Source organism: Rhamphochromis longiceps, linkage group LG20, assembly GCF_057381845.1.
Source record: "Rhamphochromis longiceps isolate RC_006_pf linkage group LG20, R_longiceps_female_GT1.1, whole genome shotgun sequence".
Taxonomy (NCBI): Eukaryota; Metazoa; Chordata; class Actinopteri; order Cichliformes; family Cichlidae; genus Rhamphochromis; species Rhamphochromis longiceps.
Genome location: NC_140576.1, coordinates 21,691,978 through 21,762,860, shown reverse-complemented (window position 1 = coordinate 21,762,860; position 70,883 = coordinate 21,691,978). Strand labels below are relative to the sequence as shown.

The 70,883-nt window shown below is 39.8% G+C and overlaps 4 protein-coding genes across 7 annotated transcripts in view; 2 read left to right on the top strand and 2 right to left on the bottom strand.

The window, feature by feature from the left end:
* Positions 1–20,924: 20,924 nt before the first annotated feature.
* LOC146645261 (uncharacterized) lies at positions 20,925–48,173 on the top strand. Of its 3 annotated transcripts, none has more exons than XM_085394928.1 (26): positions 20,925–21,079; positions 25,270–25,395; positions 26,062–26,207; positions 26,702–26,867; positions 26,987–28,692; positions 30,319–30,439; positions 31,408–31,464; positions 31,591–31,646; positions 31,978–32,127; positions 34,282–34,347; positions 34,491–34,640; positions 34,743–34,850; positions 36,611–36,740; positions 36,884–37,000; positions 37,120–37,164; positions 37,245–37,324; positions 37,437–37,549; positions 40,546–40,729; positions 41,724–41,808; positions 42,074–42,219; positions 42,344–42,434; positions 42,531–42,679; positions 42,778–42,863; positions 43,091–43,160; positions 43,342–43,460; positions 44,626–48,173. In XM_085394928.1, exons 2-26 carry the CDS (start codon positions 25,281–25,283, stop codon positions 44,765–44,767), a joined length of 4,398 nt encoding a protein of 1,465 aa, XP_085251054.1. In that variant the 5' UTR covers positions 20,925–21,079; positions 25,270–25,280; the 3' UTR covers positions 44,768–48,173. The 3 variants fall into 3 exon arrangements, with proteins under 3 accessions (XP_085251054.1, XP_085251053.1, XP_085251055.1); XM_085394927.1 differs by lacking the exon at positions 20,925–21,079 and adding an exon at positions 24,015–24,078; XM_085394929.1 differs by lacking the exons at positions 20,925–21,079; positions 31,978–32,127 and adding an exon at positions 24,015–24,078.
* A 775-nt stretch (positions 48,174–48,948) lies between these two features.
* Positions 48,949–51,249, bottom strand: LOC146645260 (uncharacterized). The gene is made up of 2 exons (XM_085394234.1): positions 51,013–51,249; positions 48,949–49,617 (listed from the first exon to the last, which is right to left on the bottom strand). Exons 1-2 carry the CDS (start codon positions 51,138–51,140, stop codon positions 49,308–49,310), a joined length of 438 nt encoding a protein of 145 aa, XP_085250360.1. The 5' UTR covers positions 51,141–51,249; the 3' UTR covers positions 48,949–49,307.
* Positions 51,250–52,505: 1,256 nt separating this feature from the next.
* LOC146645259 (uncharacterized) lies at positions 52,506–66,370 on the bottom strand. Its single transcript, XM_085394296.1, has 9 exons — positions 65,630–66,370; positions 63,269–63,493; positions 62,451–62,609; positions 57,349–57,420; positions 56,159–57,259; positions 55,932–56,051; positions 54,404–54,453; positions 53,127–54,291; positions 52,506–52,929 (listed from the first exon to the last, which is right to left on the bottom strand). The coding sequence occupies exons 1-9, from the start codon at positions 66,239–66,241 to the stop codon at positions 52,774–52,776; spliced, it is 3,660 nt and encodes a 1,219-aa protein (XP_085250422.1). The 5' UTR covers positions 66,242–66,370; the 3' UTR covers positions 52,506–52,773.
* Positions 66,371–69,317: 2,947 nt separating this feature from the next.
* The window catches only part of LOC146645258 (oxysterol-binding protein-related protein 2-like), an 18,982-nt gene continuing 17,416 nt past the window's right edge, over positions 69,318–70,883 (top strand). The window contains exons 1-3 of one of the 2 annotated variants that reach the window (XM_085393522.1): positions 69,318–69,423; positions 69,690–69,835; positions 69,942–70,014. In XM_085393522.1, the coding sequence (XP_085249648.1) occupies positions 69,799–69,835; positions 69,942–70,014 (110 nt within the window). In that variant the 5' untranslated portion in view covers positions 69,318–69,423; positions 69,690–69,798. Of the gene's footprint in view, positions 69,424–69,689; positions 69,836–69,941; positions 70,015–70,883 lie in introns of those variants that run through there. The other variant, XM_085393523.1, reaches the window with a different exon arrangement.

Sequence of the window (70,883 nt, the reverse complement as noted above, 5' to 3'; positions counted from 1 at the left end):
TGAAATCTATGTGAGAGGTATGTAACTGCTAAGGCGGTGGTGGAATTCAAGTCCAAACATTTGGTGGCAGCAACACCAAGTAAAATTCCCTCTTCTTTTAACAACAGTCCACAGACATCTGGGAACTGAGGAGACCAGCTGCTGGACATTTGGGAGAGGAATGTAGTCCCATTATTGTCTGATAGATACTTCCAGCCTCTCAACAGTCCTGGGTCTTCTTTGTCCTGTTTTTGGTTTCCAAATGTTGGTAAGAGGACTAACTGCAGGCAGGCCAGTTCAGCAGCAGTCTTCTAATATGAAGCCATGCTGTAGTAACAGCAGCAGTTTAGCGTTGTTCTGCTCAAACATGGGACACCTTCCCTGAAAAAGACATTGTCTGGATGGGAGCATATGTCGCTCTGAAACCTGTTTATACGTTTTGGCACCTTGCTTTTCTGGTGCAAGTCCAGATGTGCAAGCTAAAGATTTTTTTGGGCACTAATGCACCTCCATAGAATCAAAGATGCAGGCTTTTGAACTGAGCGCTGATAACAATCTGAATGGTTGCTGTCCTCTTTATTTGGATGCAGCATCCATGTTTTCCAAAAGAATGTCCGATTTTGAGTCATCGAACCTCAGAACAGTTTTCCACTTTGCTTTGGCCTGGATCATATTCACATATTGATTTTTCTTTGCATCACAGAGCTTTAATCTGTATTTGTGGATGAATCATGTTCACAGACACTTTCTGGACGTGTTCCTGAGCCCATGCAGTGATTAAATTATGGTTTATCATGCAGGACCACCTTAGGGCCCGAAGATCACAGGCATCCAGTATTAAATTTCACACTTGTCCCTCACACACAGAGATTTCTCCAGATTGTCTGAATCTTTTGATCATATCATGAACTGTAGGTGATGAAATATTCAGTCTTTGCATTCCAAAATTGTTCCACACTTTGCAGGTGCATTTTGTTCCAGATTGGTGAACCTCTGCCCAACTTTACTTCTGAGAAAGTGTGCTTCTCTAAGATTCTGTTTTTATACCCAGCAATATTACCAACTTCTCCCGCGGTTTCTCTTTAGTACCACTTACTTTTCCAGCCTTTTCTTGCCTCCTATCTTAACTTTCTTAAAAGATTTTGCTGGCATGAAATTCATAATGAGCTAACATTTTTCATTAAATAGTAAAATGTCTTGATTTAAACATTTGGCATGTCTTTTATCCTCTGTTGTGAATAAAATATAGGTTTATGACATTTGAAATCCATTGCATCCATGTTTTTTACACACCTTTTTTTGATGGGGTCCTCTAATTTTCAAGGGGAAAAGCTTTTTAAAACCTTATTCTGGAGCAAGGTCAGCAAACTATTTAAAGCAGTTTTTATCTGATGTGACTGGTGATTCCGTAAATCCAGCTTTTATGTATCCAGCTGTGTGACCAAGATGGCTGTAAGTGGTAAGAACTCATCCTAGAAGACGATTGTCAGAATTTATTGGAGGGTCATTGTTCTAGTCATTTGTTTTTCATAAGAAAACATAACACTACAGATCCAGTCTATATTGTAATCTTATCATGTCATAAACAGAGCTGCATGGCACTGGTCTGTGAGCACAGGTCCCACTAAAGTACGTCAGGCCCTTATTCCACCCTCATGGAGTCTGTTCCTGACAGTTTGACTAGAAACACGCACGAATAGCCTGCTGGAGGTCATTTAGTATGCTCCTCCTCTTCCTTCTCACACAAAGGAGCAGATCCCGGTCCTGCTGCTGGGTTCATGACCTTTCCAGCTCTCCTCGTGTAATGGCCCCTCTCGTGATATCTCCTCCATACTCTCGAGACTGTGCTGGAAGACACAGCAAGACACATGTGGATGTGCCATCATGGAGGAGCTGGGCTACCTGAGATAAGGACACTAGCAAAAAGTAAAACTAAAGGCAAATTGCTCAAGCGGGATAAGGAGAGAGCAGTTGTCCTTAGCCACCACCTTGTTGCCTCTCCAGTGCACCTGGTGTCACTTTCATTTGCACTAAAACACGTGAAGCTAATTCTGCTTCCTCAGATAGATAAAACCTAAAGTTTTACTGACTTTGTGTTATACTGTGAGGATTGAGTGTTCCCTTAATTTGTCTGTGCAGAAGAAGATTTTAAATAAAAAGGTTTAAAAAAAAAAGTCTTAGTTAAGCTATTTCTGGTATGTCAGTCTTAAAGGAGACCATTGATTTTCAAAGAGCAGACATGCTTCAGGTGTAAGCACTTTTAGACTTTCAACAAACAGATCCTTATTTTTAATAAAAGTGTGTTTACTGTATCCAGGGATTTCTTATCTTTTCTGTTGTTTTCATAAAACAAAATGCTTCATCTGGGTTTTTCTTGAGTAAAAACGGGGTATGTGACTGTTGAGGTGTTACAGCTTCTTCATATGTGCCACTAGATGTACTTAAAAAAGAAGGGAGCCCACTCAGGGAGCCCGGATTTTCACGCTACACCACTCATATAAATATTCAAGTTGAGAACACGGAAACTCTAATTCACTACAACATGTAAGCAGAGGTATCGCAAGCACTGATGGTATCTCTGAATGCTACATTCAAGGTTTTCTCCTCGGGGGTATTTGCACTGCTAACAAGATTTCTTGTGTAGTTGTAGCGTAAACAAACAAAATCTGTCTTGGATGAACCTGAGCAGAGCTTAAGGGAGGACATACAGGGGGCGGCCTCACAGTAAACAGAGACGGGGAGACAGACAGCGGCACAGAGCTGAGAGTGTGAGACTGAATAAGAGGATGAGAGGCAGGCGCACTGAGGGGGAGTGATGGTGAATCAGCCTCAGTTAGGATGACAAGTTTACCCTGCTCCGCCGGTGTTGATCTGCGTGCGTGATTAAGTCTGAGTGACAATTTGATGGCTAGTGCCTCCTGATGGAGGAGCTGAAAACTGCACCTTCTTTGTGTCGCCCATTCTGAAGCGTACCTGTCCTACATAAGATGTAAACGTTAAAGAAAAAAATGCACGCAAATGATCAACTGCTTCATTTGTGTGTCTTGATCATCATATATTGTTTTTGTTTTGTATTGAATCACTCTTATGTTTTATGTTCCCTTTCAGAATAAATGGTTAGCGTTTCCACTCATGCACAATAAACTGAAGGAAATAATTAATGTTATTTCGTTTTCGTTATTTTCGGTGGTTTAAGTACTGAAAATAGCTTAGTCAGTTTTACCAGGACTAGTTTATACCACCTACTTATTAGGCAAACCTTGCTAGTACTGGGTTGGACCCCTTGATCCTTCAGAGCTCGCTTTAGTTTTCATGGCGCAGATTCAACATTCTTCTAAGATTTTGATCATATTGACATGATTGCTTCACACAGTTGCTGGAGATTTGTCAGCTGCACATCCATGATGTGAATCTCCCGCTCCACCATATCCCAAAGGTGCTCTGTTGGACTCAGATCCGATGACCGTGAAGGCCATTTGAGTCCAGTGGACTCATTTTCATGTCCGGGATACCAGTTTGAGATTAACTGAGCTTTGTGATATGGTGTTATTCATCTGAATGTCGCAAAGTCATCAGTTTTTTCAGTCTTCTGTTGTCCAGTTTTGATGAGCTCCTGTGAATTGTAGCCTCACTTTCCTGTTTTCAGCTGATGGCACTCGGTGCGGTCTTCTGCTGCTGTAGGCTGTTTGCACACTCACAGAAACTCATCTGGTTGTAATGAGTTTTTAACCACACCTTGCAGACAGGTTAGTGTAATATAAAGCAAGATTGGTGATTGGTTTGGAGCTAAAGTGATTACAAACCCCACCCTAGAAAAAAAAAAGAAACTAAACCAGAAAGGAAACTTAACTGTAAAACAAAATAGAAAGAAATTTGATGAAAAATAGAAAATAACTCTGATTCAAAGTGCATTAAAAACTAAGATTAAGCCAGCATGAGAAGAACAGTGAGATAAACGCACACGAGGAATCACAACGATGAAGCTTTAATAATAAAACTAATAAAATAGGATAAAACTCATGTCTATTGTAATGAGGTGGAACAATTAAACTGCACTTTTTACATTAGCAGCAAGTGAGAATGTCCCAAATTATTGTGTGAATGATCAAATCAAATTGAATATTTCCTAAATTGTTTGAGATCCACAATACAACATATACCATGAACTTTACAATTATAAGACTCTAACTGCACAAATGTGATAATCAAATGTTTGGATCATTTATTCCTCTGGATTTAAACATTTGCACTATAATCGTTTTGTAATTGTATGTTATTGTAAAAAATATTTTCTGTTAAATGTATTATGAATATCATGCATGGATATATTTTTAAAGCTCCACCAAAGATTTTTTTAGCCTGAGCCAAAAGAAAATCACTGTCTTTCTTAATTAAAGTTTCCTTTACTCTAACATAAGATTGATTTCTGATAATCCAGCTAAAGCCTGGCATAAACTGAGCTTGTAAAACAGGACAACGATCCTAAGCACGGCAGCACATCTACAGCAGAATGTCTCATAAAGAAAATAATTAAGTCTCGCAGTGATCAAGTCAAAGTCTAGACCTCAACCTGACTGTTATTGCTGTGGTGGGACCTGAAGAGAGCTGTACATAAACAAACGCCTACAAACCCCAATGAACTGAAGCAACATTGTAAAGAAGAGTGGGCCAAAACTCTGCCAAAATTATGTGAGAGAGCGATAAAAATCATACAGAAAACAATGACTTCAGATTTATTACTGCTGAAAATGGTTCCATAAGCTTTTGGATCGTGGTCTGTACACTTCTTCTAAAGTAAGTAGGCCCACTTACATGATGTACTTGGGGATTTATACTTCTGCATTAAACACCGTAGGGGAATCCTTACTTATAATTTCATCGTTATTAAAATATAAATCTTTTTAACTATTATGCACACTTTATTATTATAAATAAATCGATAAAAGAATCAAAATAATCTCCAAAAGCAACATTAAAGCAATGCATTAATGAATCAATAACTTTGATCTGCATTAAAATAAACAGCTGCTCTCTGGGGTTTTTGCAGTTTCACTGACCACTGCACAGTCTGACCTTGGAGTGAATTTGCTGGGACGTCCACTTCTGGGAAGATTGGCAACTGTCTTGAGTGTTTTCCACTTGTGAATAATTTCTCCCTTTAGAAAGATGAACTTCAAATTGTTTGGAAGTGACCTTATAACCCTTCCCAGACTGATGGACAGCAGCAGCTGCTTTAAGATGCTGTTGATGTCTTTACTCCACAGCGCTGTGTTAACACACACCTGAATGCTCCAGACCCGACTACCAGACTTTACTTTTATAGAGGTGCTCATGCTGGCTGATGATTAGTTAATCAATTATTAGCAGCGCTTTGCTGCTACTTACCTGCTTAATTCCTATGGTAGCAGTAAAAGTGTATGAAGATTTTCACACACTGCTTCTGAGTTATAATTTTTGTTAAATAACTAATGATATAATTTATTATACCCTTAAATGTAAAACCTTAGAAATGGAAAATGGTGGACTTTCTCTTAAGACGACTCAATATGATACTCAATATGTGTACTTTTACTGTAAAATAATTTTAATGTTAGTAAACATGGTTAAATCATCAATGTTGTTTCACAGTTCATCATTTTTTCCACATACCACGGAGATCAGGTCAGGCCCTCTTTACAAAGTAAGAAATATTATCACAATCAAGAAGTGAATTGCTCACATATTTTTAATGCATTTAATTGACACCTTATTTGATTACGCAATGCTTGTGACCACACAGCCATGTAATATCCTCTCTACATGTCATGGTTCAGTGAGAAACAGGACACAGATGCAGGATTATCAGGCAGAACAGGTAAACATATAACTGATCTTTAATTTAAACTGGAAACCAAAATCTGTAAGATGAGAAAAAAAATCCACAAAGAAAGCAACTACAGTCCACTGAATCAAAGACATAAACTGGGAAACACAAGGGCAGACAAACAGAATCCAGAAACTGGCTGGTAACACACACAAGGAGGGATAACAGACACTCTGACAAAGACTGAAGGGAAAGTAAGGCTATAAATGCACGTAAGAGGCAATCAGGGAAACACCAGGGAAACGAGATGCAGCTGAAATTAATCAATGCAATGACAAAACGAAGTTAAACTAAACACAAGATTCAAGAAGCAAATGATAAAATATAATAAAATAAAACACAAAGTAACTAAACAGGGAAACATCTAACGACTTGACATGGGAGGGTGAAACTCAAATAAACACCAGGCAGTACAAAACCATAGAGAATAATGAATAAAGGAAAACTCAAAATAAGCCGATCATGACACCACATACACAGATCGTACCAGTCGCTTCCTAAATAAACAGAAAGTTTTTTACTTTACCTATTTTAACTTCAGTCTCATTGTGTGTTGCATGCTGAATGTAATTGTTTGAAATGTCACAGCCATCAGCGCTCTACCCCCCTGCAGTGTTAGCATCATAAACCTGTGGTGCAAACTGTTTGTGGAGTAGATTTAAAAGTAAAAAGTAGGGTTGAAACTCTACTGTCATTTTTATTCTTCTCACCACAACTGAGGTAAAAGGGTAATATTAAAAAATCCCTGTGCTAGAAAGATGTCCTGGGCAAGACTGGTGATTTTGGCGTGTACCTGGTGTGGTCTTCTGCTGATGTACCGCATCTTTTTCAGTGTTGTGCAGAGATGCTCTTATGCATACCTTGTGTCTAATGAATGGTTATTTGAGTTACTGTTGCCTTAGTATGAGCCTGAAGCAGTCTGGCAATTCTCCTCTGGCTTTTTCAGACATGCTCATGGGCTTTTTCCAGTGAGTGGCAGTATTTACTGAAATACTCAGACCAGCCTGTGCATCACTAACAACCATCTCATGTTTAAAGTCACATAAATTACCTTTCTTTCCCATCCTGATGCTCAGTTTGAATATCAGAATGTTATCTTGACAGGCATAAATAGACTGAGCTGCTTCCATGTGATTAGCTGATTGGATATTTCTGATGCTTTCTATTGGTTGCGTTTTTCAAAAAAAGAAAAGAGAAAAAAAAGCCTAGACTAAAAGAATGATCAAAAATAAATACACCCAGAAAATATTTATTTGGGTGTATTTATTTGAGGGATGGGGGAATCCAGGAAACACACCTGCATGACAAAAATCACATAACCAAACAAAAAAGCCTAATCCAAATTTCTCACAATATTTTACATTGAGATGGATTCCTGGGACAAGTAGTGCTACTATAAAAAGTATTATTCAAACCAAAAAATTAGGGATCTCAAAAGGGATTTTATTGAAAGCGGATAAGACTAAGATTTATTTATTCCTTCAGTCATTATACTTTTTGAGTGTTTTGTCTCTAATTCTTCTCATGCTGAGATGGGATGAGATTAAGCTGTGTAAAGGAGAGAGGGAGCCGGCTGTCTGCATGTACTCTCTATTATATCAATTCCCTCTTTGTCTGCTCAGTGTGCCGCCACATGGAACAGAAGCCAGAAGTTGCATTACCAGCCTGGCGTGGTGACGGTCACACTGACAGTCCTTATGGGACCATGAGGCGGTGAGGCAGGGAGCAGTGGGTCGGGGGTCCGGGGTGGCGGCAGGCCATCGGGACAGCGCAGCCGCGAGGTAGCCAGGAGACGGCAGAACGGGCACCATGGAAACACAAGCGGCCCCGGCAAATCATGGCAACTGGTAACTAAGTAACAGGAAACGATGGGCCATGCAGGGTGGATGATTGTGGCTAATCATGAGGGGAGGAGGGAGGGACAATGACGGGCCCTGGCTCTCTGCAGACCTCTCTGCTCTGAAGTGCGAGCTCGCTCCCTCCCCACGTGCGCCGGGTTGACACGGAATTAGAGAGCTGGAGGGGAGCGGGGTGGGGGGTGTCCACACTTTCCTCACTGTCATTTTCTGTTCAAATCCATGAGGGGGTGTGGATGAGCACACTGCACGAGGAGAGGAGAAATGAGGCGAGTAGCAGCCATTAAACTTCCTTTTCTCTCTCTCTCTCTCTCTCTCTCTCTCTCTCTCTCTCTCTCTCTGTGTGTGTGTGTGTGTGTGTGTGTGTGTGTGTGTGTGTGTGTGTGTGTGTGTGTGTGTGTGTGTGTGTTCGTGTTTAAACAGCTATAATCAATAACAGGCTAACAGAGAATTGAAAACTCTTGTTCTGCACCAAAACTTATTGTCTTTTCCAGATAGACCCATACGTTTTTGGACAATTACAGTGGGCTTTTAATGTTTCTTTGTAATTTTGTCAGTAGATCAGTCAGGATGGGACTGAATGCAGGCTGTTAGCATTAAATGAGGGTAAACAAAGCCACTGCATAAATAATGTTTAGGAAGAACATCCATTTTTACACACAGGCCACCACATTACAACATGCTACCACCCATAGCAGCTAAAGAGCCAGATATTTCATCAGGGGGTGGTTGAGACCAAAAACAGATTAAAAGAAGAGTTTGTTCTGGAGTTATTAATCTTTTCTTGTTTCTGCTGCCCCCAAGTGGCCCCACCCAAAAACTTCTCACTGCAGGTTTAAATGTGGCAGTTAATAGGAAGTAAAAGTTAACTGTGTATTTATGACTTGCTCCCTTTTACACAACAGTCTTTAAGCTATGTACCCGCTGTCCCTCCCTTTCAGGCGACTTCCCTGTCTGCTGCGAGGGGCCCCAGAGGAAGCCTGTTATCACCTCACAAAGCCACATTGTGTGCATGACCTAACCACTGCTCATAAACTAAAGCTTTATCTGTGACACAACATCTGCTTACTAAATTGACAGGCACGAACAAAGTGGCTTCAAAGTCTGCAAGTCGAGCCATAAACAAGCACAGGGTGTCAAAAAGCCAACAGTCATCACAGCAAAGCCCCCGAAGCGTGATCTGAACAGTCAAAAACCTCGATTTTCATGTGGCCGAGGCACTCAACCACTGCCCTCTAACATGTGTGGGATCCATCAGCACCACCTGGATTTGGTTCCTTGATCACGCTGATACTTCTCAGCTGTAATAGGCTCAGTGTGGAGAGGCACAAACACTCCCTGTTGCCCAGACACTCCACAGCTCTTATTCAGCCCTCTTGATTGGCTGTGACATGCTTACGGCGGCCCCCTGTAGCTCCACTGACATCCACTTTACAACGGCTGTGTGGCACATCTGATTGCACCTGTCAGGCTCTGTCCTTTTAAGCCTTATCCCCTAAATGCTCCCGCTGACCTTTGTCTCTGTTTTCTTCCCCTTTTCAGATTTTTCCTCCTCGTTCTCAGACCACTTGTTACTCCCTCTTCTCTGCCCACATTCTTCTGAGAGATCTTTTGAGCATCCCCCCTGAAACATGTTGATATTAAGTGATTATTATTGTAATGACTGTTGATTGCATGTAATAGTTCATGCGCTCTGTCGGTATTGCTATTTTATTCACGAAACAGCAGGAGTCCATTTCTGCGGAGCAAATCATCACAATATGGTGTCTGAAGTTCCTTCACCTACTGTGTTTTTCACATTGAAATTCAACTATTTAACTACAGATGCTAACAAACTGCAGTTAAAAAAAACCAATATAAATTAGCTTAAAGTCAACCAATAAGCTTGCTTGTTTTTTTCTGCATATGATTATGATGGTGGCTGCTCATGGACAAAATCTGAAATCATGTAGGTGGCATAGTAGAGTCATGTGAAAAAGAAAGTGTACCGTTTTTTAATTCTGGGTTTCTTCATATCAGGACAAAATTTAAAAAAATATCTGGTCATCTGGAAGTCTTCAAATTGTTTAACCTACATAAGATACATTACACCATGCCGTTATTTTTCTAACAATAACTAAGGCAAAAAAAAAAAATGCTTGAGCTAATTGTTTTCTGTATGACTTTATCAGTCTCCCACTTTGTTACAGCTGTTTCAGTTCACTGAGGTTTGCAGGTATTGATCTTAAGGTCCCACCACTGCATTTCAGTCGGGTTAGGGTTTGGACTTTGACACCTTGACTATTTTCCTTTTCAGCCATTGTGTTACAGATTTACCCCCGAGCCCAGTTTGAGCCAAGCTTCAGGTGTCAGGCAGACAACCTTATATCTGATTCCACAATACTTCGGTCCACAGAGGTGTTCACGGGCAACTCAGTGGCTGCAAGGTGCCCAAAACAAGCCCAAATCACTGTGCTTCACAGTTTGTGCGAGGTGTTTGTACTCATATGATTTTCTCCGTGTTTTATTTGTTGTTGCTTTGTGTTGTTTTACCAAATATGGTGCTGTATATTAACGGTCCAATTTCCACTTTTTTTTCTTTTTGTTTTGTTTTGTAAAACCGGATCATTTAACAAGTGATAATTTTTTCTCTTATGAATATAAATAATCGGTATGAGCCAAAAGCTCACACTTCAGACTCCTCTAAAAAAGTTTTTTTTTTTTACTTCTAACTTTGCATGATGTCAGCGAGATCCCTAATATGCTCATCCCAGACAGTCAGAGCAATGCTGGCTTAAGGGAGGAGCTAAAACTTTATGAATTTCCTTCTGGGATGATTAAAGTTATTCTTATTGATTTTAATCTTAGCTCGTTTTGGCATTAACTCCAAGTAGGTCCTGCCCTTCCTCACATGTAGCATGCAGCAACACATAATCTACTTCAGATGTTTTTTCACTACATTAAATAGTCTGCTAGGGTACAGCCTGGGTTAAACAGAGAGCAGACCAGACAAGACACCCATTCGCTTGCTCTGAATTCTCCAAACAATGACCTGCACTCTTCTCACATGGGACAAATCTTACATTACAGATTTTGTATTAGTCAGGTTAAAGACCCTTTAATGCAATGGTAATGTCTGAAACTCATAGCTACAGTGAATAAGCTTTAGTAAGGTGCTGGGCTGCCATATGCCATAACAGCTCCAGTAATCTTTGGCACTGATTGGGCAGAAATGTTTTACTGTAGGATAAACCAAGAGATAAATTCACTTTGACCCACAGCTATTACTGACTGAATTTAGATTTTTTTTTTTCAGGGTTCAAAGGCTTCAAATCATTCAGTCCAGCAGTTTAACTAGTTTGTCACAGATTTGAACATTACTATGACAGGATTATGGACATAATGATGTTTGTAAATGTAAAAGGTGTTTTAAAGCAATAAAATAAATATAAGATAATTATTTAACACCCTAAAATAATCTATATACATGATTAATGACATTAATATGATATGATGTTCCGTATATGTATGAATATGGTTACAATGTATAGACTGAAGATAAACATTGGCTGTGTTTTCCAGTGAAAATTAAATGTGAATTTTAGAAATGTTAGAAATTGAAGTGTTTTAAAGTTTTTCTTCATACAGCAACACTAAAATAAAAAACAACTAAACTTTGTGATTGCATTTACATGTCATATTAAAATGTTATTTTTTAAAGAAAACATTTTCTTAAATGCAAAAATATATGAACAATCTCAAGTACAGTCAAAGTTCAGTGTAAATTAAAATAAGATGTATATGCAATCTAATCGAAGGCGGTACATTTGGTGTGTGTTCATGTTTTTGTGCATGTGTGTGTGTCTGCATGTGTAAGTGTACACATGAATGAGTGAGGTTGTGTCTATAAGCCTTTAAGGGAGTATGTGATGGCTGCAATGTAGAAAAGCGAACAAATCAGGATTCTGAAGTTTCCTTTTTTTATTCGGACAAAAAATAGAATAAGTCAGGGAACATGTCTCTGACCTCTGAGCGCTTTCATGGGGTAAAAGATACTTTTCAAAAATTAAAACCTATGCTGAAAGCGATAACCAATCCCTCTCTTCTTCTGTTCCTACACCACTTCTTTTTTCCACATGTGCTGTTTTGCTTTTTTACAATTACTCTTGTCACGAAACAGTTGCAGCAGGGACATTTTTTCCTTTTGAGGGCCAAAATAAATTAGCTGGAACAGTGTGAAGAAACAGAAATGCTGGAATGTTATTTAGGTAAGAGCTGCTGTTAGCATGCTTCTCTTAGATCAGATTAGCAAATCTATCGCCTCTGATCATGCATCCCATGAAATATTTGAGTAGTTTTTGTTGGGTTTGTGGTACTTTTTGCTCCTTTTGTGGGAACGGTTATAATCAACACTCTTCCTTTGTTTTGACCCAGCAAACAGTGAATACACAAAGAAATCTCCAAATGAGCTCATCTTTAACTCACATTTTATCATTCTTCTCATTTAACACATTGCTAAGACATTAACCACATAAAGAAAAGTGAAAATGCCGTGATTTCCTTCTCTCCACTGCGATAACCCCCGACTTTGGGAGGATGGGCTAGCCGTGAGGTTGTAAGACAAACAAAGCCTACCCTGACCCCGTGACCCCACTGTGGGATACAGCTCACCACAGATGGTGCAACAAAGACCTTCATAAAAAGCCCTTCAGGGGTAATTTCTTGTTTTCACTTACTAAAACAATATTTCGCATTTTAAGAGCGTTTTACATAGATTTTATAGTAGAGAGCCATGGCACACAAAGAATCATGAATTTAAATCTGTGGGAGAAATATGTAACTGCAAAGGTGGTGCTGGGAGTATTTTAAGGTGGAAAAAATGTGCTTTTTAGCAGACCTTTTTATGCCTTCTTTAAATCAAATTTGACAGGTGATCCTAGACATGGACTTTTTATGTCCCTGTGACCAATGAAATAAAAATTAATATAGAAAAAAGTCTCAAAATAACAACACAAGTAAGTATTAAGTTGCCTCTCAAGTGGCAAGACATACTACTAGGAGCATTTTGTTGCTCCACGGAAAACACGGCATGGGCACACTGCCTTAGCTTTATGCCTTTTACTTGATTTATATTTATTGCAACAAAAAATCAGACACAGAAATTAACCTCTGGACAAAACTTCCACCTTAAACAACCTCCAAAAACTCAATCAGTTACAGTCTAAAAGTCTAAAAAGGCAATACCGAATAAACTATGATCATGGTAGCACCAGATCAACTTTTCATTGACTGAGCTATAATGGACATTTTGGAAAAACAATGCATCATGGTAATGATGTGAACGTCCTACTCTACCAGACACCAAGTGGTGTCACCTGACTATTTTACTGACAGCCTTTTTTCAGTCTTTAAGCAGTAAAAATTCTCATTAAATGCAGTTTTTAATCCTAATCCCTATTTTGTTTATTACCTTCTGTCACAATGTGGCTCATAAGGCTATAACAAAAGGGCAAGACAAATTGTTTTTCCTGTATTTTATCAATAATCAGTTAATACAAAAGCAAAAGCAACTTACAGTTATGTGAAAAAGAAAAAGGGTTTTAAGGGTTTTTCCCCCCTGTTTTATCAGGATAAGGTAAAAAAAAAAATCAGCTGGTCCTTAGCAAGTTCTAAAATGATTGGTCTCTCACATTGTTGTGGAGGAAGCCTGGCAGCATTGCTTCAGTTTATTGAGGTTTGCTGACGTTCGTTTATGCACTGCTCTCTTGAGGTCCCACCATAGCATTTATGGACTTTGACCGGGGCATTGCAACACTTTGGTTCTTTTGTTTTTCAGCCATTCTGTTGTAGATTTACTCATCTGCCTCAGTTTCTCTGAGCATTGCGGTCTAACCTTGGGGTGGAGTTGTTGGGTCATCCACTCCTGGGAAGACTGGAAACTGTGGACTTGCAGTTGTTTGGAAATTACTTATACCTTCTCAGATTCATGAGCAGCAACATTTTCTTGTCTTTCATCCTTGTCAAGGTGTTAAGACTCACCTGACTGCTTCAGACCAGCAAACTGACAAAACGTCTTCCTCCTGTTGATCAGTTTATCAAGTGCAACATTGTCTGGCTGATGCTTACCGTCATTTGGTATAAGTACGGATGTACTTAGTTTTTCACACTCCTTTTGAACTTTGCCTACATGTTTTTGTTAAATGAATAATGCCACCTTGTAATATGTCATGTGTCATAAAACCTTTGTCTGAGGTTTTATTTACCTAATTTTAGAACCTGCTGAGTTCCAGATAATATTTTATTGTGTCCGGAGAGTGTGCTTTCTAGTTCACATTGTTGTAAATACATGACCAAAACCAAAACCAAAATAAAACTAATGGTGCAAGGAAATAACATGAAGGAACAAGAAACTAAGAGGTCATGTGACACAGCAGCAAAAGAGGAAGTGAGGCCAACCGATTTCTCCGGTGGCGCCAATAATTCCTGTTTAACTCACCATGGACCACATGAAGCACACGCACTGGGGTAACTCTGAGATATTTCCTCCTGAGCATTGTTTTAAAATTGTTTGAAATCTATAAAATATGAAAACACTCATTAATCACCACAATATTGTATCCAAACAGTGCATAATAGTGTGAGTCTATTAAAATTGGGACTTTCATTTCAATTTTACAAAGTGCATTTGTAATATTTAAAGTTTTAAACTGTGAATATAAGAATAATGTAAGAATAAAAGAACTCTTTCACTCATTATTGTGTCATATTAATGCCTTTTATAGTACAATATTCAATAACAGTGCATCAGTTATAACAGAGGAAAAACTCTATTTTAATCTTAAGTTTTTCATTTAAGCTCTGTTACAAAGCAGGGAAACAGGGTTGTTACATCAACTAGTTTGATTGTACTCATGTCCTTTTTTGCTAATTGCTGGGAGTAAAGTGTATTAACATTTTCTGCTTCACCAATATGCAAACTATCCTGGTGATAACAGCAGAATACAGTGGTTGCATGTGTTTATCCTGGATTTAGAACCCTTGCTTTGTTAGGTGGACATATTTTCTTCATGCTGTGCTTTAAATGTCAATTACATTTCATCTTAACATAGTTATGTTGAATCTATATGTTTCCATGGTTTGTGTGCCCCAGTGGTGGGACATGGGATAAAAACAGAAAAGCTCCAACCAGGCTCTCTAAAGTCTCTTATAGTCATTTTAAAATGACAAGGATCACCCTGAGCAGTCTATATTTCTTTGCTCTACTCATGATGGGTCCTTTTGCTCACCTGTCTATAAATACAGCAAAACACATATTGTTATTTTGGAAAGTCTGTTAGCTTTTAGTCTAGTTGTGGCAGACTACACTGTGGTATTACACAAAAATTACAAGTACCAGGACATTTGGGCTGTGAGAAGTAAAGAACTGTGCAACTTGATTTAAAAAACAAATAAAAAAAGAGGGAGAGAAACTAATGTGGAACAGAACAAAAGCCCAAATGTGATCTTAATGCAGCAGAGGTCAGTGTTTCATTTTCTTATCTGAGGTCACAGATGACAAATGACAGACACTGCTTTTGTATCATTTTAATTTTTTTTACTTCTCAACATGTACATCAAGCATTGCTTTTGTTTTTAATTAATTAATTATTTTTTACTTTTTGATGCTTTTGCCACTTTTGCCAGTAAGGACACGAGAGATTCTTGTTAGTATCAACCGTTATGTTTGACTGAACAAAATATGACTAAATATCAATATGTATCATTTAATACTGCCATCTGTAGCTTTAGCTGGCTATATTTGAATTTATTTTGCATTTGGCATGCTTAGCTTTAGAGTTTAGCATTTGCAGCTATGATGGGAATAAACTTGGATTAACAATTATCTGGCGCGCTAATGTTAGCTTCTGACACAATTAATTCCCAAATATGTTAACTAGTATTATTTTATTCGAAGTTGGACAAAATTACAGGCAGGCTTTAGGACCACCTTCAGGCACAAAGGCTTTTTTCTTTATACAAAAAAAAAAAAAAAAATAGCACAAAGGCTTTTAATTGTAATCCCCTTTCTCAGATCCTAGGAGCTGCAGTCACCCTTGCTAGCCGCTCAGCCTGTGCCTGTTAGCCAGCCAGTTGGAGTCAGCTGTTACTGTTGACTGGTCAGCTAGTACTATCAGAGGGTTACTCACTGAAAGCTGGGCAGTCAGATGGTGCTGTTAGGACTATATGCCTCTGCTCTACAGAAGGTTTATAAGATGTGTGAAACAGTTCAGCCACATTATTTATTTATTTTTTTACCAGGGAAATCATGAAATGACACACTGAATCTGATTCATGTGAAACACTTTATTTTTTAAAGGAATAAAAGACAGACATCCTTTAATCAGCTATGAAACTTGCTGGTCTAGTTTATAGTCACAAATTATTGAGACATGCAGATTTAATTAATTAATTTTATTTATCAATCAAACTGCAACTTGTGTGATGTCATGGTCTGTGAATGTTGTTGTTTTTAGTCCTCATTTTTTCATATTTGAGATTTTTTCTTTTTTTTATTGCAGCTAGAGTTAGTTCTTGATATTTTGGAATCCTAATTTCTGTGTAGCATCATTGCCTTTGGTAGAATTTGCATGTGTGCTTGTCATTCTGACTGTAGACAGGATAGTTTTAAAAGAATTCTAGTGAATTTTGAACAAACTGTAGAGTGGGGTCATGTTAGCAATCCATCAAAACGTCCACCAGTGTCTTCATGGTCAACTGGTTGAAAGTTGAAAAAAGCCTTATTCCTTAGAAACTATGATTATTACAAGTGTGGTGTGCATTGTCAACAAATAGTAGGTACCAAAAAATATTTAAACTACAGTTTTTATACTTGACCTCTCCTTCAAGGTCAATAGATTCATCTGAAGGCTAAAGTGGCAATAATGCTATAAAGGCCAATTAAAAACTATATTAATTAGAAATATCCTGTCTCACAGTGATGCTGAAAAACTAGTTAATGCATTTATTACTTCTAGGCTGGACTAGTGTAATTCATTATTATTAGGATGTCCTAAAAACTCCCTGAAAAGCCTTCAGTTAATTCAAAATGCTGCAGCAAGAGTACTGACAGGGACTAGAAACAGAGAGCATATTTCTCCTATATTGGCTTCCCTTCATTGGCTTCCTGTTAAATCCAGAATTGAATTCAAAATCCTGCTCCTCACATACAAGGTCTTATTTAATCAGGCCCCATCTTATCTTAATAGTAGTACCATATCACCCCATTAGAGCAATTTGCTCTCGCACTGCAGGCTTACTTGTTGTTCCTAGAGTATTTAAAAGTAGAATGGGAGGGAGAGCCTTCAGTTTTCAGGTCCCTCTTCTGTGGAACCAGCTTCCAGTTTGGATTCGGGAGACAGACACTATCTCTACTTTTAAGATTAGGCTTAAAACTTTCCTTTTTTCTAAAGCATATAGTTAGGGCTGGACCAGGTGACCCTGAATCCTCCCTTAGTTATGCTGCAATAGACGTAGGCTGCTTGATTCCCATTATGAGTTGAGTATTTCCTTTTCAGTCACGTTTCTCACTCATTATGTGTTAACAGACCTCTGCATTGAATCACATTTGTTATTAATCTCTGTCTCTCTTCCACAGCATGTCTTTTATTCTGTCTTCTTTCTCTCACCCTAACCGGTCGCGGCACATGGCCACCCCACCCTGAGCCTGGTTCCGGAGGTTTCTTCCTGTTAAAAGGGAGTTTTTCCTTCCCACTGTTGCCAAAGTGCCTGCTCAAAGGGGGTCATATGATTGTTGGGTTTTTCTCTGTACGTATTATTGTAGGGTATACCTTACAATATAAAGCGCCTTGAGGCAACTGTTGTTGTAATTTGGTGCTATATAAATAAAATTGAATTGAATGGAATATTTTTTTTTTTTTAAATTTAGGATCAACAACTTTTTCTAATTAATATTTTCCAGTAAACATTTAAGCACATTTTACTAAATAATGGAATGAATGCTACACATGGACTATATCCACATTTAAAAAAAATAATGGAAAATAGTTGTACTTAAAATTATGTCAAGTATAATAAAATGGGTTTCAACAGAGCAAAGAACCAAAGCTTTTACTGCACTATAAACATTTTAATATACATTTAAAAAGAAAACACTGTAATAAACACTTCCATTAATAGTAGGTAGAGATGTTCCAGGCCAGTAATTTCTTAGTCGACTAAACGAGGAAAAAAAAATTAGACTTACCGACTAGTCTAAAACTATGAAACACTCAGATATCAAGTTTTACTTAAGAACCATATTGATGTCAAAAACTGATCATGTTGCCTATAATACCTCGCACCATGCATTGTTAATGTTGCATGTTATAATCCAAACAGACAATAAAGAAGGAAAACAATTAAAATAAACCAAAGTTATATATGATATGAAAATATGCTACTAGAAAAGATGTTCACATATTATTAAATATGACAAATTAGAAAAACTAAACTAAAACTACAACTGACGAGTGGCACATTGTGCCATGCATTATGAATGCTGCACACTGTTCGAACCACTTCAATAAAAGTTCAGTTAAAAAATTACGCATCATCTAGCCTTTTCTTCTGTTTATCTGACGTTGGGTCACAGGGGCAACAGCCCAGACTTCCCTCTCAGCACATTCCTTCCAGCATATCCTGGGATACATCAAGGTGTACCCAGGTCAGTTGAGAGATAGCATCTTTCCATCTTGTCTTGGTCTATCCTGGGTCCTCCTCCCAGTAGGATGTGCCCGGCCGGAACACCATCCCCAGCCACATCAGCTGGCTCCTTTCGATGTGGAAGAGCAGCGGCTCAACTCTTCCTACTCCGCCCCTTTCAAATGACTCAACTTTTCACCCAATGGGAAAGCCCATCCACCCCTCAGAGAAAGTTAATTTTTGCCACTTGTATCCACGATCTTTAAAAGAACTAATTATAATAGTGTTAACATTATATATAGATTAACAGATTTATGGTGTTTCTCAAGATAGATGGTCGATCTGGTGGCGGTTGGCTGCATAGGATTTAGGACACAACAATTTAGCGGCATTGGATATCAATTAAAATGTAAAACAATCAGATTAAGTGAACTCTGGTACCGTCTATAGTGAAAATTAGTTGTCTAGTTGTATGGTCATGCACATTCAAGTAAATATTGCCTAGAGTGGGCTCCTTTAGCAGAAGACTGCCCTCTCTGAGTGCTTCTTGTAATTTATATTCTATTCTCTCTGTTTCAGTTGACTCCTATCTTCCTAGTGTCCCCTTGTATTTTTTTTTCACATTGTCCAGTGGTGATCTCTGTGTTAGGTGTTTCTGTTGTCTTCATTTCTTGTTTTACTTTGATAGTCCTGATTGTCTCGACGGTTTCCACCTGTGTCTTGTTACCCAGGTGTTTCCACTCCTCTCATTAGACCTCAATGTGTTTGAATTATAAGCAGTTTTACGTGCTGTTGTTCCCTGATTGTTTATGATATGTTGTAGTTAGTTGCATTTTTTATTTCTGGACTGTCTAATCAGCCTGAATAAAGGTTTGTTAATTTTGTTGTCTTGCATGCATTTGGGTCCCTTTTGCCTGGAATTTCATAACATTTGACATTTATCGATGGTGGCTCAAAACTTCTGCACAGTACTGTCTGTCTTGACTTCCAGCCTCACTGGCTAAGACCAGAGTTTGCAGTCTTTGTTTGGGCTGCCATGTCAGACCCAGAATAGGGACTACATCACTAGTTCAGCTACAACCATGTAGAAAATGGCCCAATCTCTGGATACTATGGACATATGGATTTAAAGAGTGTTAGAAAGATCAAAAACTAAACTGAGCTATTCCCTAAACTTTTTTGTGTGGTGTTTGAAACCCACATGAAGGGTTTGGGATCCACTGATGTAGAGAGCATGCACAATAGTCATACTGTGTAAATAAGTATATTTATTTTTCATTAATGATGTTTTTTAGCTCTGTCCCATTAACGCAAATATGACTTGATGAGGATGAAACAAAACGGCCACTACCATTTTTGTTTTTGGCGTATATGCCATCAAACTGGTAATTAGGACTAGCAGAGATGGTGTAATGACTTCACATCTGCCACCGGGAAGAAACAAAATGGCCACACATGTTGTTAGTGGAAGGCATTTTAAGTCTTCTATAGCTGTCAAACACAGATACGCCTGGTGATGTTAGACTGCTTTGTACAGGTAGATACTTGCAGAACTCACGTACAGCGTGTCTTATGGCTGATTGTCACATTCTCGCTGTGGAGGTGAGGTGAGCCAAGCAGAGCCATATTTAATGTTCCTTCCTTTGTGAGTGCAGAAATGAAGCGCCTGTGCCATTATGGTGGGTTTATTAGTATGTCGGGCGGTTAAAATGCGCCTTCGGCTCCCCCCGGGTTGTTCAGGTTAAAAATATATATTTGGTACTTGATTTAAAAAAATGGCTTAACCACATGTCGCAGCGCTTATGCTCTTCCACCTGCTGGGCCGCCATTACGCCGTCATTCAACACAGTGAAAAGAGACAGGATAGGGAAACCGCGATTAAACATCCGCCATTGCTTTATGTTTAACAGTCATATTAGATTGAACCAACTCGCTGTCGAGCTAGCTCTACCGGCCATGTAGAAGAAAGCACCTTTATCCCAAATTTAGTGTTATGTTTCAGATATTTTTTTTAAACCTCTGTTACAGTTGTTAGTTATTTATTTTTAAAGAGAACACGTCAAATAGGTATGTGTAACAGTTCACAACATTTCCACTGTCACTGCAGTTATAAATAAACATAATGAAAACCTAATCGTTGATGTTTGCTAGCATACTCATTTTGTCGGTCACATCGGTTTTTTCGGACAGCTCGTTGGATTTTGACCTTGAGGACGGTTATTCCTAAATTGACCTAGAGTTGTAGGAAAATTGTGCTACTTTTAAGTAGGTAGGGTTCAGTGATGTTGGCCTGAATTGTTTGGTTACACTGGCCATCGGGTATAGCTAGCGAGCCTTAATTTGACGAAGCAACAAAGGAGATCGAAGAGCCGAGACCAGCATTCTTGTTTTTTTTTTAATCGTACTTTATTTTCCTGTGGGGAAGGCTAGGTCTAAGTTTAACTTTAGGTGGGGATAGTTATTTTAGCGCACAGGGCGGTGTTCGCTAGGTACTGCTATGGCGTCCAATTTCGAACAATTATAATCCTCCGCGCTTTGCTCGGCCTGTGCTAGGCGCTAGTGTTGACGTTAAAGTCGGAAAAGACTATCCAGACCCGTTGATAGGGTCTAGCCGGGACTGCCTATCTGTGGCTGGCCAATGGACGACCAACAGGGCAGGTCTACATGTGAAGAATATGCTGAAGAAAGCGCTGTGAGTCTGTGCTTACTGGGAACGGTGGAGGTAAGTTACCCGTAATTTGTTTTATTTATACAAAAACACGCCGTTTCCGTTCTTTTCGGACCTTACCGAACAAAGAGGTTAGGGCTCTTAGTGTCTTTATTGTCTCGGTTTTTGGAAATCCAGCACTCTGGCTCCTCATAACACAAAGACCGGCTTGAACCATCCCAAGGAAACACCAGCTTGGAGGTTTTTGACTTCCTATCAGAGCTCAAATTTCCTCCGATTAGATTTTCTTAATTCCGGTTAATGTAGTCACACTCGGTTGTAATTGCATTTTCCTTACACCTGTGTGTGATTGTAACTTATTTCCTAACCATTTGCTACAATAAAACAAAACAATGAGCCAGCCTTTGGTGCAGTACGATGCATGCTTAGCCAAAATGTTAGAAAACAAATCCAGACTACTGAACCGAAAGCCGGTCAGCCTGTTAGTCACAACACGACTATATTTGCTTTCCGAGTGCATAAAGCGAAAGTAAGAGGATTGCACGTTAAAGCTCAAGTTTCTCAGACTGAAAGTTTTCTGCATTGGGTCGTTCGCGGGGAAAAAAAATGGACAACAACGCGAGACTTCTATACATTGAAGAAAAGGAGGGGTGGGGGGAGCATCAGCAGCAACATGGCTCAAATGTCCAGCAGCACTCAGCTTGTACATCGTTTACCGTTTGAATGTACACACGACAAGATGAAAACAATTAAATGTAAACGTGAGGAAAGCCTCAGATTCTATCTTCCACAGACAGACAATAGGAAGATTAGTCAGCTAATCAAGTAGCTTGGTCTCACTCACTGCCCCCTCCTTCCCTGTCTGTCATCAAGGGTTAAACACCAGCTATGGCACTAACATGACATGATGAAAGTTTTCTTTTTTAAGAAGAACAAACCTGAGATCACCGCACAGACCATATGTTAGTAGTATATAAATAATTTAGCTGAAATGATACATGATGTACAAATACAAACAAAAACAGTGTTACAAATAATATATTACAAAGTATATACTACAAAGAATCAATGATAAAGAAAATAGGCTGTTGTTCTCTCTGTAGTGCTTTGTTGCATTTTTTTATAAATGCATTAAAAAGCAGTGAATTAAAACAACAAAGATCTTACTAGGTTCTGCACCTGTTTAGATATTAAACAAGGGGTGTGTATAACTTTCCAGGAATTTTTATTATGGTAAGATAGTTTCAGGTAAAACTAAGCTGCAGCTTGTGAGTTAACATCAGCGATGGATTTAAAGGGGCAAGCAGTAATTTCTCACGGTTATTAATTTGAAAAAGGGATTCTGTACTTATAAATATACATAGTGTGTAAATATATCTTCCAACATGCAGTCAAAACTTAATTAATCTGTTAAAAAGGCATGGTGTTTTACATATGTGGCTAGAGACTGGCCACATATTTAGTATATCAAAGGCAAAGAGAAGTCGTAGCTGTTCCTATGTCATGGAGGGTTATTAACATTTTTGTTGCACCATCAGACTCAAGGTAATGGAAAGATCATACCTATGTTTTTCATTGGAGATGGGATATCCTTAGAAAGTCTCATTGTCTTCCTCCTCACCTTAAACCTCACCTTCTTAACTGAAGTCACTGCTCAACACAAAAACATGCTAATTTATTATCGATATTGTCACAACTACTTTTTATCAGGTAATCAGAATGTGTCCGTACCGTCTTTGGATAGCTGACAAATCCTGCTAAAAAAACAAACAGATGGTTATAAGCTAACATTATGGTAGTTAATGTTTCATTACATGCTCATATCGCATGAAGTTTATTTTTTAATTAGTGTTAGAGTCCCGTAATGTTAGATCCACTTCAAAAATAGTTTAACTAACACTGACTAACAGCAGCTAATGACAGCAAAAAAGCAGCGTTTACCATCATTTCAGCAAATCTTCAACATCTCATGTCAGTATCACTGTCATTGGTCACTAGTGAGCTTCTGACTCACTGACCTGTGTCAGATTCCTTTCACCAAGTTTTATAGCCTCCTATTGAGTAAATAAGAGTGGAGACCTTTCACCCAACATTTTCCATACTTTAGTAGAAACAAGATGGGCATAGATACAGTCTAAAATCATTTTTAAAAAAATCTCTTGTTCTACAACAGCCACTGTAGCTAGGATTATGCACTTTAATTTGGAAGGGTAAGAAAAGAGAAATGTTGACTGCATTTTGCAATCTATTGACATCTAGCGGAGTGCTTCCGCTCCAGTGTTCCGACATCGGGCTTCCAATTTAACTAGAACCTAGCATGATCTTGGGCTCATGATGTCACCAATGCAGTCCATTATTCAACAAAGAAACTACTTATGCACCAGACAATGAAGTGTCATAGTAAAACAATATGGCATTAAAACTACTTAATGTCTGAATCGCTTTTATTTTTTAAGATTCACTGTGTAATTAAGTAGAACTACCTGGTAGAGCATGCACGTATATTAAGTAAATATTAAGTACTGTGTACAACTTTACGCTTTATAAATGTGTATGCAGTGTTATGTTATGAAATTATGAAATAAAAATTTAAACTGATTTACATAACTGAAAAACCAAAGTCTTCATAATCTGTTAGCATCTACCTTTGTTTTGGTTTTGCGTGAACAACATGGCGGCGGGCGACATCCCAGAATGCATTGCGATTTCCGATTTCCAGTAGTAGATTGAAGGATAATCACAAGATCATCGTCCTGTGTGCTCAAGTTGTAAAACCACTATCTTGGGCTCAATACATATGCGTTGTTCGTTAATTTTAGTTGAGGTTAGGTTTCGTTCATAACACGTCTGTTCTCATGATGTGTTAAGTGGCCCTAGTTTTTGTTTTTCCCAAAAGTCTTAAGCTCATTAGCGTCAGCGGTCCGTCACAGTGGGAGTAGGTTATCACTTTTTAGCAATGATTGAAAGCCACGTGACACGGTCACCCTCTCACCCTTGTGTGTAGATGACGTTGTTGCACGCTGGCCCCGTGTTGTGTGTTGATTGTATTGTAGGTAAGAAAACGAGTCAGTTGTATAAAATGTTACTGTGCATACCTACTGCTGTCAAAGCAAAGTCTGTTTTACATGAATATTAAATATTGTGCGCCGTGTCTCTTGTTATGACCGGGTCATTCAGACTTTCGCCTTGTTGAAAGTGGAGGGTCGGACTTTGAGGGGAAAGTGAGCTCATTCAAACACGAAGCCGACATGTTCAGCTGCAGTCAGATTAAATGAAATGACTGCATCTTCGGATAGGCTTAAAATTGACTTAACAGTGTGCTCCAACAGACACGTCTCTACAATCGAGACGTCCTACCGACAAAAACATGGCGAGAAGCAAAGCATTCACGAAACATTTGTGCGCCTTCTGTCGCTGCGGCTACCCCCACTAACGGCTAACTTGCTAATTTAGCTAGCGGCTAAGTTATCCGGTAGCCCTAAAGAGGTGTAGGAAAAAGTAACTTCTACTTTTTTTAACGACTGGTCTATAGAGGTAATAAAACTGCTTGAAACAACCAAAGATCAAGTAAACAAACAGAAATGGCAACAAGTATCTGAGCAGAGAAGAAACAACTGTAGAAAGTTTTCTGCAGTCACATGATCATCTTTTTAAAATGTATTGTAATCCAAAAGATCCTGTTACAGCTCCCCGGAATTGAGGCAAACAGCCTCTAACAAAATAGCTTAAGTAGGATAAAGTGCAGTCTGACAACACATGTATTTTAAAAATTGAAGGTAAAGTAAACACGAAGTGAAAGAATATATTTAAATAATTATAAAGTAATATAGTTATGATATAATGAAGCAAAATATCTCATAAAACAATGGAAATTTAAAATAAATATTGTACTTTTAGAATCAACAGTAAAGTCAGAAGATTAAAAGGACACATATGTATCACATTGTGCCTATTAATATGTTTTTGTTGTTGTTGTTTTTAAGAAATCTTATTCTCTGGAAGGAATACTTCTGCTAAACTCTCCTGTAGCTTTAAGCTCGTGATTCTTTGAGTTCCATGTCTCTGTCTTATTACGTCTCTGGTTTTACTTATGGTATATGGTAAATGTGTATATAGAAAGAATATAAGGATTATAGCCATGAAATACTATAACAGTTTTAGTTTTGGCGCGCTAATCTTTGTGTGTTAATATTCTCTCTGGCTTTATCCAAATGTATTTTGTGTTTTTTGTTTTGTTTTTCTAGAGAGCTGCAAGATGGAGAGCACAGTGGTCAGGACCTCAGACTCCTCAACTGATAAATATTTTTATTTGAAATGGATCAACAGTCTCCTGAAGACAAACTTCAAAAATGTGGAGGAGATGGGTTCAGGTGATTCATCAGTATGAATAGTCCAATATATTTCTATGCATCTGGCTTAGCCCACTTTAATAACCTTCAACACGATATCACAGCAAAATGTAATAGATGTGCCGTTTCACCGTGTCCATTCCACACTTTGCCTTTCCAAAAAACGTGAAATAGACATGCATGCAGAAGTTCCATTACTGCATGCAGAAATTGCGTTACCAGTAGGTGGAGAGAAAAGCCTCGAAGTCGGTAATGAACAAAAAATGTGTTAAGTACATTCCAATTACTGGAAACAAATAAGCTCTGCAGCTTATATGTATTTATGTGTAAGTGTGTTAATAATGGACTGGCGTGACTTTTACACATTTTGCCGCGGTACTGGGTTGCAACATTAATCTTAGACTTTAGATTAAGTCTAAGTGCAAATGAGAGACTGAACAGCTCTGTAACCCCGCCAAGCTTTTACTGGCCTTAAGTTAAACTGCTTATGTCATATTTTGAAGCAACTCCAGAGAACACAGTGTACATGTATTGGTTACTGAGATGCTGATGATAAAGTGTTGTTCATTAAATAAAAATAGCCTGTTTCTGCTAGAATAACTGCTGTGGACCATGTAGTTTTTAAAAAAAAACAAACAACGATTCTCCCTCTGTTAACATAACTTGTCTATGTGTGTGATCTGATAGGTGCGTGCCACTGTCAGATGATGGACTGTGTTTTTCCTGGATCTATTGACATGAGCAAGGTGAAGTTTGATGCACAAAGTGAGGACGACTGTAAGCACAATTTCAGACTACTCCATGAGGCCTTCAGCACAAATGGTATCACAAAGGTAGGTATGCATTAGTTCTCTACTAGAATAGCATTAAAGTGTCTTAGCTCATGCATTTGTTTTAATACATTTTGTTATTAATTTCTCATTGTCATTACCTATTAATGTCTTTACACTGTGTCTACAAATCAGCAAGTCATCACTACTTTCTTACCTAAATTTCTTTGCACTCTGCTTACAAATTTAAAATTTATATATGCAGAAATATTGAAGGTCTAGCTTTCCAAAAATGTCAAGATACACATTTACTAAATTCTTATCATTTTATATCTGTAACATAAAATATTTTTTAAAACTGTTAATTTATTCATTCTTGTGCCACAAACATCAATAGTTTTAATAATAATAATAATAATTACTAGCTATGAAAGAAATGTGCAATTCCTTGTAAGTATAACAGTGGATATATGTCTTTTGAAGAAAACTTTATTCAGTAATGAGTTTTACAATATAGTGTTTATAAATGTTATTTTGTCTTCTTTGTCCTGATACAGAAAATTCCAGTTGAGAAGCTCATAAAAGGGGATTTTAACAGCAACATTAAGTTCCTCAAGTGGTTCAAGGGCTTCTACGCAGAAAATGTGAAAAGTAATGATTATGACGCTGTGAAAGCTCGTGACAGCTGTGATATCAGCCCTATTTTGGTGTCTCCTAAGTCAGGTAATTGTCATGCAAGATTTTCTTTCACTTTGGTAAAGGAATAAGTCTCTGTAATGTGTTTTGAGGACCACAGTTATAGGACATCTGCTGTGATGTTTTTGTTTTCTCTGTTTTACCAGAGAGATCTAAAGAGTCTGACACGGAGGAAAACAGCAAAACGACTAAAAGGTTTCCTTACAGCGAGAAGTGGAATGATGTTTTTGCTTGGGCTGAGCGCAGTTCTCGCGGAGACAACTATACCTACTGTTCCTCCTGTGGTACTGACCTTAGCACTATTAACAAAGGCTTTTTTGAACTTAAGCGCCATGTGGAAACAACCAAACACAGGAAAAGGGCTGCGAAGAAAAGATGTGGTGCAAGAACACAGGTCACTGAGTCGCTGCCTTGCAGTGATGAAGCTGTCCAGTTTATTTACAATCACTGTTACACTGGATCTGCTAAAGGTCAGCAGGGATATAGACATTTTGCGCGTTGTAAGCTGGGATCACAGTACCCCAAAGATATCATATCTGCCTGCGAAAACACTCCTTACTGTTTATACATTTATGGAGGGGTACCTGTAGGAAAAGATGAAGCAGTCTCTGTGTTGCTTGTTGGGTTTTTTGATGTTGAAGCCTCTAGTCGCTGCATCAGATTTCTGGATGCTCTTCAGGCAGGGGACGGTGCAGGAGATCAGTCTGCAGCAGCAGTTGTGGATAGCTTGAAGAAATTTGGGCTATCCACTGATAATCTCGCTGCTGTTTATCTAACTGGCAATGGTTCAGCCACAGAGGAAATCTGTTCTAAACTCAGGGAACTCAACGCAAACATCGTAACCTTAGGAGGCCTGTACACCATCGCTGATGCTGCTTGTCGTGCTGCCATCAAGGAGCTCTCCAATCAGGTTCAAGAACTGATGGTAGACCTCCATGAACACTACTCTGCCTGCTCTACAAAGAATGAAAACCTCAAAGATCTTTTTGACTCAGATGTCAGCAATGACAGCGCATCGCTTCACACCAACACCAGCTGCTTTAGAGTTTGTCTGTTGGTCACAAAAATATTGGAAATGTGGACCGATCTCACACTGTACTTTAGTTCTTGCAATGAAGATGAGAAGACTAAGTCCATCTGTTCTCAGCTTAATGATCCCAAAGTTAAGGCAATGTTTATGTTCCTGCAGCAGGCCTTAGAGCCTCTGCACAGTTTTCAGAGGAAAACACAGGAAGCTTTTGGTACTAATATTGAGCTTATTCTAGAAGAAGCCAATAGTCTGATTTCCATTTACACCTCCTACTTCCTCAGTCCACAGGCTGCTGATCGTTTCCTCATTGAACGTGATGTCCAAATTCTTAAGAACAAGAATTTCCACCTGCCAAGCTCTGAAGTCTGTCTGGGTAAAAAAACTGTGGAAGACTTTCTGAAAACATCTGAAGCTGCTGAGGCACTGCCACTATTACAGGAGGATGTATTATCATTTTATATTGCACTCACTGGTTGTATCGCAGAGGAGCTGCCTTTAAATGACTCAGTGCTGAAGGGCATCGCTCAGCTGCTGAACTCACAGAGCAGGCTGAAAGTGACAGAGGAAACAGTCGGGGAGCTGGGCACCAAGCTGGGAATCTGCAACTTCCCTGAGGAAGTCAAACAGCTCACGAATGAATTCCTTGAGTATCAGAAGGCTCAGGAGGGAGAGGCCGAGGATGGAGGGAAGGGCAGCGCAGCTGTGGTTTCACTGGAAAACATACTGAATGACACCAAGCCAGCCTCAATCTTCAGGAAGCTTCTTTTGATCCTTTTGTCTTTCCCATGTCCTCCGCTGGATGCGCAGCAGGTTTTTACTCAGGTATGTGAATGTTTAGTCAGTTAAGTTTGTTCATATAGACATTTACACACAACAAATGTTAACGAAGTTCTGCACAACAAGTAAACATGAATCAGTTGAAAAAGTATATGTGATTAAGAAAAAATGGTGGATTGCTTCCTGTGGGTTTAGGGTAAGAGTTGGTGTCTCAAGGGATGATTTTGAATATCTCAAGGTCCTGTTTACAGTGATGTGAAAGCAACTGAATGGCACACTGGTGCTGCACCCACTTTACCTGTGCACCACTGCAGTAATGCGGGTGTTGTACCTGTTGTTGTGGTGAAGGTAGAGCTGGCCTGTGATTATAAGCTCTGGGTTGTGACAGAATAAAGTAGCAAATAGAAATGGCTGAAATGAGTTTCACCTCAAACTATTTATAGGTATATTTAAAAACAGCAAACACTGACCAGAGATCAGAGTAAAAATATCACATATAGCTGGACTCTCTGGAATTAGTTGGTGTGGGATTGATAATGGTATTACTGGTGTTAAATCAAACATGGGGTGTATGGCAGTTGTTAGAGATGATATTTAATCAAGTTTGATCTTTTTGTTAAAGCTTCCTTTAACATATCAAAGGAAATCTTAATTTCCTATCAGCTCTGCTACAAATCCTTCCAGTAGCCTGAGTGACAGGATATTTACTCAAGTAGAGTAGGAAAGTAAACAGATGAACAGAAGGCAACTGAGGGAGATACCTGTCCAAAGACAGGGCAAGATTAGTGTTCTGATACGCAATAAAAATGTCCAGCCGTAGCAGAAATAATCATGCGGGATCTACATGCAGGCAAAGAGGTTTGACAGGTTCTCTGGGTGCAGAAGTTTCAATTTTGAAAGGCATATGGTGAGAAGAGTTTAGAGCACAAATTTGAATATCACAGAGATGCAAATGAAACGATAAAACATCAGTCCAATGTGTGGCCCCATTCACGAGTGGGGCCTTTGACCAAAAAAAAACTGTTGAAATGGTAAAATCCCCAAGAATTAAAACGGTATCAAATCAAACTAAGGTTTGATTCAGAGGAGTAGAATCACTGCTCCTTTGAAACAAAAGGACTCAGCCATGCATCTGATCAGGAGGAAGCCTCCATTTGGAGGTTTCCAGACAAACTGGGAGGAGATCCCAGGGTAGAGCCAGAATTCTGAGGAGAGATTATAGCTTGTGTGGCTCAGGAATGCTTCTGGATAGCCCAGAAGGAACTGAAAAACATAGCGGTGGAAAAGATAAATTGATAAATTGAAGAGAAATAAATTAGTGCTGTAAGCGTTAATCTTGTTAAAATGACATTAACGCCATAACTGCAATAACACAGCAAATCTCTGTTAACGAGTTGCTGCGGATCGCCTCGTGGGTGGGGCTGGGCGGCATCAACGTGTTAGTACGATGCATTGACAGCTGATAACATTATTTTAACTAGATTAACGCTGACAGCATTAAAATAAATAAAAGTTAAGAATTAGGAGGGAAATATCTGGGTTAAAAGGGCCTATAAACAAAACCTTTATTATGCCAGCATAACAATGTCATACTGGAATAATAAAGGTGCAAAATTTACTCGTTTCCTTTTAATTTTTTCCACTTGGTGCTGTCTTTATGTTGTTTTTAAGGCCTTGGAGAATGATCATGTTTGTGGAGTCTCTGACAGTGAAGCCTTAACAGAAAGTGAGTTGGATGTTACGTCTGACACTTTCTCTGACAGCAGCAAGAACTATCAAGTTCGCACACGAGGTAAGAGGAGCGTGTTAAATTTCCACCTAATTTGAGTTTTAAATGATAACCTCATAAACAAATAACCTTTCATGCACGAGATGATCATAATCATTTGCTTAATTTGTGGAGTTTAGCAGGAATGAAAGAGGTCTTAAAATACATCAAAACATACAGTGTGGAAAGTATGGAGAGTGCCTGCAGTGGATACTTTTTCCCCACATTTGGTTTCACTTCAGCTCTTCGTATGTTTAACTTCCCTGTTCTCTCTGGTAGACTGGTGGACATACAAAGAACAAACAAGAGTAATCCACAAACCGGTTTTACAACATACAGTGGGGCAAAAAGTATTTAGTCAGCCACCGATTATGCAAGTTCCCCCACTTAAAATGATGACAGAGGGCGGTAATTTGCACCAGAGGTACACTTCAACTGTGAGAGACAGAATGTGAAAAAAAATCCATGAATTCACATGGTAGGATTTGTAAAGAATTTACCTAATTACCTAATTTACATATGAATGACTAGACAATTTAGCTTCCACTTGGCTGAAGCTAAAGCCTAGCTAAACACCTACCAGCCATTTGGCTGGAAGGCGGGTTTTAAAGGTAGAAAGGTAGAAGGCTGGGCACTGCTGCTCTCGGGGGACTCTAAGTGTTAAATACTTTTTTGCCCCACTGTATTTCTGATATGGTCTCCAGGGAGCTGGGTGGAGATGTATTATAAGGAAAAAACAAATGAGCATTCCCCCTTATTTTGAACTCTTCTGATCTGGTATCAAAGCAGACTGGACCTTTCTAGCATTTCCAAATACAGCTGGTGTCCAGACACGGTGCCTCACTAATAGTTGAAACAATCAAACAACATCAACAACACTAAAGTTTTGATGTAATTCTTTTCCAACTGCAGCTTTGAGATGATCTGATTTAAATGTAAAAGAAGTTGAGTGGGAGTGATTGCATATTTAACTCTGCGCATTCATGTTCTAGGTCAGAATGGCCTTCCTTTGAAAGTGAAACCATGTGAAGTCCGCCTTACAAAAATAGGTAAAGGGAAAAAAACTTTACAGTTCTAGCTGCCTGATGTACAACATTTTAAAATATCATGTTGTTTATTTTGTAGATTGAAAGCAGTGCACTAAAAAAAACAATAATATAATACTGTTTCTAAAGAGCCAGGTGATGGATATGAAAATAAACTTGGAGTGAATGGTGCCTTATGGAAAGAGGTAAAAGATTTTTTTTTTTCTCTCTGTTAATCCTCTGCTTTCTGATCTACTGCTCTAAAACATTTTAGACTTATGGGCAGATGATATGGCTATTCAGCCTTTGAATGGTAAATTATGTGAAGTTTAAAATGTGACATAATAGCTGAACGTTTTATTTTTGCATTTCTCTCTTAAGTCCCTGTCATGTACTAACACCCTGTTGCCCTTCATAGTTTCCAAAATGAGGAAGATGAAGTGGAGTTTGCCTATATGAGGGCGTGTATGTGCGTGTGTTTTGGTTAACATTTGCATGTGCATGTTTTTTGTGTGTAATGAGTATGCTGTCTCTCAGGGGACCATTAGGGGGAATTTTGGCTGGGAGAGCAGCTTGCGCCAGAAGCCAAAGACCCGTACAGTGTTTCAGGCTGGTGATAACACCTGGTCCAAACCCGTAGGTCTTGATAAGGACAGCAAAAATGAACTGGGGTCCCAAGATGATGTGGTAGGTGTACTCGAGTATACTACCAAAATACCACTGGGCCATAAAATGCTAGAATTTAAAAGTGAACAAAAAAAAACAAAAAAAAAACTTTGAGCTTCCTGATTTTAAAATTTCAAAAGTAATAAAACATCAGACATTAGTTGACAAAAATATCTACTTGAGTAAGAGCGAAATTATCTGAATATTGATAATATTGAATAAAAAATGTTCCCGCTTGAACAAGGAGTTGATCGTCTTCTAATCTGAAATGTGAGCGTCTTCCTTTTTAATGTGCTGAAGGAATGATACAAATCTGCTTCAAACTGCATCCTTAAGTTAATTTTGCTTGTTCGATTTCTGCTGGTGTCTTGTAGATGCTTAATTACCTCAGAGATCTGTGCGTTAGATACATGCGGTGTTACTATTGACAGAGCAGGGAAGCTAAGCCGGTGGCAGTATGACTAGCACATTTGTCTCCCATTGGTCCGCCGTAAAAGTTTACCTACGCTCTGCATGTCAGAACTTGCAAAAAATGCTCCTTTCCACTTTCAGCTTTCTGAGAATGGGCCTTTGACAACAGGAAACGGGACATGACCACGAAAATTACAGGAACAACAAATTCATGGTAGCTTCCATCCAGAGACAATAGCCAAAAGATGGCAATAAATTACAGGATGAATGTAAACAGAGAGTATGAGATCCTTTATGGGAAAACCACTCCCGATATTCTAGAAAATGGATCCCTTTTCTTATTAGTGCCAGCTAACTAGATGTCTTGTTATGGACCTCCTTACCTTGCTTATACTGATACACGCCCATGATTGGTCTCATGTTCCTGACTTTGTTCAAATTGCTTAATTCAAAGACATAGATAGGAATTCAGTATGCATGTTATTGTTAGGGGATTTTGGCCAGAAAAGTTGTTAGGCCTGGCTGCTTAAACTGTTCTGGTGCATAGTGGGGGCAGAAGTAGAGCTGTGTAAATGCAGCTTTTATTACTTCTGTGCGGACACGGCTGATTGTGAGATTATGGTGGGGCACTTGGAAATTCATTTCCCACCTTCAGCATGAAGATATAATTTTCTTCTTTTTTCAGCTGCTCCTTTTAGGAGTCACCACAGATCATCTGCTTCCATCTCACTTTATCCCTAGCTTCGTCTGTCATCTTGCTCTTTTCCTCCTGCCTGGCAGCTCCAGCTTCAACATCCTTTGTCCAGCATATCCACTATCCCTCCTCTGCATGTGTCCAAACCATTTCAGCTGCCCTCACTAACATGATCTCTCCACTAAACATGCTTTTAGCCTCTTCTGCTTCTTTTTCTTTGCCCAACAGTTGCATATTTTCAGTTAAATGTAAAACTGTATCATTTTATAACATTTTTGATAAGTTTGATTTTGTCACTCATATCTCATACATTTGATGAAATTCTTTGAAATCCTAAATTACAAAGGTTTTTAAAAGTCTTACTTTTACTTTGGTAAAGTAAAGTTCACATAGACTGAGATATTTAGCAGCGTCAGAGCAGAAGAGGAAGACAAAGAAACGTTTTAAAGCACAGAAGTCAATTATGACTAACTTCAGCACAAAGGAACACCAGCAGTTCCTGATACCTGACAGTGAAACTAGATGTCAGTCAGTCAGTAGCAGCTAATTTTGGAGAGGACTCTTAATTTGAAAAAGGAAAACAAATCTGTGATTTGGAGTACTAAAAACAAAAACACAGCACTAACAAAGTTGAGGGAGAGAAATTGTTGAGAGGAAAAACTGATTAGAATCTAGTCCCACATCTAACTTCATTTCATTCAGTTTCATCATTCGCTTTGTTCACCTGAGGTCAGATTAGAAAAAAGGTTAAAGGGGGAATGAGGTTGTCCAGTTATTAAACCTTCCATAATATTGAAATTAAAATTACAGTAAAAGACTCTCAATCACAATTTAATTACCGTAATCATATTAGAGTATATTATGATGCATGAAACAAAACGAATGAATGAATCTTAACACTTGCTCCGTACCTTCATTTTAACACATTGTACCACAAATGCAATTCTAGTATGATTACAGTCACAACCTTTGTTTTTCTTTTAAAGAAAGACGCTGTTCATCCTCTAAAAATATACATTACCTTTTACTTCTTTGACTTCTTTTTTTACCTAAATGTGGTTGATTTCCAGTCGGAAGATTCTTCAACGCCCAATAAACACACACCAACCAGAGCACGACGTAAACCGGCCTACCAGGTAATGTTACTGCTGCTTTATTTCAAAGAAACACACAAAACCCCAACAACAGATGCATACAGAGGCATTGACAGTTGAATCATATAAAGTGTCTGTTTATAAGAAAATGTGAATCTGCTTTTGTTTTTGTATTTTTGCTGCAGGATGGTAAAGGGTTTCTTACAGGAGTGCTGGTGTGGGGTAAGGTTAAGGGGTTTAACTGGTGGCCTGGGATGGTGGTGCCATGGAAAACCAAGTGTGCTCCTGTGGGTATGCGGAGGGTGGAGTGGTTTGGAGATGGGATGTTCTCAGAGGTTAGAATTACAATGCACAACTGTAAGCTGAGCATTATTTGCTCATGATGCAGAAACAATTCTCAGATTTTGTTTACATCTGATTTTTTCTTTCTGTTGCAGGTATACACTGAGGGTCTTACGCCATTTGCTGCCTTCACTAGGTGCTTCTGCAAAAACTCCTTTGCCAGCTTGCCCATATACAAGAAAGCAATCTACCAAATCCTTGAGGTAGTCTTAAATGTTTTATACTACTTTATGTTTTGTGTTGTCTTTCATTTTCCATTTATCTTCATATTATATTCATATTAGTTTGTCTAAGGAGCTTGGAAAGAAAAGCATCTGAACTACTTCTTTAAGTTGCTTGAAGACGTTTCACCTCTCATCCGAGAAGCTTCTTCAGTTCTAGGGTCAAATGGTGGAGAGTCCCAGATTTACACCCTGTGGGAGTGTCCACCCAAGAGGGACAATGGACCCCCTAATGATCCTCTACCTTATCACACGAGCCAAGGTGTGAAGACGGGTGTAGGTCGCTATCGGGTGAGCTCATTGTGAAACCTTGCCCCACCCTATGATGTGATTTCCTGAGGTCAACTGGCCCAGGATGTGGGTGGGCATTAAGGCGTCTAGGAAGGGATCTCAAAACTGGATTATAGATGGCAGAGACTTGGTGTCACAAGCCAACGCCTCTGTTCAAAGACCCTTTTCTTTCCAAGCTCCTTAGACTACGATGACCCGGATGACTGAGAACCTTCAGACATATTAGTTTGTGTTGCTAAACCAAACTAATGTAGTTCTAATGGGGAATAACTTGTGGTAAAAAGTTTAAAACCTCAAGAAATCACAAATCTTAATTTCATTATCCATCTCAGGCTGATATAACATTTCAGGTTTAGTTCATCAGATGCTCATGAGCTCCATGAAAGAGCAACCTGGCAACCTCCTGTTGCCATGGGTTCAACATTATTTATTCCCTAACCATTTGGTGAGTGATTGCCGGTTGTCACCTTTTGAAAGTGGAAGAGGGTGCTGCACCAAAAACAACTGTGTTTGCTTTGGTCACTAGAAGATGGCCATAGTCACCAGTCACCTGTAGTTGCATGGAAGACGCCAACTTCTCTTTAAGCACTCGTTAATTAACCACTAAGCTTGGAAAGGTGAAAGTTGTGCCTCCTGAAACCAACACGTTTCAAAAGACGCAGCTTTTACTTTGAAAGCGAAATGTCACTATTTGTGGCTTGTCTTGTACTCGTCACAGTTCTGCTTCCACTTAGGGAGTAGTTAGAGTGTGTTTGCAGACAAGTCGAAATCTTCCACACATAATTATGAATCACTGCATCAACCTGCTAATGACCAAACCAATCAAAGTTGGTGTTTGGTGCAGCACTTTGTACTGACAACAGCATGCACCCCTTTGAAGCCGCTTGCCAACAGCTCATGGAGTGCAGATTTTTACGAAGTGACCACTGGGTCGCCAAACTGGTGTGACTGGACTCTTAGGAAAAGACTACATCAAGTCAAGTATAGGTATAAATGGTTATCTATTGAAGTTACTCGTTCAGTAGGTCTGTTAAAACCGTGGCTTGATTTCAAAACATTTGCTAAAAGGAACAAACTGACTGAGCAACCTTTTATTACAAAAACACTAAAGGCTTGTGTTTGTTGGACTCAGATATGTGTCCTTGTAGATGTCGCTAAAAACAGTTGTGCTGTGTAATCAATCTTGGTACAAAGTGGGGAATTATCCCTGCTGTGAGCTCATGTTAAGTGTTTGAATCATTCGATGATGCACTTTCAGATGATGTCTGTTTTCACTCTACTTACTGTATATTCAGGTCAGTGAATGTTATGAGGTTAAAAGCAGGAGGGCATATTACAATGGAAATTAAATAACAGAGTGACCGTTTCATGTATCGTAGCATCAAGCTGCTGAACCTTGTTTAATGTACTTGTACCATACTCCAGATTTTGATGACATGTATAATCTGCAGTTGGCAGGTGAGAGGTGTGGAAAGTCTTTTCCTGAGGCTCAAGGCAATGAAGAAAAAGAGCTGAAACTGATGTTGGACTGGGCTTTTGAAGGATTTCTGCCAACAGGACCTGATGGATTTATACCTGTTGGTGTGTCTGTTTATTTTTAATTCTTTCTTACTTTCTTTATAAAGCACCATATTTTATTTTCCTTCTTCCCTCTTCTTGGTGCCAAATATGTTTCTTAAAAACATCCAAGTTATTTAATGTTCTTTGTTTTCTGCCTCTTAAAGACTCTTCTCCACACGGTCAATCCTCTGACTCGACTCTGTCTGACGTCCCGCCTCCGGCGAAAAGAAAATATGTTTTAAAAAATAAGGGAAATGTCCCCGCCATCATCTATAACAAAGGTGAATGTTATTTTTTTTATTTTGTGCTTGTAAAGAGGTATTTGTAAGGAAACTATTAAATGAAGCAACTGATTTTGTTGCCATCATTATTTTTATTTCATGTGAATATTTCATTACAGAATCAATAATAGAAGGCGTCAAAGAAAAGGGAAAAACAATTGAAGGTAAGTTCTTTAGCTAATATGGAAGACACTTGATTTCAAACCACTGATATAAACATAACTTTCTTCTCTCTTTTTTTTAGATTTTTGTTTGTCTTGTGGATCAACTGATATTGACGTCCAGCACCCATTATTTAAAGGTGGTCTTTGTCTAAGATGCAAGGTAATGTAATAACACAAAGATTCTGTTTCTCCCACAGCCTGCTGTGTCTAAATTTAGCCATTATCTGAAGGATGTCCTCTATTAAAATCTGAAAACAACCTTATTTTTACAGGCAAACTTCACAGAAACGTTGTATCGCTACGATGACGACGGCTACCAGTCGTACTGCACTGTGTGCTGTGCAGGCTTAGAGGTCATTCTGTGTGGCAATCCCAGCTGCTGCAGGTAAAAATTCCACAGGTTTTCTTTTTCACATGCAAACATATTGATATTTATGGTTTCTCGATGTGACTTTCGCTTAGGTAAAAACATTTCAATAAGCAAAACAAAGTTCAGCTGTTAATATCAGACTGTTACAGAAATATCTGAGAGAACCTCTTGATGATGGATTCATGAACTTGCTCATGACAAACTGACTTTTATTGGCCTGTTCCATGAGACAACTTTGAGATGACTGGATCAGGCTAAAGTTTCCATAATCTTTTGAAACATGCAAGTAGTTTAAAGTCTTCCTCCTGGCATCATTAAACCACTAAAACTTCACATTTGCTCATCAAAATTATGTTGTTCTTGTTGTTTGATCCTGCTACAGAGACACTGCCGATGTGTTTTGTGGTCTCAGAATACACAAAAGGCATTGTTCCTGCAGGGCAGGGGAGATGAAAAAGAATTTCACAGAGGCCGAAGCACACTGGATAAACTCTTGTTGCTTCTTCTGAATCAGAAAACTATAATCAGAAGAGAGGTATTTAGACATTGGGAAGCTTTTATAATATTTGCAGTAAAGTCACTAAGTTCACCTCACCTGTAACATTGGCTTCACTAATGTTTCCTGTGGTCCACTCTGTGTACATCCGTTTACCTACTACAAACATTGCACACATTGTATTGTGCTGTCATCGTAAAAAGAGAGCTGAGCCAAAAGGCAAAGCTTTTGATGTGAATCCATGTCTATTAAAACCTTCATCTATGGTCACAAGATCCAAATGACTGAAAGAGTATATGGTGGCAATGGTCAGCATCAGGGTGAGCAGCTCAGCTATTTGATGGGAGCTTGGAGCAGAACTGCTCCTCTTGCTGGTCAAATGGATCCAGCTGAGGTGATTTGGGCATCTGGTTAGACTGGGTGGGTATATAGATATAGATATATATAAATGTTTTTTACCAGGTACCTCATAACATGGATCAAGTGTCTTAATCATAAAGCCGCTTTTCTCCACTGTAAGAAAAGGCACCACAAGTACACGGTAATGGCATGTGTGATATCCACCACTGATTTGTTTTCTCATATGGAGTGCATTTGGTAAAGGCTTGGAAAATATCAATGTCGTAGGGCCACGACGGCCACTTTTTTTTCTTTGCACTTGACTGACTGGGCGTTTGTGGAAGGCACAGTTTTTGGCTTTCCTCATATTCCAAAGCGTGCTTGGTTTTAAGGTGATAAAACAAATTACTTGTATATCCTCTCTTTGCTATTACTGTCACCCGGCATAATTTGCAGATGATATTTTTCTGCTCAACATCCGGCTGCTTAAACCCAAACAAGGTGCATATGACCGATGTCGACAGACCTGTAAGCTCCATGCTTGCAGCCGCTGCCATGCTTTCGACCAAAATAGGCGCAGTAAGATGGTATAGTCAAAATCTCTACCATTGGCCAAATCCATATCGTTTCTACCGTATACCGTTTATACCGCCCACCCCTACTGGAGAGGTAATGTATCTCCATAATTGGACATTTGGCCTGAGAATCCTCCAGGATCTCCTAGGAGTGTTGCTGGACTGAAGGACATATAGCATATCCTGCTTAGTCTGCTGCTACTTCAGTCTAGCTTCATTGGAGGCTTGATGGATGGATATTGTTATAAACACTTTTATTTCTCCTGAATGATGGCTCTGTTATCCACACCTAAGTTGATGTGGTTGCTTCTTCAGGTTCACTTGAAACTGGGCGAATCCAGATTTTTGAGTCTGTCATTGGTGCACTATACTTCCAGGGCTGAAGTGATCAACTACGGTATTGACTGCTTATTTCAGTCATTTATATTTTAATTGACCACATGATACTTTACCCAGTTATTCAGCTAAAACGCCATCATGAATAGTTCACTTTAGGTCCTGCTTTCAGTTTCTGTTTATTATATCCATTTATGAGAGACGGATATCACTAGATTATTTAATAGTGGGAAAGAAATAAAAGTATCAATTTTAAAGTTTAACTTCTGTGGTCATAAGAAGGAGTTTGATGTCATTCATTTTATGCCAAGTCACTATATCCAGGAGTATCATCATGTCAGGTTGTTTTATTTTTCTTTTGTGATGCACAATGACATCAGGATGGATTACAAAAGTAATGTTTTTGTATGACAAACTAGTTTTCATGGAAACTGAGGATATTGGACATGTCTTTGGTGGAGCTTCTATCCCCAAGCCATCTGGGCCCTAAACACACACACCCGCCCTCTCACATCATCTATAATTGACTGAGACAGGACTCTTCCAGACACTCTAAACCAAGGCACAATGTACATTTCAATTCCTTTAATTTTAAATATGTTTATATTGTCTATCCTGTAAAATAGTCAGAAGACTATTCATATTAATGTACAGAATTCACCTGCTTGCTGCTACTACTGCACATTCACCCAGTGTATATACTATATATATATTTTATATAATGTTCTTCCTCTACTCTCCCCCCCCCCCCCCATTTTTGAACATGTCGAGGAGCGTGTCAGGCTACATTTCACTGTGTGTTATACTTGTATAACTATGCATGTGACAAATAAAAAACCTTGAACCTTGGTGGCACTTGTCTGCTGAATATGCCTATGCTGACTTTAAATAAAAACAGGGGCCTTTAAAAACAACTTACAACAGCTGGTCTGTTGTGTCCACTGCCTTTTAATATGGTGGATGTATATACTATTGAGTAAAACCTGTGAGTCCACCAAATGAGAGAAGATGTACGTCAAAGTGTCATTCACTAACCTCTCCCTTTATCTCATGTCCTACCCCCTCACCTCTCTTAAGGTCTTTGTATCAGTTTACAAACCCCTGAGTTTCATTTTATGATTCGTCAGCCTCTAAAAAAAGTCTTCAGTCTCTCTTCTGTCTTCATCACTTGGATGAGTGGCAAAAAGTTTCTCACACTGAAAACGTTAAATCCAAATAACCAGAATCAACTTTCTGAGATTGATGTTCTTATTTTTGTCTCCCAGATGTTACTGTAAGGACTGTCTGAACATCCTGGTGGGCCCAGAAACCTTTGATAAGCTGAAAGATGTCGATCCGTGGAGCTGCTACATATGCAAGCCATCACAGTGTGAAGGAAACCTCAAACTCAGGGCAGACTGGAGTGTGAAGGTCCAAGACTTCTTTGTCAACAACAGCGCAATGGAGTTTGTACGTGCTGCTCTTATCTTTAATTAGAAATGCAGTTTTTGTTTTCATAAGCAAACGGTCTGATCTTATCCCAACATACAGAGATCTTTTTCTTCATTTGAGAGTCAGGTGATGTTAAATTAGTCAATGTAGCGTTTTTAAATATATATTTTTATATTAACTGTAATTATAGCATGGTAACATGTGCTATAATTACAGTTAATTTAACAGCACTGAGATTTTGTTCTAGATTAGAGGATGACTCATTTGAATGAAAATGACCTCGTGGTGTGTGTGTGCCTTCACGATATGATGATATTTGGGGGGAGTGGGGGTTGTTTTTTTTATTATTATTATTATTATTTTTAATTTTAACATCCCGTCGCATTCAACGAAATGCAAATTGTTAAAGTGTATTTTGGTTAAACTCAGGTTAAAACCTTTTAATCCTGGTTTATGTGACTGATTATGAACCAGGCATTGCAGGCTGAGTGACTGCAGGTTTGTTTTTTTTAAGATGGTAGTTAAAGGTCAGATGTGTCGACACCTTTGAGGATTTTGCTGAAGGTTAAAATTAATGTTACACATGACCCAGAAGTCCTAATCATCTTCACCTGGGGAGTTTCTTACTTCTGAGTATTTGGACATTACTGTATGCATGAAGTGGGGCTGGAAGAGGGGCAATTATTTGATGTTAGACAGTTGCCTTTGGCTGTGTGTAAGCATAGTTTATCAAATATTTAATGAAATTATTTATTAAAAGCATCTTAGTTTTATTAATAATGGACCTGCTTTCACCTTTAATTACTGGAATGAGCAGTCTGTTCTTTGAGGGTTTTTAATGATCAGCTCCAGATCCTCAGTGTCAGATAATATTCAGATTTTGTTTTTCTCTGAGGGTGAGAAATTAGTTTTTCTTAAGCTCTGCCAATCAAAGAAGATTTAAGTTAAATCTGTGTGTTTATGCCATTTTGTTTTTTCTAAATGCTACTCGAATTCATTTTTTTAACCACAGGAGCCTCACAGAGTTTACCCTTCAATTTCTGCTGATCAGCGCAGGCCAATGAAGGTGCTCTCGCTTTTTGATGGCATTGCAACAGGTGAGTTTATGACATTGTGTGGAAAACTCAGCCAATACCCATTACACTCTGTCTGTGCATACTAATGAAGAGCCTTGGAAGGTTCAGTTGGCATCTGTATTAATGTAATAGGAGATGGTTTATTTAACATGAATTAAAAATATAGTAGGTTGTCCACCAATCAGGTCAGTGGTTTGACCTGAATGAGCTAGAAAAGTGTTGAACTGGCAAAATGTGTGCATTTCTAATTGTTCCCTTGATTTCATTTACTTTAACATCATTTCAGGATATCTGGTGCTCAAAGACCTGGGCCTTAAGATCGAGCACTACATTGCCTCAGAGATTTGTGACGATTCAATTGCTGTAGGGATGGTCAAGCACGAGGGAAAGATTGAATACGTCAATGACGTTCGCACCATTACAAGGAAACATGTGAGTACAAGCAAGACACATGTGAATGCTCAAAATGTATTTTAACTCCTTCCTGTTTTTTAAGTTCTGTGTATATGATGGCTTAATTTATCTCAGTGAGTTTGTCTCTTTGTGTGTGTTAAAGCTGGCCGAATGGGGTCCTTTCGATCTTCTGATTGGAGGCAGTCCATGTAACGACCTGTCCATGGTGAACCCTCTTCGAAAAGGATTATTTGGTATGCAACTTCTAAACTTCTATAAATAAATAAAGACTCAGTAAAGGTTTATTTGTCATCTTTTTAAATAAAATTGTTTCCCTGTTGATCCTGCAGAGGGTACTGGAAGACTCTTTTTCGAGTTCTACCGCATACTGACCTTGTTGAGGCCGAAAGAGGACGACAACCGTCCGTTTTTCTGGTTGTTTGAAAACGTGGTTTTCATGAGTGCCAATGACAAATCGGATATCTGCAGATTTCTGGAGGTAATGTTTCTTTAAGTAAAGGTAGCTACCAGCCTGGTGGAGGGTCAGACTGCATTAAGTTTTAATGCCTAATGTATGCTTTCTGCCTTCTATTGCAGTGTAATCCAATTCTTATCGATGCAATAAAAGTCAGTCCTGCGCACAGAGCACGCTACTTTTGGGGAAACCTGCCTGGCATGAACAGGTATGTACCAATACAGGCTAAAATATTTGTGTTGACTCACTGCAGATCATAGCAAGGATTTTAATGTGCAACTAGAACCTCAACAGACCCACAATAATCAAATAATTTGTATGTCTTTTTAATTTATTTATTTTTCTTCGGTTTTGATTGTTTGGTTTTGAGTGGTACTAAAAAGTCCTGAAGCTAACTGGCCTCAAGTTTACACTCTTGTCTCGGATTTCTTATAGACCTCTCGCTACATCTCTAGACGACAAGGTGACTCTGCAGGATTGTTTGGAATCCGGACGCCAGGCAAAGGTCAACATCATTTATTTATTTATTTATTTATTTATTTATTTATTTATTTTTATTGGTCATGTTTAGTTTGGATTTAGTTTTAGGTTAATAGTGTGGCAACAATTTAAAATATTAGTTTTTGTGTAATCGTGAGACTATTATTTTGTGTTCAACACTGTTAATTTGACATTTCTCCCTGTAGTTTGACAAAGTCCGTACTATCACAACAAAGTCTAACTCAATAAGGCAGGGGAAGATGGGACCGCTGCCCGTCGACATGAATGGCAAGGAAGACTACCTGTGGTGCACTGAAATGGAACAGTAAGCATAATAAATTATTTACCGATTTGTTCCCAGTGGGACATTATCGATGTCAGTGTATAATGACTTCATTCTTGTGTGTTTAATGTGTGTCATCTGATAGTATCTGACTGAGTACATGCCTGAATGGTTTCTAAAAGCAAAACAATATAAACCACCACAAAGCGTTGATGTGCTGCACTAGTTTACACAGCTCTTCCCATTCAGCGTCACATGGGTGTAGCTGCTGCTACTAGTACACGCTAGTTACATATAATGTTTATTAAGCTACATGCACTGCAGTTGAGTTGCATGTACACATCGCTTTACAGCTGACAGCTGGTCACTTGCAGACGACTGTAGTTGCGAAATAAAGGCCACCAACAGGAAGTGAAATGAGCACCGACTAAGTTTTCAGGGTTTGGGGTTTTGGGTTTTTTTGTAATGAAGTTTTGTTTTTTTTGGTGATACTTTCTATGGTCAGGTCACCACATCACTGTAAATCACTTCTAGTTTGTACCTAACTTTAGACCAGATATGATATGCCAATTCTAATATACTCATATTAAAATCCTAAAGCATTAAACATGAAACTTGGGCTTAGTAGTTGGTCCTGAGACAAGACAGGTGAGCAATGATGTAAACTTCAAAGAAGGCAGCATCTTTGATTCTGACCCTGAGCTGCAAAGTTGTCAAATTATGCTTTTTTTAAAGTCCGTGTTTCTTTAGTCCGTTCAAAGATAAATTAATTCTGGGAGTTTGTTGATGTGACATCAGCGATTGTAAGACCAGGGAGAATTTGATTGGATGAGAGAAACCTGGAAATTACAGCCCTGTTTCACTCTGCACCTTTTTACTGTTAACAGGAAGTGTGCACAGGTCGGCCCACATTAACTGGAAATGGATTCAGCTGTGTTTGCATAGGCCAACCTGTCATCGTGTGTGCAGTTGTTTGCATATGACGAGAATCAAACTAGGGTATCTTGTTATTGTGCAGAATGCGCAGGGAGTGTTTTCTTCTCTGTTAGTCTGTATTTGCTTTTACAGTCTCTAACAGCAGTGTGATAAAAACCAAATCAGAAAAAATTTGCACCAATCTGAGGATTTTTAACATTAAGGCTTTTCATTAACAGCGTTATGACATTTAAGAAAATACAGGCCTATCCATGTGGTTTCCCTTTTTTAGGATTTTTGGTTTCCCCAAACACTACACTGACGTGAACAACATGGGCCGGATGCAAAGGCAGAAAGTCCTGGGTCGCTCCTGGAGTGTGCCTGTGATTCGTCACCTGTTTGCCCCCCTGAAGGATTATTTTGAATGTGAATAGCAACTGTGAAGCAAATCCTCGCATCAGAGCTGGAGCGGTAAACCTGATGCCTTATCCTGCCCCGCCTTGCTAGTTAGTTTAAACTCTCTGGTCTCTCTTTAGAGGACCGAATGTAGCTTTGACTTTTAGAAATAGTTTGTTCATGAATTCATTTCTTTTTTGTTTTATCCTGTCAGTCATCAGTGATCCTCCACCACCAGCAGGCACAGACACTTTTTGGTTTTTTTTTAAGGTTGCTGTAATCAAACAATTATGTTGCTCAGAACACAGGCCTGCATCATGAAGTGAGCTAAAGTGGTTTGCGAGCCATCTTTGGGCTTTTATGGATCAGTGGAGTCTCCTTGCTTACCTTAATCATGAATGGAAAGATCATAGCCGCTTATCAAATCCACATATTGATTTTAATTAGGTTTTTAATTAAATATGACTGCAATGTTTTTGTCTGACAGGCTACAGTCAGGGTTTTTGGGTTTGGAAAAGATGCATGGGAAGTGTTCCTGTTATGGTTCAGTGTCAGCGATTTCAAACTGATAACATGCACGGTTAGTGGTAACTTCATGTCTACAGTGAAGTATACAAGAGCCAATTATATTTCCCTCTGGACCCACAGCAGAGCCAAAACACACTAAATCCTGCACAATATCATTCTATAGTTTTCTATATTATAGAATAAACTCTTCATTAACACTAATGGTGCTATGTAAGTGCTGAATCATGTTTTTGAGACTTCAAAGACATCTTTTGCTTCAGCTTTTCTGACTCTGGCCTTACCTGGCCTAAAATCAGTCACTATAGGATTAATTTGTTCTTTCGCCTGTTTTGCTTAAAAATGAGACACAAATATGTAGACCCTCAGCCCGGTCCAAGGTCCCAGAGAGCCGCTGAACTCCCTTCATGGTGCAGGCCTCCTCACTACCTCAGCAATGGTTTCAAATCTGCAGCTACAGGTGAACACAAACCATTATTGCTTTGTTTCTACGTGATCCGTATTTTATCATGTTTTTATTGTTTAATCCTCCAGGCAGGGATTTTAAGTCTGACCTAATTCTTACTGTGATGAATTTTATTGTGTTTTACTTACATTTTTTAATCTTTAAACACTTTTTTAACTCAGTCTGAAGAATCCCACCATGGTGCTTCTAATAGTGGTGATTTTTACCCCACAGGTGGGCATTTGTGCTACAATTCTGTCTTTTTTAAGGAGTTTTACTTACACAAGATCAAAAATATTTTGAATCTACTTACTGACGACAAGTTGAGTATTTTAATAAGCCACACGAGTCAGACTTTGTCAGAACATGCAGTGTCTACTAAAGTTGGAAATACGGCTTTTTATTTCCAGTGGTTTCTTTTCTGGCCAGTAAAAAAAGTTAATTTCCTGTGTTTTAAAGAATAGTTTAATAGGTTCTGAAACCAACTAAAGCCCTTAACATCATTTGAAGGAACAACCTTTGACTTTATGTTCAAAATCTGTATTTTGTTAAAGGGATATCCACTGGAGTTGAAGTGGGGCTGGACTGGACTTTAATGTAATACCACATTGTACCACAGCATGGTAAACTGGGTCAGTGTAACCCTTATTTAACAACGTAGGCCATTCAAAGTTTGCTAATATTTACAGTCCTGGCCTGGTAATGTTTCTGGGTGTGTACAAAGTACACATCCAGAAACATTTCAACACACCCACTGATAAATGCTGCCCCCTCATGGTGAAAGTTTAAATTCACAGAGGGGAAGTTCTAAAAGTACTTTGAGGCATCTGGCTGCCAAACATTGTTAACAAATTGCATAATTATTAATTTTTAATTTGAAAAATAAAATAAACTGTTAATTCATCTGCCGCGTTCATGTGTAAGACTGTAAAATAAGACTGTCATTGTAGAAAAAAATGGGGTACAGTAGTGCAACTTTTCATGTAACTTTTAACTGTTTCATAGTTAGATTCAATATTATGTGGCAATTTTTTAAATTTCATAGTGTTTATGTATGTATTTTGTAGTCCAGCATCCATATTTTCTGATTTTTATCAAGCAGTAAACATGAAACTGCACCAGGACATAAGTTTTACAAGTTTAATCAAAACTGCAGCCTCAAACAAGGACCTGAAACGTCTGCTAATCTGCTGATCTAATTACATGGCCTAACAGCTGCAGCCATTTGCTAGAAAAATTACATGATAATCTTTTTTAATTCTATTGTTCAGGTTATGTGTCAAGCAAAAAAAAAAAAAAAAAGAAATCATCAGTGATTGTTTCAGTTTCTCAAATGTGCTTTTCTATCCCTGAGGTGACAATAAATTCATAATAATTAACAATCAAATAATGACAGTTTAGAATTATTTTTATTTTATTTTAGTTATGTTTTTTTTTTTTTAAGCGCGTTCTCAGTTTCAAGGTCCTAAAATTGCTCTTTTCTCCCCTTTTTTTTAACCAAATATAAACTGAATAGCTTTTGTGGGAAAATTACTGGTCTGTGGTATTCATGCTCTGTAACATTTTTCTGTAATTCAAAAGCTACAGTTCATTGTTTTGAAAGTGTAATCAGTAGAATGATTAATTGTTACTTCCAGCACTAATTTTTTTGGGATTATGATGATGTTGCTGACTGAGGACGAGGGGGGGACAACACACTCGTCATGTCGTGCTGCAGAAAATCGTACTGTAATCACGTTTTTCAGTTCTCCAAACTGCTTGTTGATTAATCAGGTAAATGATGGAGAGACTAATAATAGAAATGCACTGTTTCAAAGCGACATCAGGTAACATCAGTGCTGATGCTTCACACAAACCACTGATGCAGACCTGAACATTTGGTGCTGTTTTTGAAATACTGTTCAGGTGTCAGGTTTAAGTTTGTAATGTTATGTTAGTTTTACTGAAGATTTCGATAATGGTGGCACCCTTCATCCTGAGTCACTGTGTTTGATCACATAATTATTTCGTACTGTCAACGTATTCACACAACAGAGGCTGAAAGTTAGATGTTGATTTTTACCTCATTTCTTTTGGGATTTCTAATGGTGCTACTGCAACGGTGCTAACTTTGCATGTTTGTTACACTTTTTTTTTTCCCTCATCTTATGCTGACATTAGTTGAACGTGAACTGTGTAGGTTTTTGTTTTGCAGTGTGCTCAGATGTTCAAGTGTCTTTGTTTTAATCAAATGAGAAACAGATGTAGAAAAATATTAGCATGATAGTTAATCATCTTTGTGAAGGGGGAAAAAACGTTGGGGCATAATGAAAAAGTGTTCATGGGATTTTACTCAGGCATTACAAAAAAAAGGTGCTGTTAAAGGAAAAAGTTTCTTTTATTTTCATTTGTCTGAACTAATTTAGCCAAAAATGCCTTTCCTTGAGCCAAAATCTGTATTACTGATAACAAAATAAAGACCAACAAAACCAGGATATCCTGCTCCAGTCTTTTTTCTTCACACAGTGAAGTAAAGGAAAGCTGCAAAAGAGAATTCATAACATTTACAATGGGCTCTTTAATAATAACAGATGCTGTCAATGTGGGTCTGAAACCATTATGTCCTCAAGATGGACTTCCAAAGCCACGTCTTGAAAACTTTGCCTCACACATTTTTGTGTTGTTTCATGCCCAATTAAACAATAACACCACCCAATTAAAATATAACTTTAATACCAAAAGATGAATTATTCCATTCATATTTTTTCTCAAATAGTCAAATCCATGATAATCTGAAATGCTTGCAGTACACCAACTAATGCAAACTGAATTGCAGCAATCTTTAAATCCATCTTCTCCACTTATCCAATTAAGCACTGCTGAACAGGTCATGAGACGAGAGGTGGGGTACACACTAGAAAGGTCACCAATCCATCACAGAGACAACCAGTCATGGTCACATTAGAGTCACCAGTTAACCCAATAAGCAGGTTCTTGGACTATGAGGGAGAACCTGCACAGGCAGCTCAGCTGGTTCATTCAAACCCAAAACCACCCAACCAATCCACTTTTATTATTTTTGTGTTTTTAAAAATAGGAGCAAACTAGAAAATTGTCAAGTTGTGCTGTAAGAGTATTTTACCCACAGCTGCTGCAGTTACGTGTGCGCCCAATCTTGTTTTTTTTTTTTTGTTTTTTTAAGTAATTAAAGATGTTTGCGGTACAATCATTCAACTCTGGAAAAAGGACAGTTCGAATAAATCATTAAAAGCTCCAAATGAAACTTTTAACAACAACAACTGTATATGAAATTTGGCTCCTCCCAGAGCCACAGACCATCATTCTGACACAGACCACAGATTTCTAGTTACTTCCATTAAATGAAAGTTTAGCTTCTCCAAAGAACACACCAACAGACACAGATGTCATTTACTCCATCTGTTCTAGTGGTGACTGTGTAGGACGTGTAGATCTGTTTTGTATGACAAGCTGTACGTATGTTTATGTTGGACTGCTGTGGGGACATGACTGTTGCTCTGCAGTTGTAACAACAGCAGGCTGTTTGCAATGCAACCTTTCATACTTTTTATTATGAGTTTTATCTACACAGTACTGTAAAGAGTCAGAGGTCACTCCGGGGATGATGATGCGGTTTCCCAGGGTTTTAACATCCGCTCCATTGTAGAGGGAGTGGGATTCTGGTTGCTCGGCTCTATGTCCACTTTTGTCACTCCGGGAACCTCCTTTCCCTCCTGAACCAGTTGCATCACCTCTGCAAAGGAGAGCTGCTTTGTCTCTGTGGGTTCAGAAGTTTCTGCTGTGAGTTCAGAGTCTGAATGTGACGACGCCGTCTGGTCCAGCTTCTCAACAGGGCAGCCTCTCATACCGGAAGAAGAGCTCCACTGTTTGTAGCCGGCTCGGTCGATGGGCTCGACAAACCTGTGAGGGGACAACGGGAATAGAGGTTTGTGTTTGATATTTTGTTTCTTTGGAAGGGTGGCATTAAAAAAAAAAAAGTTTGGGCATTAAGGTAAATATCACAAAATGCTTTAACGCATTCACTGCTGATTATTGATCTTAACAAGGTACAATGGAAAAGCAGAGCCTTGTATTCACTCGATTACCATCTTTAACCTTGGAAGTGTATCGTATCTGATATATAAGTTTTTGAGACCTCTACGTCATTAGTGTGATTTTTTTGTAACCCTAATCTCTTTGTATTTAAAAAAAAAAAAAAAAAAGTGCTTTGGAAAATTGTAGTAAAAAAATACAAACTCATTTGTGCAAATAGATTTTTTTTTTTTTTTAATTTCTTCTAAATCCATCAAAGGGTTCAATAAACACTCAGGTTAAAATTCTAGCAAATGTTTCATGACTCTGGCTTTAGAGGGTCAAGTAGAAACATGAGGTCCTCAAAGACACTTCTCCACTAAATCATTGGAGAGTTGCATTAACAAAACTAAACATGCTGGGTAACACCAAATTAATTAGTCTGCAGTTTCTCAAGCACAGATGCAAACTCTTCTCAGTTCCAGCTTCTCCAGTGCGAGGATGTCCTGCTTTTCTTTAATTTCTAATAATCCTGACATCAGAACTGCTTTGAATATTATTATTTATCTTAACCATGGAAATAATTCTGGTGATGCCGAGCTGGACAACGCATTCCTTCATTCCTTTTTAAAGAATGGCCCAGATTATTCGGTTTGACCACTTCTACAGTTTTAGCTCTCTCTGATAGGTTTATCTCGTCTTCCAGCCTAATGATGGAGTCTCTCACTTGGAAACTGACATCTCTTTGGGACTCTTATTTAAAAATGCAGCTATAAAAATACTAATTAAACACGTTGAATCAATATCAAATATTTTGTTCGCTTCATTTGTCATGAAATAAGACAACAGGCCTCATCAGGGCGACAGACTGCTTCTTAGTCAGTTGCCCAATTACAAATTGAGCCTTGGAAAATGGGGACTTTGCATAATTCAATAACAGCTAAAACTACAAAAAACAAACTTTGAATTAAAGCTGAAAGTCTGCAGTTGAGTCACATCTTGACTGACTTGTAATCCAATGTGAGGCGTACAGAGATAAAGGTAAAGTGCTGTATGTGCGCAGCTGGTTTATTCTGCCATTGATGTAAAATCCTAACAGTAACCATGAAACTGGGATGGAGCGCAAAACACTTTTCATTCTGTAATGTAGTAAACCAGAAAACAACATTTTTAACGTGAATCTCAAACGCTTTTACTTTCTCGTTTTTAATCAATCTAATCAGTGCACACTGGGGTGTAGATAAACACATAAATGATTAACCGGGTGATCCAGGTGTTTCCTACCTGTTGTAGAAGAACAGTTTCAGGTCCAGCAGGTCGGTTTCGGTTCTGTTTACGGACTTCAGACCGTCCACAAACCGCTGATCCGCCTCAAAGTCAAACGAGTCAAACCGTGTAAAAACAAGCTCCATATTCACTCAGCATAACCGACTCTTCATCCTCAGCTGATCTAAAGTAACACCAAAACACCTGCAGCTGCAGACCTGTCCGCCTCCGGTAACAACAAGCGTCAGCAAAGAGGGAACACATCCCGGCCAAAACAACAGGGCTATGAGCTGCAGCGCCCCTGCAGGTGAGTCTCAGTACTGCACCACAAAGTCAAAATGAGGGCGAAGGAAAGCTGGAAGAGGCGTTCCCATCATTTATTCAGGTACAAATGGTAGCAGTTACACAGTGCACATACAGAAGTGCTGTGAGATTAAAGCATTTTAACTCAACATGCAAATTTTTACCACTTTATTTGCTGTTAGGTTGTTAAATTAGGAATATGTGAACCAAATAGGAAGGAAAAAAAAACCTTAATACATATCTTTCACATTTAATCTAGGTAACTAAGAATAATCTGTAGTATAATATATGTAGACTATGATAAAAATGTAAAGTGTATGTAAAATGTAAATGAGATTGGATGTTGGGCTGGCTGTGGCTCAAAGGTAAAGCAAGTCATCTACTACTTACTCTGCATGCCAAAGTAACCTTGGGCAATACACTTACCCTCAAATTGCTCCAGATGCATTCACTGGAGCCAGAATGTTAGCTAGAAAGCACTAAAAACTGCTGCAGGAACATAATGTGTAGTGAAGCAATGTGAATTCCCAGAGGAAATAGGCAAGTAATCAAATTAGGTAAAACAAATTGACAGGATATGAAGAATTTCTTAGACAAATCGATTGGAGTTTAGCAGGGTTGTTTTTTGCACAGCAAGAAATGCATTTAAAAACTCAAATGCAGTTATTCTACCATTTGTTTTTTGCATTTTTTAAATCTTTCATGTGTGTTTTTGAGTATTTTGTGTCTGGTGGATTACGTCTGAACTCTTTTGGGACGTAGCCGACACTGCTGTGTATGTACTGTGGGTAACAGAGGATGAACACATGTTGTTAGCAGAAATGTGACCCCCGTGTGATTGCGCACCTCCTCCTCTGCCCTGTCCTTGACCACCACCATCATTGGCCGGCTGCCAGCTGAAGGAGGAAGTGTTGCAGCTGATCTGCTCCAGGAAAGCCAGACCTGCTGCCGCTAACACACATTTTTATTTTTAAGTTATCTTTGATGAGCTCAGTTCAGTTTTTTTTAATGTGTCAATTAAAGAGAGAGGAACCGAGGTTGGGTCATGGTCCCGACAAGCGAGGAAATCTTATTATCATCTTAGCGGTTTTCTTTTTTGAGCATGTGACGTAACAACCAGCAGCCCTGCCCTGAAGGAGCCGGTTACTGCAGAGGCAACCAGTTTCTGAAGCTCAAATGAAACCAGGGTGAAATCAACACACGCACAAGATCACAATCAACTTGTTGTTTATTGAATATAACATAAAGTTATTATCTACAAAATACAGTAAAGATATTACAAAATTAATTATAAGCAAGTGAATTAAGGGTTAAGCCCATCTGTGAAAGAAGATGAGTGACTTTAATTGCACCAAAAGCTCTGAGTTTTCTCAAAGCTCTCCTAAACATCCCACGAAAAGCTGAATTTACATTTTCGAGCCTACAAACTAAATTTGTCTGTGGTGTCAGTGTGAAAGCTGCCGTTTCCCATCATGTTCAGCTGCAGGTGGAGTCTGCAGCTGCTCTGACCGGAGGCGAGTACCTGTGCCTTTGGAGTTTGGTCGGGTTTGATGTTTGTTTCTGCGTGGAGCGAGACGGACGGGCGAAGCAGAAGGTGAGCGTGCTGCTGGAGCTACACTCGTAGCTCCTCTCCTGGTCAAACGGAGAGAAGAAACGTATTGACTTGGACCTGCTGGTCTTATATTCTGTCATTAATATGTTGTTATGATGGGGCAGAGGATGCTAATATCAAGCATGGTCTGTGTTTTGTATAATGAGATGAATGTATGAGGAACTGGTGGGAGCCCTGTCTGTATTTATATAATATAATTTGTATAATTTCCACTCACCTCTGCTGTGACGGTGCTCAGGCCATTTTTGACACCCTGGTTCAGGCTGCTTCCCTTCTCCTCCTTCTGGACTTTGGTGGCCTCCTCTCTCTGCTTCATGAACCTCTGGTTAACGATCCTGGTCACGCTGTCGTTCCTGTTGAGCGGGGCGGCGGGAGGCCTCGTTGGAACGCGTTCCAGGTTCCTCGTGCTACTTTTAGCTTTCTGCCCTGACCCCGGCACTGGTTTGTCTGCCCGCCCGCTCACCCTACGCAGGAACTCTGTCACCAAGCCGTACCGGTTGGCTCCGGTGGACTTGGCGGGCAGCTTGGCGTTGCTCAGGGAGCCGTGGCTCTGCCCAGCACCTGCTCGGGAGCTGGTTTGTCGAGTCCACGCGAGGCCGGACTGATTTTGATGTGCCAGGTTCCACAGAGATCGATCTCTAGAGGTAGATGCAGAGGAGGGGGAGCTCAGATTGGAGGGAGAGGGGAGAGACTGTCTTCGGTACAGTTTAGGTGAGGAGGTGGAGTGTCTGGACCTCTCCCCTCGGCCTGTTATGCCCTCCAGTGAGGCAGAGATGTGGTGAGAGCGGGCAGAGACCAGAGGGGAGTTCAGGGCCCGAGAAGGACTGCTTCTCGTGGTGCTCAACCCTTGAGTCGCATCTGTCTGCTGACCAACACTCACCATCTGTGGTTTCATATGGGTCTGAGTACCGGAGCAGGACACATCCACCCATCCCCGGCCTGCTAATCTTTCTCTCTTTTCCTGTGGGCTGTCTTGACGCTTCTGCCTCCAGCCGGCTGTCATTTCCTTCATGTCATCGCTCAGATTGGCAGATGAGCCCAGACAGAGCTGTGAGAAGGAGGTTGGCGGCGTGCACCAGGGAGAGGGCGTGTCCACGGATCCTCTGTCTGGGCTTTGCTTCAGCTGAGCCAGCTGGACTCTGCGGGCTGACGGGGGGCTGTAGTAGATGCGGACGGTAGACTTCTCTGGAGCAGTATGGCTTCTGTCCAAGGACATCTGCTCAAAGTCAAGATCAGGGAAGCTAAGCGGCATGATTAGATGGTCCCACGTCTTAACTGGGTCCTCTCGGTCAAGCTGGGCAGCCTCTTGGCTCAGATAGCACCAGTTCTTCCTCTGAGAGCTGCACGGAGGAAACTGCCGTCTGAGTCTTTTTCCTGTCGAGCTGCAGGTTCAGATTTTTTTGTAAAAAAACCACAAAGACACCAGGTGATGTATGAGTTACAACTTCAGTGAACTTATGAAAAACATATGACAGTTTGTGGAACAACACAGACCTGTCAGCTTCACGGTGTCGACCACATTGAAAAACACCCCCAACACGACGCTGAGCCAAGAGAGAAAGAAAATGTCACCAAACATTACGTCAGATACTTCAGAAACTAAAACCCAAGAAAAAAATGCACAAACTTGTTGTAAGCAATTTTATGTAGGGACTATTTCTCTTTAGTGTGTTCATCCGCCACTGCGTCACTGTACAGAACAAACAGAGCATCTGACACGATGATTAAAAGAGACAGAAATGTGAAATGGTGAAAGTTGCAGTGGTCCTGATCCTTCTACAAAATAGCCAATCACCACTGGGAGACAAAAGAACCAATCATGTTGTTTCACAGATGCTTGCACAGTTGAGGTTTACACAGTTTTAACCTTGTGCTGTCAGTCAGATTCTACTGTTCTATTGATGCTTGCATGGCTAACCGGATGTAAGGTGAACTTAACTTTACTTTTGTGGTTGGTGTTGATCATGTGGCCACTCTCATTATTAAAGCTATATTGTCATCTAATTGAATGTGGTGTAAGAGTGAAACTTGCAAGAAAAAAAAAAGCTTTTTAAACCTTATTTTAGGGGGAAATAATATAAAATTATATAACATCTAAAAACCACTGCTCACAACAAGGGTCCTGGATATTTCTGAGAAACCAGGCCATGATTTCTGCAAAGAAGTGTTGATGCTTTGTTTTGCCGCGATGTGAGCGTCAGTGCTCCAAAACTGGGCAGCTGACACAAAAAAATCTAAGCTGTCTCTTTTGGGTGAACTGTCGCTTTAAAGCCCATTGTCTGCAAAATCAATAATGTTTCCGTCGCTTCCCCTTATTTGCTCTTGATAATTTAACACTAACAATTACGTTAGGGTTTAATAATTAATATCACGCATCTATAGTTGTTTGGTATTTTGGCACGTCTGTGTTATTAACTAACCAAACCTTCAGAAACATTTGAATTTGCTGTTCGTTATCTGGACAAAGCATTGTAAACTCATAACAGAGATAACCCCAGAGACATATAGGCTCCAATAAGTCTTCAATAAAGCCTAATAAAGCTGCTGGAGAGCCTGTAGAGTCTTTATTTTTTTCATCACTTCAAACTAAATGTTAAGTAAAAGAGTTAAGAGTAAAATAGGGATTACAGTCCAGTCAGTGGGTTAAGAAGGAAAAAAACTGTTGAAATAATAAATCTGATCCTAAATCATGCTGTGCATCGAAACTGCTTTTCTTTATTGAATAACAAAGGAGATGGAAATGATCATTCAGGAGAACTTGAAGGACTGCAGAGAATCGTTTGAGCGTTTTCGTGCTGCATGTTTGAAAATGCCTGTCCTGTTTGGCTGCAGCCCCCTTCAAAAGATTAGCCTAAATACTCTGGCATGAGTGTTTTCATGATGCCCGCTGAACCGACTGTCAGGCGGACACAAGGCCAGGGAGACAGATCATCGGCAGGACTTCCCGCTGTATCACGCAACCTCACACACAGCCTCACACACAGCGGGGCACACATGCCTGAGGCGTAAACACCATCCTTACCTCAGCTGGCTTGCCCGGCGTGGCCTTGGCCTTACTGTCACATTCAATCCGCTCATCCTGAAGCTCTGCAGCGAGGTCTTGCAACAATCCTTTCAGCACTGACATTGCTTTCTCTCTATCCTGAATAAAAAAGCCCAAATATATTTGAATATTCGACAGCTTTGCGTGTTTTTTTAAGTGTCATAATGAGCATGAGCAGAGTTTATTTATGCCATCTTTCACTGTACCTGTTTTCCTTCTATGTCAGGTCCTTTGACTTGACACCACTGATGGAGGATCCAAAGAATCTGCAATGAAAGCTGCGTTCTTGGATCCCTGCACTTCTCACCGAGGCCCCATTGAACAGAAGGTGCTTTCCTCGTTTGTTTTTCTGTCTTCTTCGGCTCTCCACACTCCTGCTTACTCTCTGACTCCACGTCAGGATTTCCACAGAGGAAAGGGAAACTGTAGGAGTCCCAGACCTTCTTAACTGAGTTTAACTGTGTATCTTTGGCTGTTAGAAGCATCTCCACCCGCCCGATGAAAGCCAACAGCATCGCCTCTAAAAGTTCCAAAGCCTCATTCAGAGAAATCTTCTGTGCCTTTCCGTTACAGTCTATTGGCGAGGCGAACGTGCGCGAGGGAGACGAGCTGTGGCCATTTTTGGGTGATGTAATCAGGAGCTGTATGGCTGAACTCAAAATGCAGGCATGGTCTCTGAGAGCAAGCAGAGCTTCGTAGTCCTTCAAAGTCATCTCTTGGAGTTTTTTGTTGTCATCACTCTCTTGACTGTCTGAGGGATCCCACTCGCCTCCCACAGGACCCTCTCGAGTGATCATCCTTTCAGTCTCCTCATCGCCTTTTCTTTTCTCTGACCCTTCATCCTGACCCAGCTCGTACATCACGGGTCCCATTTTTATGCTTTTCTCCTTTCCATCTGTGTCCTTCATCGCAACACTCGCTGTCATATTTCCCTCCGAAACATCCCGATTCTCTTCATCTGGCTCTTCCCCTCCTCCTCCACCTCCAATTTTCTCCCTGAGGTCGCTCATTTCTGCTCGCAGACCACGGTTCTCCACCTCCAGTTCAACGATGCGCCGGCTCAGAAGTGTGGCCTCCTCTTCCACCAGTTTAAGATGAACTTTGACCTCCGCCTCCCTGGCGTGGGCATAGCTTTGCTTGCCTTCAGGTGATTGGGCGGCGTCCACGTCACCGTAGGCTGAGCGGTATTTGGCCAGCTCCTCGCGCATCACCTCACTCTCTGATACCAATTTGGTGAGCTTCTTGCACATGAGAGCTAATTCCTCTTTGGCAAAGTGGAGTTGGCACTTGAGATCGGCGCTGTCATCCTTTTGGCAAATCAAACAGCAGTGACGACAGTCATGATGACATGAAATAACTCACGGATGCAGCCATGTTTAGAAACAAATATACAAACCTCAATCTGCTGAGAGAGCCTCTTCTCTGCCCTGCTGGCCGTCGATCTGATGCTTTTCTTCTTCAAAGAGCTCTAAGAAATAAAAATAAGAGTTTGATCACACACACAAGACAAACAGTGATAGTTTACTAGGTTAAGATTTTCTGGAGCGAACTTCTTTGTATTTGTCCCAAAAAGTCGATTCTGTTCATCTGGACGTAGCTGTTTAGTGGGAGAAATGTTTCGTCCTTCATCCAAGTGACTTCTTCAGTCTGCAAAACTAAATGTCCTTACCTTGATGATTAAGAATGCATCGAGACGTCTTTGTGTTTATGTTTCTTTCTTTCTTTTGGTTTTTGGTTTTAACCACAACTGTGTGAAATTTAATAAACATATTAAAGAAAAAAACTTTTTCTACATTACATTGATGATGAACATTTCCAGCTCCATATTTTTGTCCTTTGACTCCAACAGTAGCTTTGCCTGATTTATAATTCATCTAACTGTATTAAATAAGAACTTGGCTACAGAACTACAGACTAAAACCATAAACTCATCAAGAAAGTTATCCAAAGAATCTTTTTTAATTTTTTTTAGATATTTCTACACAAAATTATTATTATTTTTATTAAAACCAGGGGAGTCACCTCCTGCTGGACATGAGAAAGAACGCAGGCCAACTTTCCTCTCATTGACTGATTTGAACAGCAGGTCAGTGGGGGTTGCAATAACTTCATTCAGTAACTTGAAGTAACAGTGTAACGGTGTTTCGCATGTCTCTCACATGATTTTTGGCCCCCTCTTCTTTACAAAGTCGCTTCAGTTCTTTGAGGTTTGCGGGGATTCACTTTTGCTCCGTTAACATTCAACAGCATTTCAGTCATGTTGAGGTCTGGACTCTGACTCGGCCATCGTAACCTTGATTCTTTTCTTCAGTCAGTGTGTTGTAGATGTGCTTCTGTGTTTTAGCTGTCGGACAGGTGGCCTCATGTTTGAGGAGTTCGTGGTCGATGGTGCACAGATCTAGTGACTGCAGAACAAGTTCACGTCATCGCTCCTCACCACTGTGCTGACAGCTGGTATGAGGTGTTTGTGCTGATCTGCTGTGTTTGGCTGTGAATTATGACCAAACATCTCCAAACTGGTCTCATTTGTCCAAAGCACATTGTTCCAGAAGTTTAAGCCATGCTGCTGTGTCGTTTTTACAAAGAAGGTGATTTTTCCCAGCAACTCTCGGTACTTGTTCAGCCTTTTTCTGATTTTACTGTTACAAACTTGAACTTGACATACCAACTGAGGCCCGTAGAGTCTGTAGCTTCTAGGTTTTTTGTAGTTTCATGAGCGTTGCTCAGTCTGACCTTGGTTGTCCCAACAAATTCCCTCCAACTGCACGGCAAATTGGCAGAAATTTGCCTACAATACTTTGGCATTTTGTTAACATACCTGTAAGGTCCAGAACAGCAAACTATCAAAACCTCTGCTTTTATAGCGTGCTGATCATCAATCAATCACTTACATTTGATTAATAGCACCTGGCTCCTACTGTCCCTCTTAATTCCTATAGAACCAGTAAGGCTGTACTTAGTTTCTTGCTCTTTACATCACTGAAAACAAGGAAAAGACAAATCTGAAGTTTAATTTAAAAATATAAAGGCAGGTAAAGGAATAGTTCAACATTTGTTTCTGATGATTACATAAGAAAATTAATAACACACTAAAATTTGTTCAGTGAGATGTATAGCATGTTTATAGATTCTAAATTTACATGATGTTTGTGTAACATCAGTTTATGAGCTGGACACCACGACTTCCTGGAGACTTGCTAACCACAACAAGTTCATTCTTCTGTTATTTTCTGTGTAAATTAAACAAATTAGTTATAAAATGCTAATTAATAAGCTTTAAAAATGCTTGTAGAAGGATTTACAAACCTCTGCAGGCATGAAAGTCGTGCTGATCTTCTCGGCAAGAAAGCAAATAAGCATATTTCCCAAAATGTTTAGCTAATCCTTTAAGTAAGTATTCATCATGCTCTTGCACTACTTCTCAGAGATGCCGAAAAGGCGCTAAATGTGACATTTTCTCTCCTCCGAGTTCTTCCCGTCTCTACTTGAGTCAGTTTGTAGGTCTGAGTATGTCAGGAATGTAAGCTTCTGTCAGGCAGCATTGTCTTCCTCTTAAACACTCGACAGGATTTCACTGTGTTAATAATAGTCAGGCTAGAAGGAGCAAACACAGAGAGGGAGTTACACTTTTTGAATTCAAGGCCGGTGGGCATGGAGGCTCAATAGATTTGGGTTACTGTGACCGGAAATTTGTCGTTCCTAATAAGTAAAGATGGAATTAAATGGTACTATTTCTTTAACTGTAAAATTATTGTCTTTGTTTCAGCTTTTGTCCTCTTACTACAAGTCTATGCTCAGCTTGTGCAGCTACACATTTACGTTTAACTCAAACAGCCTCAAAAACATCGGGCAGCAGAGTGAATTTCTGGCATACTCACCCTCCTTCACAATATATCCATGCTGTGTTTTTTTGCTGGTTAGATTGGGTAATCTAAGTGGATTTCCCTGTTGGGATCAAAGGGACTAGCAGCTGTCTCAGATGAGTGGAGCAGACTGAGCTCGTGCCAAAGCACCGAATCCTGGATTAAACCGCACACGTGTCACTGGAGTGCACACTGGTGCTCAAAGGAGGCAGAAGAAAAGGTGGATGGGGTGTGGAGGCTGAAGTTTGATCAAAGCGTGCTGAGTGATGGCTGTAGGTCAGTATGTCTGTGCACCAACCAACACCCTCCTTTCTTGATGCCCTAATACACACTCATCCAGATTTATCCAAGCTTAATAAGAGCAGTAAGAAAAAGAAAGTGAGTCTATTTTTGTAATCTCTCTACTTTTTTTTTTCTGCCCTGTCAGCCGACGATGTCAGCTGTGCCTGGAGTTCAGCATACCAGGCTGCTTCGCCCATCCCCGGCACCAGGCAGCTGCCGGCCGAGCCCTCCGCTCATATAAGTGATCTGCACTGGGATCGTGTGTCACCTGACATCAGGGTGACAGAGGGATGAGGGGGACAGCTGTCTGGATGGGTGCAGCTGTGCAGGGTAATGGAAAGGAGGATGCCTGACCCGAGCGATGAAAGTTTATGTTTCTCTCAAGGTTGACCTAAATACACACATCCCTTAAAGACACGCATTGAGGTGTATGAAGAACCCCCTTTTGCAATTATCAGCAGCTCTTGAGAGATTTTAAAGAAGTTTCTTTTTTAATTTAATCAATTCGATTAGATTTGTCATGTCTGATTGACAGATCTGTGCACTCGTTCTCATTTTCAGCTCCAGGTCATAATAATTTAGTTAACAGTCAAGTCTGTCCCAAGGTCAGTAATGAGACCATAAACAAGAGCTGTTTGTTACTATGTACGCCACCTAAGGCTTAAAATTCCCTCCACACCATCCATGAATTAAGGATCTAGTGTGAAAATTCAAAGCTTTTAAAGAGGATCTAGTTTTCCTTTCTTTTTTCTGTCATACATGCTGTTACAGTGTAACAGTATGAAACCAAGCATTTGGTTTCAAGAGGTCTCTTTTTATTTTTAGCTCTGTATGATGTCACTCAGAATGGATATCCTTAATATGGTCCCAGCCCCACAAAACAACTTTCTTCTGATTGGCTGCCCCTCAAAAACAGAAGGTTAGCCAATCAGAAGAAAGTTGTTTTATAAGGGGAGGAGCAGATAGAGACAGAGTAAGAACTGAGAGGCCCAGAATAAGATAATCATCATGTTAAACTTAATCAGCGTGCCTTCTATCATCAAATTCTGCACCGTGAACCTCAAACATCCGGTTGCAGTTGCAGCAGTCTAAGATGATCTCCTTCTCCCATCCACCTCCTCTACGGCTTCCTGGGGGACACCAAGGTGTTCCCAACCCAGCCGAGAGATGTAATGTCTGCAGCCTGATCCTTCGTCTACCCTGAGGCCTTCTTTCAGTACCACCTCACCAGTGAGCCCTGGTTGGAGGTCCAAACCACCTCAACTGGCTCCTTTTGGTGCAGATCTACTCTGAGGCCTGAATGGCTAAGCTCCTCCCTCTAGATTGATATATTTATTTGTCCACGTAGGGAAACTGGATTGTAGCGGAAATCACGTGACATTTTCATGCACACAGACACTTTCACTGCACCTTAGGATGTTTTTGTCAGTCAAAAAGGGCATCCAATGTGTTGCCAATATTTAGAAATGTAATGCATTCAGGAATAAAACCCTTTAGAGCTATTTCCTGTGAACAGAGGAGGGCAATATCACCCTGCAGATATCAATAGTTTAAAAGAGGAGGTAAGTGGAAGGCTCTCGTCATGTACAATAAGGCAGACTCAGCATTTCAGTTCCCAGCAGTTTATTGGTTGTTGTTACAGCCTTTCTACCAGAGCTTTTGTCTCTTGGAAATATTTTTAAACCAACAAATTGTGTAAAGGAGTCCCCCCCCCCCCCCTCCAACCCTGAGGGAAGCTCGTGGTCTGCTCATTTTCTCTGAAAGTAAAGTTCCTACTCTGACCTGCAGTGTTCTGCTGCCAAGAAAATCAACAATCCAAAAAACCCAAACAAGACAGAAGGGAAAATTCTGCTTCCAGCAGTTTTTCTGCTGTCAAACACAGACGAAAAGTCAATAAATAAATAAAAATTCTGCTTCAGTCTTTGGTTTTCCTAGAAGAGTATGTAATAAGTATGTCTTCTAACCCCCTAGAGAGTTGGTAGACAAAGTGCAGGGGGGTCTGTAAGACGCTGTAATGCTACATGGCTCTTCACCAGATGTCATTTCATGACCATGTAAGAGTGACTGGTCTAAAACCTCTGTGGCCTGAAGGTTTAGGGGACCAGGAACACTTATGAATGCTTTCCAAATATTTGGCATCATATGACTGTTAAAAGAAGATCTCAAAGGGTGAGTAAAAAGTGGTGCTAGCTGTTTCGAACACTTACACAGACATTGTCCAGGTCAGGACTTTTCCAAGGTGACAGTCTCTAAAAAAACTGCAGGACCTTTGTCTTTTGAGGTCTCCTTCAAACATTCTTTATTAAATTTAATTTTTTTTTTTACCAAAGGGTCTTTGATGTAAAATGCTCACCTCTCTGGTTTTATCCAGCTCAGTCTGTAAGACCTGCTTGGCCACTTCCAGTTCCTGAGTCTTTTCACGCAGCACCTCGTTTTCCCACTCCAAGTGGGAGTTCTTCTTCTGCACCGCCTCTAGCTCGTTGTACAGGCGGAGTGACACGCTCTTTGCAACCTGCAGGTGAAGCACAAAGTAGGTTAAGACAGTAAAAGTGCTGCGAATGAAGTTTTTTTTTTTTTTGATTGTCTGTTTATTTGTTTTCTCGTGAGTGTTATTTTCTGAGTGAGTGAGTCTTTAGAGCAGTTGATTTGGTTAAAGCCGAGAAACTTTTACAAGAAAATTCTTGTGACGGGAACTGAGCCATGAGTCGATGGAGGGGGCGAAGGAGGGTGAGGCTGTAAGGAATCCAATAGTGCGCACACACACACATTGGCCTGGTTGACAGAAACAGAATCTGGTTGCCTCAGTTCAACGACGGTGATTCTGCTTACGATCACTCTGCTTTTATCGTTCAGTCCTCACGCAGAACAGCCGACCACACGCAGTAATTATGCTACAGAAATATAAACAGGATGCATGATGAAAACTTTTCAGTCTAATGACATTCTTGTGGTGCAGATGAACAGCAGGGAGTACTTTACAGCCATGACTCAGGGTTAAAGCCTGTATGAACAACACGATCAGCGTTTAGCGCGCCGTGATGAAAGTAGGTTTGTGGTTCTGCAGTAAAAGTTCACTTTGATGTTTTAGGTGAGTCAGTTTTCAGAGAAGGAGCTTAATTACAGTCTGTTGGTAGTGAGAGTTTGTGCAAAAAGACCACCCGACTTTCTGACCTTGATGTCGTGCTCCAGGCTCCGGACCAGCTCCCCGTCTACCTGTCCGGTCTGAGCCACTCGGATGCTGCGGCGCTCGGCCTTGCGGAGGCGATACTGCAGGATGCGACACGTCTTGTTGGCCTGCTCCAGCTGCAGCCGCAGCTCCTGCAGCTGGTAAATCTCCTCCTCCTGGAACATGTCGCGCATTTCCAGCATCTCACAGCGCAGCTCCTCCACCTCATCCTGGGACAGACGACACAGAAATAATTAAACCACGAGTCAAGGCATTTTCTCCTTTCTTTCTTCCCCTTTTCCCTTCTTATTTCATCCAGTCCTTTCCTTCTTCCTTGGCCCCTTCCTCCAAATTCTTCTCTTCCCTCCATCCTTCCTAACTCCCTTTGTTCCTTGTCTTTTGATTCTGCTTTCTTTCCTTACCCTTTTTTCTTTCCTTGTCCTGTTTGTGGTGCCCTTTTTTCTTCCTTCCTGCCCTTCCTTCCATCATTCCTTCCCTCCTTTCTTCCTTTGTTGATTTTTCCTTTCTTATCTATTCCATCCTTCCCTCTTCCATCACTTGTTCCTTCCTTCCCTCCTTTCCACTCTTTTCTTCCTTCCTTTCTTACTTTTTCCTTCCTCCCTCTTCTCTTGCTTCATCTTTCTCCCTTGAGTATTCCTTCCTTCCTTAACCCTTCCCTCATCCCATCCCTCCTACAGTACACCATGCTGAGATAAGCCAAGTTTTAGTTGTTTGGAAATCACCTCGTTAGTGGAAAAATACTATTTTATGTCTGCCAAACTGTTTCATCTTTAGCACAGATTTTTCATAGAATCAGCTAAATTATTTGGAACAAATGATGTGCTTGAGTGACAGGGTGCTAGTAACAAAGTGCCTAAATATACAGTTTAAAACAGGTTCTTTGCTATGTGGTCTGTAGACACAATACTGTTTCATCTCTTGAGTTAGGCATGTTTTTCTTGCTAGATCGATTCATAGGTTTGTGTTCTGTGGGTTAACATACAAAGATTAATTAATTAATTTAAAAAAAAAAACTCTGAAAATGCTCAGGTACAAGAACTGGACTACAATTGAGAGAGAAAAGCAGCCAATGTCCAAAGAAAAACGTTACATGAATGTCTGGCTACTTAGAGGCAAAATATAAATAAATGAGGCTCCAGACTTTTGCACAACACTGTGAATATCAGAAAGTTATATTTTCCCATTTTCCCCGTTAACTTAAATCCAGGTGTTATGGTGGCATTAGAGACTGAAAACAACTAAGTGAAACATGGATTCACTCTTTACTCAGCTGGGATGCTACTCTGCTACATGTGCTGCAAGCAATGCTTCGAGTGTTATAAACAATAAGATCCTATCTACTGGACAAACTACGGGTTAATGCCATGTATAAATTACTTAAAAAATATTTTTGTACACATATTCATTAAAAAACATATTGGCTAATATTAGCCTAACTAACTGATTTATGACTTAAGCTCTAATTGTTATATTTTCCAGTTTGATGCCTAAATGGCCATTTTGTGCTTTGTACGTACCCTTCAAAGTGTCTGATCACTTTAATGACCACAGTTTGAATCTGCACTTACAAGGTGAAGTTATGTCACAGAAGTGAGCATCTAGGGCAGAAAGAGGGATTTGGGGCTATTTTTTGTACATGTTGTTTCCAGCATATTCTAAGTCATGAAACGTTTTCTCAGAAAGCTTGACTCACACTCAGAAAGTCTGAATATCTGGACATCAGCAGCTTCGATTATGACCTTTTTTTTTTTTATCAAGGTACAGCTCTGAATAAGTGGATCATCCCTTTAAAGGTGAAAGTGGAAAACGGACATTGCCATTGGGCTTGTAGATGGACTTGCTCAGCAGTACTCCACTAACAAAACTCTGCAACCACCAATTTATAATCAAACCCCAGTTTCCAGATATATTCCTGCAAACTGGTGATCTGCTGCATCAAGTTACAGAGTAATTTCCTCAGTTGGACCAATAAAATGCCCTTGCAGTCAGGAGTTACTCATCTAATCACCAGCTCAGTCAGCAGTTACTCAGCTACTGTAAAAATCTGAGTAAGTGTGGGTTTGTTCCATAATTTATTTAGGTCAGTAGTGACTTTTGACTCTTGTATTAGAGCCACTTGCTCTGCGCTCACTAAAGAAGACTGGCCTGATCTAAACATTTGCAGAAAATCGGCTCTGGTGTTGAGCTGAGGGTCCTCCCACAGAAACTCACAGGCTCTCATAAACAAGCAAAACCTACATGCACGGAGTTTATACAGAAAGGTAGATGCTGCATTTCGTGAAAACCAAATTGAATTCGCTAATTGCATTAAGCTAATTTAATTAATCAAATTAGATCAAACTTACTTTCAAATACTCGTTCTCTGATCTCAGATCTTCCAATTCCCTGACGAGGTCTTCGGTTGTTTCCCCCATCATAAGATTCATAAACGCCCCCGAGGAGTTGAACAAACTAAAGCCCCCTGCGGCAGCCTCCGCCTGGAGAACGCAGATATCTCTCGCCGCTTTTGCGCACGGTTTGCCGTCGCCTGCGCCCTCGCTATCCGGGGTCACGTAAGCTTTGCCGTCTATCCAGCTTAAGTCAGAGTCGTGCTTGTTACCGTCCGACGGGCAGTCAGAGATTTCCGAGCTGCTGTCCGAGGAGGACAGTTTCCCCGACAGGCAGCCGGAGTCTTTGCTCAAATCCTCCGAAGCGTTGCTGGCGTCGGAGAGTTTCCTCTGTGCGCCGGGGCTCCTCTGGCACTCGGAGCTGACACCTGATGACACTTTCCCTGCTCTCTTTTCCTGCGGTCCCGCAGTTTTTACCTCCTTCACAGGGTCGCACTGACCCGTGAATTGTGCCTCCTTTGAATAGGAGCCATCATTGGAGGATGGATCCTTCTTCTCTTGGTGCGCCCTGGCTTGTTTCTGGCTGCGGAGTGCAGTCTTCAGGCTCTTATCGCCGTCTTTGTTCGTCATTTTCTCTTTAGCTTTTAAACAGAAAATCTAAGATGATCATTACAGTTTTAAACTAGTGTTAAAATATCAAAATTCACAGCTCACAGACTCTGAACACCCGACTAGCTGCTCTGCATCCTCAGCACTGAAACTTTGCCAAAGCGCACTCACAGAAGAAGTCACAGTGTCACGTTACCGCAGCTTAGAACGGACTTCCGGTCGTTTTCTCTGCTTTTTCTTTTTTTCTCCATTTATCTTGGTCAGAGTACATATTATGTTTATTCTACACACACTCTCCCAGAACATTCAACTGTGGCTACAAACCAGCATGAATTTGAAAACAAATCCGATATTAAAAATGTTGTGTAGGCCTAGGATTATAAATGATTAAGTTTATTTTGTAAATTTCCATACAAAAGATACAATTTTAAGTGTTTGTTACCTCGTGTTTTCATATTGCTATCATACTGTTATCATCCCATACGCCTGATGTAGAGAGGCAGTTTGGAGGCTTTTATTTTGACGGTTTTCCGGTCTCTCTTTGATTCTTAAGCAGTTTTTTCCACTTTCTCCTTCTGGAAATCTGACAAGCAATTAACCCAACTAACCGACTACTACTATGAATAAATTATCTTAATTCCCAGTTACATTTTTTATCCGCCTCTAACAAACTACATTTGCATGTTTTAGCTCATAATAATCTTTTTATATATACCAGGTCTTTTTGCAGCTCCTCACTGATGCTCTATTCGCATCAATTCAGTTCAGCTCATCTGCTTTTCAGCCAGCTTTCTTCTGATTGGCTGCACCTTGCATGCCATACACAGGGTTAGAACAGTAGGTGGTGCTGCTGTAATAAGAAAAAAAAGAAAAGAAAAAGAAAACAGAGCAAGGAGTAGAAAAAAATGCCTGAAATAGAGCATTTAGCTCAGATGAAGCCTGAGTTTTGTGGCTCACAAGGATTGCTTGTACCTCATTATTTTAAACCTTGCTTAGCATTTCATCTTCCATTGTATATATTACAGAAAATAAGTTCAAACATTACAGGTCTCCCCTTTAAAAGGGTGTTTGCACAATTCCCCTCTGTGTAGTGTTGCTCTAATTTAATACGTATTTAGTTTTAAACTGAAATTTATTTTTGAAATATTGACCAGTGTCTGCAAAAATAAAATAAAAAATTAGCAGAATGAATAAAGCAAGAGGGATGTTTGTGTAAAGCTGCCACCTTGTGGATAATGGAGCTGTGTTTGAAAGGACCATAGGCAGGTCTTTGTGGTTTGTAACGGACATGAGATGTTTCCTCTTCCAGCTAACAACAACCTAAATCTTCATCGGGCAGCTATTATGCTATTAAACAGCTGTTATAATAACCAAACAGTCGGGTTCCTCCCCCATCGTCCTTCCACACCTCAGTCACACCTTTGCTCTCTGGATACAGGAGTGGATGAGTGGAGATGCACAGGGTGATGTCCATGAAGACACCCGTCACGGAACAGGCACAAAAAAAAAAAAGGCTCTTAAGATAATGTTGATAATGCTTCCATTGAGTCAAGTGTCAAAACCACCTGCTTTTCAGCTGACTACATAAGCGGCTCTTTTTCTGCCACATTTTTCAGTGATAGCGTTAATGGGTTATGAATCATTTACTAGTGCTTTATGAACCATTATAAGAACATCTGGGTTGTCAGGTTGTGAAAAATAACATTTTTCTTTTTTAATCTTCAGTGTTCAGAAAGAGCTGATCTTAACTTCTAAGGAGCTTGTGAAGAAAGCAACTGGACTTCTTTAAATTACTTTTAGATGTTTCACTTCTTATCCAAGCATTCAAGAGGCTTCTTGGTGCACTGCAATCCATTTACAACAATTTTTATAATAATGACTTAACATGGAGAACCCTCTTGGATGAGAGGTGAAATTTCCTCAAGAATTCAGTCCAAGCTCCTTAGACTACAATGAACTGGATGGCTGAGAAGCTACACAGACAAACTGATCTTACCTTCTGCACAAACGCTACAGTGCATCTGCACCACAATGCATTTGCACCACAATGCATTTACAACAATTTATTGTAATAATGACTTAACATTTATGTGCACTTAAAGGCTTATTAAAGAGAATGAACTCTTTGCCATTTATTGATGGGCTTCTGTACTGCCTCACTGCATTTTATCATCTCAACATGAATCAATTAAATATCTTAGTGGGTGCTTTATAAGAAATTCAATGGCATGTGGAAATGTATGCTTTATATCACAGGGCTGACACAATTAAACCATATTCCTTAATGATTTGGTTGAATTAATATAGATTTATAGTCTAATTATTGGATAAAATGTAATATTTCAGCAATTGAAAAATGAAAACTAGCACTTAGTTTGTAGCACAAAATAACACTGATTTTCCTTTTTCCTGCTAAAAAAATTCAGGCAAGGAAGCTTAAAAGAAAATTAAAAGAAAACCTAAAAGAAAATTCCACAATGTTAAAAACAAATAAAAACAAAAGAAACCTCTAGAATTTTTAAACAACCCGTTGATATTTCATCTTTCGATATATTTTTTTAACCTGCTCTTCAATGTTACACTATAATAAACCACCCATCCATCATTCCAACCACACAAAATGTACATGAACTAAGATTGCCTCAGGATGTTACCACAAACTCATCAATCCATTATTTATCTCCATGTCAGGGGTGAATTTGCACCTGTATTAAAAGCTAAAGATCGTACAAAATGTACAAATTAAGGTACAGTTTAATAATGCAGCCTAATAATTTGCATGCATATAAACAACTGCAGATTTATTTAAATATTTAGTAAGTCTTGGTCATTTTAAACTCGCGATTACAAACCCTTTAGCTTCTATGTGCGCCTGTGTTACTGGTATAAATAAAATAAAATAATAAACTTATAATAATCACTTAACACATATTAATATTAATATTTAAAGAGTCTGGTCCATCCAGCCTGAGCCCAGTGTTGCCTTTTTTAATGTCACATTATTGGTTATGTGCAAAAATAGCCTTTGGACCCCACGTTTGCTCTTTGCCCTTTATTTTCTGGACCTCTGCATCCTGCGCTCTGATTGGCTGACGAACCTGCCAATCGTGGTGTCCTTGCTGCCCACTTCCGCCTACTTCCAGAGGCACCACAGTGCTCGGTTGTTTATTTTACCGGAGCATTAATTTTACCTGAACTCACAGGTATATGTGACTGAGCTGTGTTTAAATGTCCGTGCCAGTGTCGGCTGTGGTTTGTTGTTGACTGTGTTGATGTTGTTACATCGTTTTTTGCCCAGCGGACATTTACACCATCTGCAGCAGCGATGCTAAGGGCTCGTTAGCTAGTCTTAAAGCTAACTAATGGCTTTTTTAGAGGAGCACGGCGACTGACAGCCAGAGAGGAAGCTGTTTTTGTTTTGATTACATTACTCATGCGCTTGGTGTTGACGCTGCCGGTGTCGTTGTAGGTGGTGGGTGCTGCTGTCTGTGATGCTCGGAGGGAGGCTGGACTCCAGGGACAGGCCAACGGTGGAAACATGACTTCTGAGTAACCTGCAGCTACTTTGTCTGCTCAGTATGAACAGCGAGGAGGAGTTTTTCGACGCTGAGACAGGTGAGACATGTCGACGAAGGCCCAAATTAGTTAATTATATATAGTTATTTCCTGTATACTTACTTTGTTTCCTCCTCCTACTCCCGCTCTTGCTCATCATCCCCAGGGTTGGAGTCAGATGATTCCTGCGAGGTCAGCTTTAAAGATGCCACACAGGAGAATGGAGTGTGGGAGCGCAGGTGAGGGGCCGTGCACACGCGGGGAATAATTACGGAAAAACATAATCACTTCATTGACGCAGAGCTGTTCTGAGTGATCACCTCGATCCTCTGAAAGGTTAAAGCAGGAGTGATGGAGAGATTGATAAAGGAGTCTCCCTGATGCTATGATGTTTGCAGATGATATTGTGATCTGTAGTGAGGGTGGAAGCAGGTGGAAAAGAACCTGGAGAGGTGGAGGTATGCTTTAGAGAAAAGAGTAGTGAAATTTAGTGAGGCTGCAAGGAGCAAACAGAGTGAAGGTGCACAAGTACCTGGGGTCAACCATTTAAAGCAATGGGCAGTGCATAAGAGAGGTGAAAAGGAGTTTGTAGGTAGTTAGGAGAGGAGACAAGTGTTGGGGTGATTTATGACAGAAGGATAGCAGCAAGAGTGAAAGGGTTGGTGTGTGAGAGGAGGGTGCTAGAGATAGAGTAAGATGGAGACAGATGATCTATCATGAGTTCTGAACTTAGAGATGTGTGGTGAAGAGTGTCCCGTGCTCCTGCATCACTGTGGGATGTCATGCTTTGTGGTAGAGAGGAAGGCTCTGCAGAGGGTGGTGAAAGCTCCACAGAGCATTGTTGGCAGCATCCCCCAGACCACCGTCACCACAAACATCTACACTAGCAGCAAAAGGGCCTCTCTGTCTTGAAAGACCCTACTTACCCAGGAAACGGACTGTTTGTCCCACTCCCCTCTCCCCTCAGGCTGGATGTTGCGGAGCATCAATTGCAGAACCACCAGACTGAGGAACAGCTTCTTCTTCAGGCTGCAAGACGGTTGAACTCTGGTGGTGCTCTGTAGTCTCTGCTGCTCCCAGCCAGAGGAAACAGACATGTGAAGCCACT

What these genes read in the sequence shown, in the direction of transcription:
- LOC146645260 (XM_085394234.1), bottom strand. Translation starts at nt 51,140, where the DNA reads ATGGAGCTTGTTTTTACACGGTTTGACTCGTTTGACTTTGAGGCGGAT. An exon ending in AAACTGTTCTTCTACAACAG is followed by an intron (nt 49,618 to 51,012) that starts GTAGGAAACACC and finishes GTCCCCTCACAG; the next exon opens with GTTTGTCGAGCCCATCGACC.
- LOC146645261 (XM_085394927.1), top strand. Translation starts at nt 24,030, where the DNA reads ATGACGTTGTTGCACGCTGGCCCCGTGTTGTGTGTTGATTGTATTGTA. An exon ending in GCACAAATGGTATCACAAAG is followed by an intron (nt 26,208 to 26,701) that starts GTAGGTATGCAT and finishes GTCCTGATACAG; the next exon opens with AAAATTCCAGTTGAGAAGCT. An exon ending in GACGTAAACCGGCCTACCAG is followed by an intron (nt 34,348 to 34,490) that starts GTAATGTTACTG and finishes TTTTTGCTGCAG; the next exon opens with GATGGTAAAGGGTTTCTTAC.
- LOC146645259 (XM_085394296.1), bottom strand. Translation starts at nt 66,241, where the DNA reads ATGACGAACAAAGACGGCGATAAGAGCCTGAAGACTGCACTCCGCAGC. An exon ending in GGCTCTCTCAGCAGATTGAG is followed by an intron (nt 57,260 to 57,348) that starts GTTTGTATATTT and finishes ATTTGCCAAAAG; the next exon opens with GATGACAGCGCCGATCTCAA. An exon ending in TGAGCACCGTCACAGCAGAG is followed by an intron (nt 52,930 to 53,126) that starts GTGAGTGGAAAT and finishes CCGTTTGACCAG; the next exon opens with GAGAGGAGCTACGAGTGTAG.